This window comes from Coffea arabica, chromosome 2c, assembly GCF_036785885.1.
Source record: "Coffea arabica cultivar ET-39 chromosome 2c, Coffea Arabica ET-39 HiFi, whole genome shotgun sequence".
NCBI classification, from domain to species: domain Eukaryota; kingdom Viridiplantae; phylum Streptophyta; class Magnoliopsida; order Gentianales; family Rubiaceae; genus Coffea; species Coffea arabica.
This window is the reverse complement of record NC_092312.1, coordinates 67,986,874-68,044,201: the sequence shown is the minus strand read 5'-3', so window position 1 is coordinate 68,044,201 and position 57,328 is coordinate 67,986,874. Positions and strand designations below refer to the sequence as shown.

General features: G+C 38.8%; 3 protein-coding genes across 3 annotated transcripts; all 3 read right to left on the bottom strand.

Annotated features, from left to right (window-relative positions):
• Positions 1–6,875: 6,875 nt before the first annotated feature.
• Positions 6,876–8,780, bottom strand: LOC113727529 (GDSL esterase/lipase 2-like). Its single transcript, XM_027251754.2, has 5 exons — positions 8,442–8,780; positions 8,161–8,285; positions 7,823–8,050; positions 7,478–7,739; positions 6,876–7,166 (listed from the first exon to the last, which is right to left on the bottom strand). Exons 1-5 carry the CDS (start codon positions 8,749–8,751, stop codon positions 6,925–6,927), a joined length of 1,167 nt encoding a protein of 388 aa, XP_027107555.2. The 5' UTR covers positions 8,752–8,780; the 3' UTR covers positions 6,876–6,924.
• Positions 8,781–31,153: 22,373 nt separating this feature from the next.
• On the bottom strand, positions 31,154–38,206 carry LOC113723702 (beta-amyrin synthase-like). Its single transcript, XM_027246682.2, has 18 exons — positions 37,920–38,206; positions 35,440–35,625; positions 35,252–35,341; positions 34,949–35,149; positions 34,742–34,826; positions 34,094–34,260; positions 33,795–33,983; positions 33,566–33,679; positions 33,283–33,402; positions 33,067–33,189; positions 32,857–32,955; positions 32,584–32,640; positions 32,446–32,492; positions 32,209–32,352; positions 31,949–32,126; positions 31,772–31,852; positions 31,600–31,683; positions 31,154–31,414 (listed from the first exon to the last, which is right to left on the bottom strand). Exons 1-18 carry the CDS (start codon positions 38,118–38,120, stop codon positions 31,298–31,300), a joined length of 2,283 nt encoding a protein of 760 aa, XP_027102483.1. The 5' UTR covers positions 38,121–38,206; the 3' UTR covers positions 31,154–31,297.
• Positions 38,207–40,900: 2,694 nt separating this feature from the next.
• Positions 40,901–45,479, bottom strand: LOC113724553 (GDSL esterase/lipase 1-like). The gene is made up of 5 exons (XM_072077134.1): positions 45,350–45,479; positions 41,587–41,730; positions 41,482–41,532; positions 41,231–41,355; positions 40,901–41,125 (listed from the first exon to the last, which is right to left on the bottom strand). Exons 1-5 carry the CDS (start codon positions 45,477–45,479, stop codon positions 40,901–40,903), a joined length of 675 nt encoding a protein of 224 aa, XP_071933235.1.
• Positions 45,480–57,328: the final 11,849 nt, after the last annotated feature.

Genomic DNA, 57,328 nt, shown 5'->3' with positions numbered 1-57,328 from the left:
CAAATCCAACAAAAATAACGGTTTGTGGGATAAAATCCAAATTCAACAAAAATAACGGTTCATAGGATAAAATCCAAATCCAACAAAATAACCATCCCAAGCCCAACAAAAATAATGGTTGGTAGGATAAAACCCAAACCCAACAAAATAACGGTTGATGGGATAAAATTCAAGTCCAACAAAAATAACGGTTGGTGAGATAAAATCTAAACCCAACAAAATAACGGTTGATGGGATAAAATCCAAACCTAATGAAAAAGTAAAAATGCATTGCAAAAAGGTGTGAAGCGATTTTTGCTATCTATCTGAGCAAATATTAAACTTGCTTATGGGATCAGATATCACCTTTCTAAAAAAATTTGTTCCAGTGTAGATCAGACTTAGCTAAATAAGTATTGTTTTTTTCTTCCTACAAGAAGATATGCGTAATCCAATCCTACAAAAGGAAATAAAAACAATCACGACGAAATATAATATCACCACCGTGCGGTTCTCGAGCGTTGAGGACCCTATAAACGTGAGCTTTTTGATGTCGAGGAACTGTCCGATTTAGAAGACTTATGCAGCCTTCTCTTGATCTGCTAGTATCTGTACTCAACCAACCATACTTATACCATGAGATATACATTTATGCACCAATTATGATAAATTACGGGGATTGTCTTTTGGTTGAGTTTAATGAAAAACACGTAAAAGTTTTAAAATTATTTCATGCAACGACACAAAATACTGTAAAATAATTTTCAACGAGAAAAATGACTTTTATTAAGTTTACGAAAGATGATTTAGAGACTTGGATACAAATTCGAGTGGCCTGTCTATGATGAAAGAAACATCACATTTGACCCCTTCTGATATCACCTTCCTGAAATTCAGTGTTGCCTGGTGACTGTCAAACTACCAAAAATAAAATTTATATTAGACCTATTACCAAAACTGAATGAGTATAGTGGTAAGTAGAGTCGTCTCCTTAGGGAATCGGTAGACTTAGCACACACAGGTAATTGGGGGATTTTTGGAAGGGAGATAAAAGAAATAAATTACAGATGTAAGAGTGCTGAATTTCCAAACGCAAGAGATGCAATAACTAGAGAATGTAATAATCAATTAATTGACACAACCTAGTCAAGGAGATAATCTTGGCACCGGTTTACGCAATTGATCATAGATACCTGAATTAATTCACACGTTTACAAATAAATTGGTTAAAGCAATTCAACAACCGCCGAACCACCAATCTCTCCTTAATTATATGGTAGTCCAGAAACGCTCTTAAACTACCCCCTTGTAAAATAGATAACTCCAGAGACACTCAAAAGATTTAATCTATTCACAGCTTTAGGAATTAAAGAGACCCAATTTTAGTTAACAAATACACATGCGGGTTCATTTAAACTAGATTAATTAGTCCTAAGGCACTGATTAGACTGCTTGCGAGGTAATGAAATTGTCCTGTTCGCCACTAATTTAAGACAATCAAGTGATACGCACCCCTATCTTAATTGGCAATATACTATTTAGATAATTGAATAACTTGCCACATTAATCCAATAGATCCAAACAATAATAGGCTATTAAAACAAAGAATAATTAAATACTCACAAACGCCAAATTTAGAACAATTAAAACAATCTCACAATTATTCGTGCACCGGGCCTTCATTATTCCTCAATTAGATAAAAGAACTTAGGCTTGCTTCATAACGATGAAGCAATCAAAAACTTGCAAAGTAGTTTCGTTGTTTGAAGAAGTAAGGATCCGACGGCTAGTCTACCAACTTGCGTTGGAGGAAAAAAACAAAGATAAAAACAAAACAAGATCCAAGACCGAAGATAAGATTCCTAGTCTATTGCAGTCTTCCTTTTAAAGTCTTTCTGTCGCTCTCTTGCTTGCCAACTCGGAGTTTGTTTCTAAAAGGGATTGCTTCCTTATTTTCTTCCTTGAATTGTTGCCAAAAGTCTTCTCTGAATCTGTTTCCTAATCCCACGCAGGTTCAAAATGTGTCTCCCAAGAATAGCGGTAGCTCTAGGGATAGGACCCGTGGTCCGTCTTTTTCACGCAGCCCTGCGGTCTCTGGCGTGGGCACTCTTTGGAAGGACGGATCTTCTGGAAATTCACTTCTTTTTGCCACTTTTGATATCAATTACCTATAAATAACACCAATACCAAATATGAGCAGAAACCCATTACTCCGCACAATAATTGGCCAAAATTAGGACTAAACATCAATGTAATAAACACTCAATTATCGCCCTATCATTGCCAAAAGAATTTCAATATGAGGAGAAATCCAAATGAACATAGTCACTAGCATTTTAACAGTCGATCCCCTGCTTTCCATTCACAACTCAGTCGGTGTTTCAAAACCTAACTTAGCGCCGTTTTGGATTTTCACTAAGGTTGCCCCCGCCTATTTAGTTTTCTTTTCTTCTTTTTCTTCTTTTTCTTCTTTTTTCTTCTTTTTGATTTTGATTTTTATTTTTAAAAAAGGCGCCCTTTCAGGTTTTTACCTAATGAATAAATTTAACAAAAGCCTCTATCGATTCAGAAATATGTTTCAAGATTGATGGCATCAGTGTGACAATTCTTCTCTTGTAAAATTGGGTAAAGATGTATTTACATCATCTGCCATTTGATTAAACAATTTTCACTAGAAATATTGCAAGAGGCGGCATTCGGGACTTTATGACTTTTGTAACGGGGTCAGGTGGGATGTTAAGAAATGTTAAGACTCGAAAGCAGATCTTTAAAAGGGTTTCAAAAATCTTAGGATCGCATCCTATAATGGAGGGTAGTAATTATTAGTATGTATATATACATGATAAATTGGGTGGAATTTAGGTGTATTAATAAGTGTGCATTAAAAAAATTATGATAATGTCTAAATGCAGGGATAGAATGATTATGATTGTGTGTATTTCACATGGTAAGTTATGTGTAATTTAGATATGCTAACAATTCCTCTAGACACTTGTTAAAAAAATCCTTTGAATGTAGTTTTTTTTTTTATCTATTGAAAATTTTTTAAAGGACATGCATATGTTTGTATTTCTGTGCAAAACTTGGCCATCCAAATAGATATTCTTAAAATTAGTTCTTGTTGGTATGTTAAGCCTAACTTATATGTTAAAAAAATCTCCATATCAAATTTCAGCAGTTTTTTTTAGGCCAAATCAAGTTTTAGTAAGCTTTCTTATTTACTACTCCAATTTCAATCAAGGTGAAATTCGTTGTATTAATTAGTTGTTCAATATTTACCAAATCTTGTGAATTAAAATTAACATGCTTTTTTAATTGTATTTAATTTGAAAAAGTGAAATGTTAGCCTTTGTTCTTATTGTCTAATGACAACATCCCGTAGTCTCTCCTGCCATATATATTAGTGGAGCGTATTAAATTTATCTCTTAATTCTAACAAGCTTATATTTTACCACTCACAGCAATTCTTAGGAGCATGAACATGAAAGGTTTGTAACAAGATGACACAGTCAGATGGTTTTGAAGGCATACCAGAATTGCCAGAACCTATTATACATCACATGCTATCTATCCTCACCACCAAAGAAGTAAAAATAGTTTCATTGTCTGAGGCATGGTTGAGTGCATGGCAAACTCGCCCCAGTCTGTAGTTTATCGATCACTACCTTTTGAGTTCTGAGTGGGACTATAACAATGATTTCCCAACTTCTGAAGGACTACTAAAACTTGCAGATTACACGACTTTCACCCACTCCATCTTTCAAATGTACTGCGAGTACAAGAAAGATATAAGTATTTTGGTGCTTAAGCTTAACAACCTCTTAGCTTTGGCTTCTCCTGTTGATAGCTGGCTGCAAATTGCATTCGAAAACAGTATTACAAGGCTTGGCATTTGAATCTATTTTTATGCTTTACCTCAAGTGGTTTTGGAATCCAGATGGCTCGTAGACTTGTTTGTCCAAAATTGCGTGTTAAATCTGCATACAGTTGAGAAGATAAGGTGTAATAGTCTTCGACAATTATGTCTTTTTCAAGTGTATATAGATGATCTGACGTGCCAGAATAATTTCAAGCTGTCCCTTAATTGAAAACCTGAAATTAGTTACTGTTTTGGGGTAGAGAATATTAGGGTAACTAAACTTCAAAAACTTAAGGCATTTAGTGTTGCCTTGCTCGCCAGTAGAAAAGTTAAAGTCGAATCACCAAGTCTTGAATTCTTTTACTATAGGAATGTGATCTCTTTCGACTCAGGTAATATAATAACTTGGCGGCTTCAACTCAATCCATCTCAGAATCTGAAGAATTTGTTCTTGTGCAGTGTTTCCATCTCTCATGACTTTTTCTTGAACTTTGAACGAAATTTCCCACACCTTGAAGGGTTGAAAATCGACTTTTGCTGGGGGTTGCAAACACTCAAAATTTCAAGTCACTCAATTAGAAAAATGCATTTGATTGGGAATCTGAAAGAGGTGCAGCTAGATGTTCCTAGCATGGTTTTGTTGAAATATGACGGGTATACAATCCCTGAGTATTCTTTTATGATACCTCCATGCAATCTTTGGGTTTCAGATATTAATATATTTTACCAGACAAATTTGGGGACTTCATGGTTCTTCAGATTGCTGGAATTTTTGACGAAGCTAATCAAATCCAAAGTTTCACTCAACATCAGAATTGGACCAATGATCATGCCAACTTTTAGTGTTAATCATGAGAATCATAAGTTTAGTGTCATCTTTCCTCAGCCTCAAGTTAAAAAACTCTTTATCTGCTTTGATAGATTTGATGATTAAATTTCTAATGCTGCATTGTCGTTTCTGGTTTACATCTTCCTGATTTGTCGTCCTAAACCTATAATAATTTAGTTTCTCTATAAAGTACTGATGTTCAAAATGAATCAGAAGCATAAGAAAACGCTGCAAACTAAGTTGTGGCAGAAGCATCTAAAGGAAGCAGACGTACAGATATTTAAAGAGAAGCGAAAGGGTCAGCATCCAGAACCATTGGACTGGGAAAGTTCTTCGAATGCATTACCAACAGAAGAACGCATTTGGCATCTTTACTTCGATTTAGAGTGGGAAACAACAGATATGCCATGAGAAGCAAAAGTACTAGGATCTTGATCGATTCGGCTTCAATACAAAATGGAAGTATTGCGTAGATATACCTATTATTGCTATGACTATTTGTATTATTCAATGCTGTGGTTGACTTGAGCATGCTAGATGTTTTGTTCACTGAATCTGCCAGAATGCAGGGGAGAAAAGATTTTCTTGCTGTAAATTATATTGGCAGTTATCTTTTTCCTCTTTCTTCATTGGTGTGCTGGTCTAGTAAATTGGGTTCTGGATAAGGATTACAGATTGAGGCGCGAAATTCAGGAATACATTACTCCAAAACTAAAAAAGAAAGCAAGATATATGTCATTATTATTATCCTTTTCTTAGCAGAAATTATTACTATCCTTTTCTTACTTACTCAGGTGCTTAGACAACTGGAGTAAAGAGAAGTGACAATTTGCAACATGATACAAATTCACCTTTTATGTTGTGATTGTAATTGTATGAATAGATAAATTTCTCGGGCGCATCATCCAGCAATGCTTTGTGAATTATTATGTCCTTTACACAAATATAAAACATGCTACAGGTTTGTTAGTCTAGGGTAAAGTTTTCATCTTTATATAACAAAAATATGAGATGTGTAATCAATAATTTAGAGGTTGGTTTTTATCTTTTTATCACTTTTACTTCAATTGAATTACTTTTAAATCCTGGTAGTTCATTTTCCTCTTGTGGATTGCTCGTGGATTCCATTGCATGCACCAAGCTAAGACAGGAAGACTTTTGCTGAGGATTAGCAGACCAGCTACTTGGTCATTTTTCCAGCTTATAGATATCATAGCCTCCAGATATTTCGCCCGTATGGGAACAGGTTATGAAGCTAAATAGCTGTATGCAATTTGAAAAATTTAGAAGAGTAGGAGCAAAAATGAATGAATGAATAAACTCTACAGGTCTGGTTTTAGATATATTCACTATGGTTGGATTTCTATTTTGATTCATTTGGAGAGAAAAAGCAAAAGCACAGCAGGGACTGGAGGAGTAAGGTCCTTGTACAGCAAGACAAAAGGGGAGAAAACAGTTGAAAAAGATATTTTCTGTATTGTAGGATTTGATTGGAATGTTGGACTTCTCTTTTTGCTTCATATGCTTTAAAACTAGAAATCATTTTAATTTAGAAAACTTTGACATTTGCAATCCTGTATCTTCATTTCAATATATTGGCATATAGCTTTTCTAAATGTGCAAGGGCAAATGCAAACTATATCATAATACTCCTCTGCATAATGACTAACATGTATTTTGAATATTATAATGTAGAACTGAAAACTCCAATCAGTAAAATTCTGTCTTTGTTGTTTCTTGTCAACAAACCAAAACGATAAAGAGAATTGAGTCCATGAATTTCCCAGAAGACCAAAAAATCATTTTATGCAGTTCTACATTCATTAATATCTGCTTGTTGTGCTGCATCAGCACTTATAAGCTGGATATATAATCTCGAACTGTTGCTGGATCAGATCCCAACGATCTTTAAGGTCACTTTCTCATCGGCAGCTTATAATCAGGTATCAGTTTAGAAGAATCTGAATAGCTTATCATTCAACATTAGGTAGCCTGGCACCTTGTGAGATTTAAGTAAATTCCCCAAGGTTTGGCAATCAAAAAACAGAGATCCTCATCCATCAAACAGTCTATTTCAATTTATTCATGGAACGATATGATGAAGCAAACACATTAATGTATTGTTTTTGGCAACCAATATATATATATATATATATATATATATATATATGAACAGGTGTTTTGTTTATCTTGAAGTAAAAACAGAAATTAAGAAAAATAAATGTCACAAATGAACTTCAATCTTGAGTAGATCAGGTTACAAAGAAAGCTGAAAAAGTGACTTGAGATTATAAGGGCCAGTGACATTGGAGGGTCCAGCCCAGATGAGCTCCGCGAACTGCTGGTTGGCAGCTTGAGTAGGATGACCGGAGTCAAAGAAGGAATAGTCTTGTGGATTGCCACAAAGCTCGTAATCTTTTATCCCCCACCTCCCTCCGCAGCTGTTTGTTCCTCGGAAAGGACCACTGCCGCAGCATGCACCCTTCACTTCCTTAAAGCCTTGTTATGGGAGTAATTAAATGCAATAGCAAAAATGGAAGCTAATTGTTAGTTACTCCACCATGTTCGCATTCTTGCTAGAATTATGGACCATTTAACTAGTGAATTCAGGGTTTTCTACAGTTGTAAATTTCAATTAAATTTGTACAGTACAATCAACTATATACTTTGATACTAAAATAACAAACTTAGACAGGAACATGCAAAATCAATTATATACTTTGATAATGGCATAGTTGATGAATACATAGTTATGCTTTTAATAGTTGGAGAAAACTATTCCTAATAGGCAATAAAGTTGACGCACGTACCGTATTTTGATGGATTGTCAAATAAATCAACAAAAACAGCGAAAAAGTCAAAATATGAATATCTAAAGCCTTTGAGCTGCTTCTGCAGGTGCTCGAGTTTTTTGGAAAGTAAGACATTGTGTAACTTGGCCAAAGCTGTAATCTGTCCATTGCACTCTCCAGTCCCTCCAGCAGCCAAATCGGCAGCTCTAGAGGCTGGTACACAGCCTAGAGGCGGCAGATTTAGAACTCCAAATTTTCTCCCACCTTTCTTGTATATTTCCTGTTATGCATGCTAATAATCACTTCGCCTTGCTCTACAATGGCTAATTGACTATTGTCCAGTAGTGAAAATTAAAAATTTACCTCGAGAGCAGCTGTAATGTTGCCAACCACCATTGCTACATAATCCTCAGGGGTAGATGACTTAAATATGTTGGAATTTCTTGAATAGCTCGAGTAATCATTTGCCCCTATGCTAAACAAGTAAACAGAATTGGATACGATTCGTTCTGCTCCTCTTCTACCGATATTGGATCTCGGTAGTTTTTCAGCCTCATTAAAATGCCACAACTGCGTTTTAAGGTCGACAACCTGAGAAATGACTTGAAATCAATTACCTATATATGTTTGGAAATGGCAATATTATATCACTGGTGGTCATTTCTCTTAATTACACTCCATCAGTTAAATGAGTTACTTACCGATCCGGGATAGGTTTCAACTAGAGCACCAGCGCCAGCAGATGCAAAGTTTGCACCATAAGCCAACTGATATTGGTAGCCAATTTGGAGATAAGGTGGAATGAAAGGGAGCTTTGCGTATTCAGCTGCAAATGGTCATTACAACAAAGTAAGCTTTTTATTCAGAACACACACACACACACACACACACACACACATATATATATATGTATACAAGACATGATTAAGTGCATATCTCGTTGATTTTATTTAAGAAGTCAGGCTACCTCCTACATACTTACCAATAAAATCCGGAATTACCCGGCCGTCGCAAAACCTTCCCGATGGATATTTGAAGAATGATTCTCCGTATGGGGGAAAGTTGGCCTGGAAACGTGTACTTGTGTTGATGTAGTTGTTATTCCCAGGATCAATAAGTGAGTCACCAAAGACGAAGAGAGCAGCAATGGTTTTGGGGTAATGGTCATCATGACGGAAACAATCCGATGGGACAGTTAGACTTGCAAGGACAACTAATACTACTACTAAGCAGAGTTGGATACGCGAATTAGCCAGGTTAAGCTTAATTCTGTATTCTTTCGTCATCTTCATGGTAGACTGTCAGGTTTTTTTTCTTTTTTAAGCTCAAGTTGGATTGAAGTTTTATATTGGTTTTATATGAGGACTTTTTTTTGTAAAAAAGAATAAATTTTATTCAATAAATCTGCACTAATAAAAAAAAATACACCAAATCAAACATGATACAAATACATACACATCCGAAAACCAATAGATGCACATTCATCGATGTAGTGCTAAGAGGTTTCAGCCGACATTTTTGAAAAATGTTCCAGTTTTCTTGTTCACTTATTTACTAATCATATAGCAATTTACGTAAATGATCTAAATATTGACTTACTGTGTCACTTGTAGAAGAAACTTGAGGTTTTTTTTTTTTTTTGGAGGATCACTTGAGGTTCAAATCTGGCTTCAATATTAGTCGACAAGGTATATATAGTAGGTGTCGTCTTTTTCTCTTCCAAGCTTGGAAAATGAATTCAATTGATGTTAAAGTGGCTCCTTTCAATAAAACTGAAGAGTACTAATGGTCAATATAGAGCTGCGCTTGCCTTTCTTTTATCCATGTGGAAACAAAACACAATAGTATTTGGTTTTCAAGAAAAATGAAAGAAAAGACTACCATTACATTGTAAATGAAATCCATCAAGTGTTTCTACTTTCTACCAAATAAATGAACTCATAAGTTTCCCAAGGCTAGAGTAGGCGAAGCTTCTTCAAATGGTACAGTGGTTTCTAGCATTTCATTGGTACTCGACTGACACGATTGCACATGGTTTTTTGCCGCACATCAAGTCAATGGGAACCAAAGGGCAACAACTGGCAAGGCTGACTTCACCTTGAAAATGAAGCACAAAATAAGAGAAAAGAAATAAAAGATTACCAGTAACTTGATAAAGAGGTGTGCCGAGAATGGGATCACATGACAGGCGGGTTATGAATGTGAATGTTCAGTTATGCAGTAAAATGATAATATTTCAATAAAAATGAACTTGGTCTCCAAAATTTATAATTTTAAGCACATTTCAATTGATGGAGCAGAACATTGACTAACAGCCAGAATCGTTTTAGCAATAAAATCCTATTTCAATTTTTCCTATACTATAAGCTCCTAATTTTTGTTTTGCATATCAAATGTGTATTATCATCCAATTTTAACTTATTTAATGAAGATATACTTTTTAGGTTAAATGATAATGTTGTGCCTATATTATTCTATGTAGAGTACATAGTGGTTAACGACACTATGTCATCTAATTTGAATTGTTTATCTATAGAACCAAAGAAGTAAAACAATCAAAATATATTTCATAAAAAAAGACAATAGTAGGTCAACTATATATAACCAAGAGACATTTAAATACTTTTAACTCATACTAAATTGCTCTCTTAATGAGGGCACAATTTATTTACTTTCCTATCTATTAAATCAAAAGTTTCAATGGAAAGTTTTAAAATAGTTACTTTGCTATTTGTTTACCTTAATATTTTCCCCTACCTCTTCCCCCGTTACCTCAATAATTTTATTGAATGATTCAAACAATTATACAAAATATTAATTTCATCTTAAATTCAACTGATATCTATTAAAATTTAAAAAAAAAAAGAAAAATGAATCTGATTTACTTATAGTTCATATTCTTTATAGTTCGAATGGATATCTAATTAAGCGTTTAAATATCAATACAATTAACAAAAATAATAATAGAATTCATTATCAATTAATTCTCCATAATGCAAAACCATGCATACATAAATTATGCTACATTTGAGACTAGTAATGCAAGAATAAAAGTCTATGAGAAACAAGTGGGATGGATACGCAAAATAAAAACTAAAAGATAGAAGTTTCCTGAACTTTTGCATATTTTCAACATAAATTCAATCTAATTTGCATTTCTTTTTCCTTTGAAACCGTTAACATCACTATTAAAATCTAAGATGCCATGATGATCCAAATTCGAAACATGGCCATGATATATGCAAAGTCAAAACTATTAAGTAGTGGCAAATTGACTTTGATCTTTAATCATCATATTTTCGTCAATTATCCTAAATATGCTTAAGATTTGAAACTTTGGGGACCAGATTTGCTTTGATCCAAGCATTAATGATCAGTCTACACACATGCAGAGTATTATAAACAAGAACTGTATTTCTTCCAAAATTTTGGATCTATGTCATGTATTGATTTACATTGCAACTTTTAAACTTGTGCTCTTCATAATGGTTGGTTAGTGATGATTTAGTTTTAATATTATTGAGATATCATTTTCGAATAAAGTGGAGGTGATTTTGTCACTTAATTATAAATTTTTATCTTTTTTTGCCTAAAAAAATGTTCAAGTTCGGGAGTACCAACTGTAAAAGTTTTTTATGTTGTTCGAAAGAAAATTATTCATTCATTAGTAAATTCGGGGATATCATCTTGTATTTTATTATCCATGAAAATATGTGGAATACTTTTAATGTAAAGATTGCTTGTTGTCCTACTTTTAGAATAGACAATGAGGAGTTATATTTTTGTATTTACACCTATTGAAAATATTTTTTAATTGTATCATTACATAGTCTAATCAATACGAATATTTGATTTCAAGCATGCATACATTAGTACAAATAGCATTAGTATTACTAGTGATAAAGGATACACTCAATCTATATGCAATTTAAAACAATCACTTTTTATATGGAAGAAATTGGTATAAAATTTTAATAAACATCTTTTTTAATATTATTTTAATGAATTTGGTAATTATACTGTTTATGGTTGGTTATCGGTGAAAGTTAGTTATGCTATTGGGTGACAATACATAGACAACATGTTAATCAAACGATAAAAGTATAATTAAGTGATCATGATGATAATGTTGAAAATATAAAAGTGACAAATATGGTCTAATTAAATTTCACCTATTTGCACTCCAATTATTATGTCATCAATTCATTCTCATTAATTTGGTATAATACAATTACAAATGCATTTTTTAAACATTTCTTTACGTTCTACCCGCAAATATAATAAAACAATCATGCAACAACATATTACTTCACCTACAAATATTCCATCTCAACTAATTAATTAACTATTCGTTTACTCCTTTACAATTATTAATTCCTATGATTGGTTTAATTAATTGTACATATTATTCCAAAATTTCTTCCAAAATATTTAAATTATCTACTCTATTGTCAATTTATGTAATTAAATGAATCAAAATTTATCTAATTCTGAACATACATATATTATTTATTTTTTCTAATTTATTTTCACTTATGTATCTAACTTTACATTTTCTTCATTATGTCTATTGTTCATAAATTAGGAAACTAATATTAATAATATCTTGGATCTTTTCACATGGGTTAACGTGGGTGAACCGATGGTGGAGGTGAACCCATGTGACAATCCATGTGACATGTGAACATGGGTTCACCTTCGCTGACGAATCGTTTGGGTTATTTTAATGTGGAACCCACCATCACAACACTCCTTTACGTTCCGGTAGCCTTAGCCCACTCCTTTACGTTCCTCGAATTTTGTTTCTCCTAACGTGTCTTGCTCTCGTCACATGCGCACCGCATCAAGCCACTTTGCCAATGCATTGGTACAAACCACCGTACCAATCCTTAGAATTTTGGCCAGAGTATAAGGAGAATCAACCACGTACGGGGACTTGGTTATGGAAAGGAAAATGCTTCTGGGCAGCCGCCGGCTATCAGTAGCATTTGGTTTCATCAAAGCAAAGGCCTATTGCACCTTTTTGTTATTCTTGTTTTTGGATATTTGGACCATGGATATTAAAGACTTTGAGAAAAGTATGATAGTGGTCATTCATGTTTTAAGTTGGCAACGAACAGGATGTAATCAATGAAAATCTATTAATTAGTAAAACAAACAAGCAATTTTGCGTTTGCATGATAGACATGATGCTCAAATTCAAAGGGAAACAACGATTTAATAGCTAAAGTTGAGATTTTAAAATTCAGAAATCATGGTTTCAAATCTCTTTTCCCTTCTTCTCGCTTCTTAAATCACATTCCTCTTCTTCTAGAAGTTAAAAAAAAAATGTACTCACGGAAATATAAAGGTACCTAAGAAAATATACCACACCCTCACAAAAGCACCAAAATAATCAAGGGATGCTGAACTGTTTTCTTCTTTAATAACATTACCCTGAAGCTTGGACAGCAAATCAATAGAGAGAATTGACGTTCCCTTTTTATTTTCTATGTGGAAAAGAAGCATCACATTAGATGTCAGTTTCATTATTCAAAGGAATAGGGTACATTTCCATAGGTACAATTGATCGTGGACAAAGACTTGGCATAAAAAACAAAACGGTCAATGTCGCGTAGCATTTGACTTCGATAGGCAGCATGACCCGCCTTTGGAATTCCAGGGCTCTTGTCACTATTATTAACAGAAAATTTTTTTAGTGATTAAGGGCTTAAATTTGGATGGATAGTGATCAATCAAATTTTATAAATAGCCCAATTCCACTTTGAAGCGCAGGCTAAAGCTTAGAAATGTGTCTTTTTTTAGTCAGTTTCCTTTTCTGCTAGTTTTGTCCCCCCAAAAAAAAAAAAAAATCCATTCTTGACCTGACCAACTGCCTATCCTACATCCTTCACTTTTGAGTTTTCTGGAAGGCAACGGATTGTGTAATTTCACCAGAGCTATAATCTTTTAGAAACCACATATTTATTCGAAACCGTGAAGGGTTTATAAATAGCTTTTGAAATAATAGAAGGACTTTATGAAAATGGTGGGGTAAAGGGTATCTGCTAACAGCCATTCACTAGAACCAGTGTGTGGAATAATAGGCACTACTCTTATGATAACATTGCTCACAAGCTCAGCTGACTGACTTTATTGCAACCGTCTATGAGCTATGAAAGACCAGGAACCGTGTAGTGAGAGCTATTGTTAAGGAAATATGCTTTGTTGTTGCTTCATTACACAATGTCACCTTTATACAAAGGCAAATTGGGACCTCGCTATTGGGTTGGGAATTTCACATGCTTTCTTTGTATAGGATTTACCATACCTACCTACAACATGATATGTATTCAGGAGTATTGCATTTTTGACGCATTGAGTCTTGAACATGTTATACAAGCTTATTTCCTTATTAACAATTTGCCTAAAAATATTCTAAGAAGGAAAAAGTGAAGAAAACAGGGGGAGTATAGTTACAAATATTGTATAAAGACTGAAACAAGAAACAAAGATCCTCCTACATCATACCCTTTATTTTGATTTAGAGCAAATTACACTTTACCTCCTTGTGATATAGTTAATTTCCACGTAACCTCCTATAGTTTTAAAAATTATATATAACCTCCTCATAATTTGCATTAAAGTGTCAAAATAATGGAAATAATCATTCGTAACGGAACCTATGAAAATATAGAAATTACCTTGTTTAAAAATTAAAACGGCCGAAGTGACCAAATATATAAACATAATATGTATGATACTCTAGCCCTGTATGCCTTTATGTTTTACCATATAACCTCTTATAGTTTAATGTTTTAACATATAACCCCCTTATGATTTTCAAAATATATATATAATCCCCTTGTGGTTAATAAATAATTTTCAATTTTTCACAAGGGTATTTTTGATATTTTAGGTGACTTTGTTATGGGTTACAAATTTTGTCATTTTGACACTTTAATTCAAATCATGAGACGATTATATAGAGATTTTGAAATTATAGAGATTATTAAAAAAATAAATGAAATGGAGGTAAAATGTAATTTGCCCTTTGATCTATCTGTGAAAGAGAAATGATGCGATGAAACAAACACATTTATGTTCTGTTTTATTTTGAAGTTAAAACAGAAACTAAGAAACATTCATGTCGCAGACGGCCCTTAGCAATGAACTTCAATCTCGAGTAGCAGAAAAAGTGAGTTGAGATTATAAGGCCCAGTAATATTGGAGGGTCCGACCCAGATGAGCTTCGCAAACAGCTGGTTGGCCGCTTGAGTTGGATCACTTGGATGACTGGGGTCAAAGAAGAAACAATCTTGTGGATTGTCACATAGCTCGTGTTCTTTTATTCCCCTCCCCCCTCCGCAGCCACACCCACCAGCTCCTCGAAAAGAACCACTGCCCCCTCCGCAGCCACCCCCACCAGCTCCTCGAAAAGAACCACTGCCGCAGCATCCACTCTTTAACTTCTTTAAAGCCTTCCATGTAATTAAACCAAAGTGCAAAAATGGAAATTCATTGTTAGTAACTCCACCATTCAATGCAGGTTTGCTAGAAAAGTTTAGCACTGGTATAGTTAGTTTTGGGTTCGGAGTTTTTACTGTCGCGCCTCATTTTTTAAAATAAAATTTTAGTGTTGAAAAAATGATGAGTTTATTTAAAATTATTTTCTTATTTTATAGAATAAATAAAGAAAAAGGGCCTAATATAGGAATTAAAATGTGCGACGGTTTGAATCCAAAATTTGGTCTAAAAAGGGTTTTTAAATAGGAGTCACCACTTGGTATTGAGTTTAGGTGTATCAAGTCAGCCAAATATATATAAAAAATAGACAAAACCCTTTTTAAACGACTTTAGATCTTTAAAAACAAAAGAAAAGGGTTCGGGAGTCACGGTTAAAGAAAAAGAAGGCAAAGATTTCATAAGCTAAAATTTAAGGCACCCTTTCAATTTAACCAAGGTTAGTTGTGAGATTTAGTCGAAAATTTTCTTAATTTAATCCATAAAACTTATCATATTAGAATGCTTCTACATGGATGCGAATCTAGATCTAGGGGTATTGGGAGGGTCGGAATGTTTTTTCAAAATTTAATTGGTACAAATCACATTAATTGCGACGCCTAAGAGTGATTCCTTGAAAAGATCACGAATACGTAAAAAATAAGACTCAAAAAGAGAAAATTATAATATAGATACATATATGTGACCTAAAAGAGGGGAATACAACATAACGGGTACAAGATGCTAAAATCCGTGACTCTAATTTTCCTTCTTATAGAGGGGAAAAGAGCGTGTTAAAGTTAAGAAATCATATTCGTTCATTTCCCATATTTGAAGGATGGCTTCCCTAATCCAGTCAAGCAAATAGACTAACCTATTTCTAAATTCCTAAATGGAATGCAAATCTAAATGCCATGTTTCGCGCACATAGGGATAAGGGAAATAATATATAGAGGAAAAATCATGCAAGGTGCGAACAAGACCATAAAAATAAAAATGTGCATGAAATGCAATAAATGTCACTAAAAAATGTGATTCTAATGCGTAAATGACCCTAAGAGTTTAGCATTGGATTAGTTCATTTCTATAGGTTCTCATTAGCGTTGGACTAGTGAGAAATCGGAAAAAAAGTGCCACAATTAGTATTGGATTAGTGTGGTGACGTCATGCATTTATTATAGATAAATAAACCATATAAAGCATAATTAAAGCAAATAAACACATAAAACACATAGAGCACGTAACACATAAGCATAATATCTAGGTGCAAAAATTATAAAGAAAGCGAATAAACACATAAACATACAAGCATGCAAGTACACAAGCAAATAAATGCACATAAAGATCTAACAATTATATTTTAGGTTTTAACTACAATCTAAGGGTAGAATTTGAAAAACTAATAACCTAACTATTACATTCATCTAACTAATTATATTTCTAACAAAAATAAAATCTATCTATTACATAACCTAACTAAATACATCTTTTGGGCACCTATCTATTACAATTTGACATTTAAATGCCTTCCAAAAAATCATCAAAATTTAAATGAAATAAATAAAATGGATGAAAACTTAAAACAAATAATGAAAAATAAATAAAAAGAAAAACACTCAAAACATATAATCACACATAAAAACACCTAGGAGCACATAAGAGAATTTAAAATAATAAAATAAGGTACCTCCCTTGACGTAGTGATTAAATGAGGTTGGATTTGTCCTATTTATACTCTAAAATCAACAAAATGATCAAGACACCAGTTTAATTAACAAATAAAAGGAATAACATGTAAACATAGTGCAAATTCACTTTATCATTATAAAGAAATGAAAATAATCATGCAATCTACCAATTAAAAAGCATTTAAATGAAGTATGGTTAACAATTAAAGAAAATGGACAAATTATACTTAAAAAATCAAAACTGTCAGGGATCTAATTGTAAATATTAAGAAAGTTTTTGGAATCAAATTATAATTATTACAAAGATCAAGAGTCAAAATTAAAGAAAAATAAAGTTTAGGGACTAAAATGTAATTAAATTAGAGACCTAATTGAAAGAAATAAAAAATTTTTTGAGCCACAGTAAAATTACTTAAAATCCCAGGGCTAAACTGCAATTTTCATATCAGATTTTGCAATATGAAAGCCCACTTGGGCCATTACCTTACTTCCTGGGCAGGAAATTATTTTGGCCCAACGAAAAATCCAAGGAAAGGAACGGGTTAGCCTAACTTCTAGTCCAAGCAAACCCAACCAAAATGCATGGGTTTCATCCTCCCAAGCCCATGTCACTAACCCAAAAAGTAAAACCAAACCCTTTACCAAAGAAAGGCCATTTCCTTTCTTCTTGGGCCGGAAAATTATTTTGACCCAAAGAAAATCCAAGGAAAGGAACGCGCTAGCCCAACTTCTGGTCCAAGCAAACCCAACTAAAATGCATGGGTTTTATCCTCCCAAACCCATTTCATTAACCCAAAAAGTAAAACCAAACTCTTTACCAAAAACGCAATCAAAATAACATTAACCAAATCTTAACTTCTTTTTACTGAATCCAACAAAACATTAAATCTACCCAAAATTATTAAGCCTTAATCATGCCCTAAATCCAGAAATACTTTACTCAAAAGCATGCTTAAAATATACAAAAGAGGATTAAAGCTTGAAAAAGAGAATTTTTTTTTATTTTCCAAGCTTTGGGTCATAGTATAATTATGCATAAATTGAGAGGTTAAGTCACAATTTTCAAAACTTCCATGCAATATTTTTCGAAGCTTTCTTCCGCATCCTTTTCTTATTTCATCAGAATGCAAAATACCACCAACAATCATCAAAATTTGGCAAAACAAGATTGTGCAGCCCAGAAACTCAACCAATTCTCATCACTTGAATATCATATTTAATCACATGCAAACATGGTAGAAATCTCAAGCCAAGAGTTCACAAAAGACACAGCAGAAGGAAAGACAAGGCCAAGAACAAAATAGGGTAAAGTTGTTGTAGATTTGAGCTTATACGGAGGGAGAAGGTTGAACGGGTTACCTTTGATGTTTAAAGACACCAAATAAACGTGGGGGATCCAAGAAAAGTTAGCTTTAAGACTGGAATCTGACGGCCGAAATTTTGCTGCAGGACGTTCACGGGCTGATGAAGCAGCAGTTCGACCCCGAATTTCATGTACTTGGAGGGGTTTTTTCTGGGAGTTTTTTGAACAGAAGTTGCACTTCTACAAATGTAGATAGTGCAGATTTGGAAAAAATGTCGAAGTGACTGAGATTGAGGTCGGATTTTGCTCAAGAAGGAGGCAGGATGCGCAACCTTAGTTCAAAGTTTTCACAAAATTTTTCTGCTCTTTTTTTCTTCTTTTTCTCTTTTTTGGCCGCCTTCCCTTTCTCACCTCTTCCTAATGGCTGTGTTTTCAAGCCTTTCTCGTGTTTTTATGTCGAATAGAGTGGCCAAAAACCTGCTTTCAAGGGTATGGATGAAACCCTTATTTTGCTCGGATTTTTTGAGCCATTAGCTGGTTTTCTTCCAGAATATTCTTGATGAATCGTGTGAAGGTGATGTGGTTCCTTGTACTAACAATGTATTGGGGGGAAAACAAAGGAAAAATGCCAATCAAAATTGCTCCAAATGCTAGCTGCAACTCTCTGTACTTCATACTGGTTTCGGTACCAGCTAATGAAGAAGAAGACGCGCACGCGGAGAAATTTTTTTATTTTTTTTAACAAAAATCTGATGAATCTCTTTTTTCTCTTCTTTTCTTCTATCCTTCATTTCCTTTTGTTTCTAATTTCCTTCTTATTTTTCTAAGAATGAATTGAAATGATTTTCTTTAGAAAAAGTAAGAAAAAAACAAAACAAAACAAAACAAAACAAAGTAAAATAAAATGAATAAATGAAATAAGAATAAAAATAAATAATATAAAATTTTTTGATATCTACAACTTGCCTTTCTTTGTCTGAATTTCGCAAAAATTCAAGACAAAAACGTAGACATTAAATTACTTACCTGTCTGCTCCAACTGTAACAGAATCAAAACAAACAAAGTGAGTTTCAAATAAAATCAACAAGCGTTTAAATCGATCAGTAGGACCTAATCCCAGTCGAAACAACTAGCAAAATCTAATGGATTGAGAAATCCAAACCTAAAGAAATGAAAGATTGGTGGGACAAAATCCGAACCCAACAAAGCAAAGGGTTGGTGGGATAAAATCCAAATTCAATAAAATAAACAGTCGGCAAGATAAAATTTAAACCCAACAAAATAACAACTGGTGGGATAAAAGCCCAAATCCAACAAAATAAAAGTTGGTAGGAAAAAATCCAAATCCAACAAAATAATGGTTAGTGGGATGAAATCCAAATTCAACAAAATAAAGATTTGTGGGATGAAATCCAAACCTAACAAAATAAAGGTTGATGGAATAAAGTCGAAATCCAAAAAAATAACGATTGGTAGGGTAAAATCCATATTCAACAAAATAACGGTTTGTAGAATAAAATCCAAACCCAACAAAATAATGGATGGTGGGATAAAATCCAAACCTAACAAAATAACGGTTGGTGGGATAAAATTCAAGCCCAACAAAAATAACGGTTGGTGAGATAAAATCAAAACCCAACAAAATAACGGTCGGTGGGATAAAATTCAAATCCAATGAAAAAAATAAAAATGCATTGCAAAATGGTGTGAAGCGATTTTTACTATCTTTTTGAGCAAATATTAAACTTGCTTATGAGATCAGATATCACATTTCTAAAAAAATTTGCTTCAGTGTAGATCATATTTAGCTAAATAAGTACTGTTTTCTTCTTCCTTCAAGAGACATGCGTAATCCAATCCTACAAAAAGAAATAAAAACAATCACGACGAAATATAATAACATCACCGTGCGGTTCTCGAGCCTTGAGGACCCTAAAAACGTGAGCTTTTTGATGTCAAGGAACTGTCTGATTTAGAAGTCTTGTGCAACCTTCTTTTGATCTGCTAGTATCTGTACTCAGCTAACCATGCTTATACCATGAGATATACACTTATGCACCAATTACGATAAATTATGGGGATTGTCTTTTGGTTGAGTTTAATGGAAAACACGTAAAATTTTTAAAATTATTTCATGCAACGACACAAAATACAGAACTAGAAAAATGACTTTTATTAAGTTTACGAAAGATGATTTAGAGACTCGGATACAAATTCGAATCACTTGTCTATGATGAAAGAAACGTCACATTTGACCTCTTCTGATATCACCTTCCTGAAATTCAGTGTTGCTAAAAGAACTTCAATACGAGGAAAAATCCAAATGAATATAGTCACCAACTTTTTAACAGTCAATCCCCTACTTTTCATTCACAACTCAGTCGGTGTTTCAAAACCTAATTTAGCGCCCTTTCGGATTTTCGCTAAGATTGCCCCTGCCCATTTATTTTTCTTTTCTTCTCTTCCTTTTTTTTTTCTTTTTTTCTTTTTGATTTTTTTTAAAAAAGGCACCCTTTTAGGTTTTCACCTAATGAATAAATTTAACAATAGCGTCTATCGATTCAAAAATATGTTTCAAGATTGATGGTATCAGTATGATAATTCTTCCTTTGCAAAATTGGGTAAAGATGTATTTACATCATCTGCCATTTGATTAAACAAATTTCACTAGAAATATTGCAAATGGCAGCATTCGAGACTTTATGACTTTTGTAATGGGGTCAGGTGGGGTGTTAAAAAATGTTAAGATTCGAAAGCAGATCTTTAAAGGGCTTTCAAAAATCTTAGGACCGCATCCTATAAAAATTTGCTCCAGTATAGGATTATTGAAACTAAAAAATTGCCTCAGTTTGGCTTTTGACTTTTTTTTTAACAAACGAAAAATAAAATCTGCCTCAGTGTGAGGTTTACGATCCTTAGGGGGCTGCCAAAAGAAAGAGTAAATTATTCTGGAGGCTTAAAGGAAAAAATTAGGGGTAAAATGTTCAAAGGAAAAAGAAAAAAACCCGCTTTTTAGTCCACTCTAAATAGTATTTCAAAAAGAAAACTCACATAATCAGATAAAAAATTTCTTGCACATATCTGAATTGATTGGTTGAGGAAAAAACCTATCCGTCCATCTCCGTGAGAATGAATGCTTCTCCGGGGAATACCTTCTTAACAATGAAAGGTTCCTGCCAATTTGGGATAAATTTTCCTTTGACTTCATCTTGAATAGGAAGAATTCGTTTCAGGACCTTATCTCCTTCTTCGAATAGGCGAGGTTTGACTTTCTTGTTGCAAGCACGGGCCATTTGCCTTTGATAACATTATCCATGGTAGACAACATTTAGTCGCTTTTCATTAATCAGAAATAGCTGCTCATGTCGCCGCTTAATCTATTCAGTTTTCTCCAACTAAGTTTTCATTAAAATACACAAGGATGGGATCTCAACCTTCGTATTAGTGCTAGTGTTAATGACTTCTATCTCTTCTAAGTTCGGTTTAGGTTTCTCTTCATATTGTTCAAGAATTTTTGAAACAAACTCAGGTTCCTCCTCGCTATCGCTCTCGTTTTGAATTTTGAATTCCATAATTTCAAATTCGTGAGAGATATCGCGTTTGCAATCATTGAATTCCAGAATGATGATATCCGAAGGTCAAGCGATTTTATTTTTGACCATTTGAAAATAAAGTGGGGCGCGATAGCTGGTGACTCCATTGGGGAATTTTAGAGAGTCCAAGTACTTGGTTTAGTCAAATCCTTTTATTTTTCTAACCTTTTTATATATCACATTGGGATGTTTAGATTGCATTTTTCTTTTTTCTCTTTTTTGTTTTAGGATTTTCTGAATTTCACACATGCAATCGCCTCCCGCTCTCCGTATATGTGATGAATAATTTGTTTACTTTCATTTATATTATTGCACTTTTGCATTTGGGATAGGGAAGTGTCACCCTAGAGCCTTTATGCATGCTTAATAATAATTTCTCCTCTCAAAGAAGCACTTCATACGTGTATACGCTATTTCTTTTAACCCTGCATTTTACTTTCTTTGGTAATTATCACACCACTCCTCCCTATTAAGATTAGAATCGATCCACTTGGACATGTGGCCGTAGCACGAAGTGAGCATAGCAATGTCTGAGGATCATTCGAACCACCGACTGAAAGTTTTGGGATTGATGATCCTTTGCCCTTTGATCTGAAGGTTTGGGAGTCTAAAATCTTATCGAGTTTAGATGCATTAGTGAGTCCAACCTCATGTATCCATGTTGGAAATCACTTAGGATAGAGTCAACCTTACCCTATTAGGAATACTAGATACGAGGGGAGGGATTCTACCACTTTTTCTCTTATTTATCTTGTATTCATGTATCACTTTATTACTCCAACATGTTATGTGTTATTTATCAATCGAACTAACTTTTCTTTGTTTTCTCTTCTCTTACATTCACAAATCTTAGAAATAAGAGTTCTGGTATGGTACTCGTTTAGGACAGGCCGTATTTTGTAAAAAAACACGTTTAAATTTTAGTAATTACATTAATAATACGTATATATTGTACATCACTTTAGCTTTACCCCGACATTTAAATGGAGCAGTTTTAGATCATATTCTAGTTATCAATTGTATATTTATTTACTTTAATAAACTGGCATCATGCATTAATCTTAGAGAAAATGCCGCAGAGGGGATCCCATGTTAGGGATAAATTATCTTTTGTCTCGGATATATAATCCAAGCAAACTTGCATGTTTATATTATTTGTACCATTCAAAAGGGTAGTGCACAAGATAAGATAGAATCCGATCCCTTTCATGATGAGAACATTGAAAATGATAGAACAACTTTTGCATATTGGAATATGACCTTCTAATATTCACTTTTTGGTCATTTTGTTAAAGTTGGTAAAATCCCTTGTATAATGGACATTAAGTTGAAAAAATTCACAAACGATTCCTCCTTGTTGCGATAATAAATATATCGAAATCAAATCTTGATTTTAGAAGACTCATAAACTAATGTATTGCAACGAAATTTATGAAATTTGAAACTACAAATGGGCGGGCAATTCAGTGGATTTTCGAGTAAACTGTCAATTTCATCGAATCCATTTGATCAATTTATTCACTTTTAGGACAATTCAGTCAATTTTTGAATAAACCATCAATTCCATCTAATCCATTTGATTAATTTATTCTCTTTTAGAATTTCGATTTATGGTTCACTGAAAAAACTAATCGAGACATTACAATCTTTTCAAGAGTAGGTTTTTTCATACTAAATTGACTTTTAACATCTCTTTATGTGTTAATCAAAGTAATCAGTACATTCGAACTTTGTCATCATCTTATTAGATCAGATGTCTCCTGCCATTCCAATTCATCAAATTTTCAAATTGCCTTTCACTCGAATGTTAGTAAATTGATCGGATCCATCAGGTATTGTATGGTGCCTATTCTAGAGGATTGCATTTTTCATACTAAACTAACCCTTGGTGTAAAAGGGCACTCCTATAAGACATGCATCCAAAATTTATTCAGATATTTACTAACTCATGTTTTTTTCCTTTTTCTTTTGAATAAACTACAATAATTTGATAGAAAATGGACTCCTGAATCAATTTTTTTCCTCATTTTCAGATACTTTCAAACATAGCTATCTGTATAAGTTCCATTATTACGCGGTCCCACAACCAAGTCTTAAAAAATCGTGAAAAACATGAGTTTCCATCGGGAGCCATGAAAGAGATCTGCAATAGTTCCATCATCAGACGCTACAAATCTAAGAGTCCAATTAAGTGAGATGCTAAACAAATTTAATGAGTTAAACACAGAAATGATAGCGCAAAGGCGCATGAACGATCAATTGGTCTCAAACAACACTGACGGTATCCAAATGACCATATACCCGTTGACGATAATTAACATGAGTTAGAAAATCCACCACCTCACATGTCAGACAATCAAATCACTTTTGTTCCACGTTTTACAAGTCCACCTGGGGGCACCTTTACTTACCCTATTCCTAGTTTGTTGCATACATATCCAAATAATATTTTTATCAATCTAACTAGCAACCAAATCCCATCCAGCCCTCAAGGACCCTATCATCTCACCACAGAGCCGTTCATATTGGACACTGCCTTTCAAGAGAAGATAGAAATAGACGAACCCTCTGCTCCGATTGACAAGAATCTGGCGAAAAGGTTGGACCGGTTTGGTGAATTCATGAAGAAAAGCAAGGGATTAAACAAGTATGGAGGTTTAGACTATGATGAGCTGTGTCTTTTTTCAAATATGCAGTTGCCTCTGAGTTTTAAAGTCCCAAAATTTAGTAAGTATGATGGAACTGAAAACCCCAAAATGCAACTTCGAATGTTCACAAACAAGTTAGAGAAGCCAGTGGATGATGAGAACCTACCGGTACGATTATTCCCTGAAAGATTCGAGAATGAAGTTCTGGACTGGTATTCCAATTTGAAGTCGGAAGAGATCAAAATTTGGTCGGATTTTCTACAGCTTTTGTGAGGCAATATAAATACAACTGCGAACTTGCGCCCACAAGAACCACACTTGAAGAAACCAAGAGGAAACCATCAGAAGATCATAATACATATGTTAAACGTTGGAGAAAATTGGCCGCTAAGGTGGAACCCCCCATGACTGAGGAAGAAATTGTCCGCACATTCATTAAAGCTCATGACTTACCGTACTTTGAGGAGATTTTTCGTATGATTGGGTGTTCATTCGCAACTATTGTTAACAAATTGGAAGAATTTGATGAGTTTGTCAAGGCAGGAAAAATAGTTAACGTATCAACGTTGAAAATGCAATTGAAGGCCTTGCAGAATCAAACTAATCTTGAAAAGAAACCTCAATTCAAGAAAAGAGAAGGAGAAACTACTTTTGTATGGAATCAAGACCCATATTTTAGACTAAGATTTCAAAACTACCCTACATACTCACCTTATTATCCATACTACTCAAACCTCTGACCTGTTTATTACACCACTATCAACCCTCCTTGTCTCCGAATAAACTACACAAGGACACTCGCGTCACCTTTTTAGATTTCTCAAAACTTGCAAATTCGACCCCGATCTCCTTATAACCCCAGATCCATTCCACCAAGTAATCAAATCTACAACCATACTCAAACCAGTGAAACCTCAAATCAAAATTAATATCAAACTTTGACCAATTTGGGTCGACCCCTCGATCAGTTCTATAAGCAACTTAAAGCCACTAACAAGATCGGCGTAGTGTCTCCTAAAACCTACCCTAGAGGTGTTCCTACTGGTTATAATCTCCAAGCCTTCTGCGCCTATCATTCTGGGAGCCTAGTCACTCTACTGCCAATTGTTAGGCATTAAAACATAAAATTCAAGATATGATTGATGTTGGAAATATAGTTTTAAGAAGAAAAGGTGAACAAGGGCTGAATGTTAGTAAAAATTCTCTCCCTGAGCATAAGGGTATTGTTGCAGCCATTACTACTGATGAGGAGCTTGAGATGGGTTTGTCTCAATTGTTTGTCGGAGCCACTTGCGAGGGTAAACCGTTGGAAGATTTGGAGTTCCCAACAATTCCTTAAGGAGCTATGCAAAATTAGATTGCTGATTACCTTCCCTCTCAAAGGGAATTTCGGTAAATTTAGGAGATTGTCCTTGACTGGAATCCATGACAAAGGCTACTTTATATTTCGTTATTTGTCTCCTTTCGGTACTATGTTAATATGTGTTCTGTTTAAATGAAAGTTCTATTCCCATTGAGCAGTTCCGATGGGAGTGCGTTTTTAACTAACATTTCATTTTGAAGAGGACTTGTTCTTGTTCAAGTGTCTATATATTCTTTTAAATTCAATGAAATGAAAGATTTTTGTTCATCTTTTTTACTTGTTCATTGTGCATGTTTACTTTATTTTCAGATGGCCAAAAATAAAATCGCTTGACCTTTCGGATAACGCCATTCTGGATTTCAATGATTGCAAACTCGATATCTCATGAATTTGAAATTATGGGATCCAAAATATAAGACGAGAGTGATAGCGAGGAGAGTCTATTTCAAAGATTCTTGAATATGAAGAGAAACTCAAAATCAAACATCGAAGAGACAGAAATCATTAACATTAGCATTAAGACGGAGGTTGAGATCCCCTTATTGTACATTTTAATGGAAATTTAGTTGGAGGAAATTGAATGGATTAAGCAGGGACATGAGTAGCTATCTATGATTGATGAAAAATGGTAAAATGCTGTTTTCCATGGACAATGTTATCAAAGGCGAATGGCCTGTGCTTAAAATAAGAAAGTCAACCTAGCCTATTCGAAGAAGGAGACAAGGTCCTAAAGCAAATTCTTCCTATTCAAGATAAAATCAAAGGAAAATTTGCCTCAAATTGGCAGGGACCTTTCATTATTAAGAAGGTATTGCCCGAAGGGGCAGTCATTCTTACAGAGATGAACGGATAGGTTTTTTCTCAACCAATCAATTCAGATATATGCAAGAAAATTTTTATCTGATTATGGGAGTTTTCTTTTTGAAATGCTGTCTAGGGTGGACTAAAATGCGAGCCTTCTTCTTTTCCCTTTGAACATTTTACCCCTAGTTTTCTCCTTTGACCCTCCAGAATAATCTACTTCTTAATTTGATAGCCCCCTAAAGATCGCAAACCCCATACTGGGGCAAATTTTATTATTCGTTTGTTTAAAAAATAAAATAAAATAAATAGTCAAAAGCCAAACTGGGGCAACCTTTAGTTTTAATAGTCCTATATTGGGGTAAATTTTGATAGGATGCGATTCTAAAATTTTTAAAAATCCTTTGAATGATCTGCTTTCGAGCCTTAACATATTTAACACCCCACTTGATCCCATTATAAAAGCCAAAAGCTCCTGACTTCCATCTTTGATAGTATTTTTAATAGAAAATTTTTTAATCAAATGGCAATAATGAAGTAAATACACCTTCGCCATTTTTGCAAAAGGAAGGATTGTTACACTGATGCCATCAATCTTGAAATATATTTCTGAATTGATAGAGAGTGTCATTAAATTTGTTCATTAGATGAAAACCCAAAAGAGCGTCTTTTCAAAAAAAAAAAAAAAGAAAGAGAAAGAAGAAAAGAAAACAAAAAACAAAAGTAAAAGAAAAGAAAGTAAATGGGCGGGGGCAACTTAATGAAAATCCGAAAGGGTGCTAAGAAAGGGTTTTTGAAGCACAAACTGAGCCGTGAATAGAAAGCAGATGGTCGATTGTTAAGAAATTGGTGACTATGATCGTTTGGATTTCTCATCACATTGAGGTTCTTTGGCAACACTGAATTTCAAGAAGGGGATATCAGAAGGGGTCAAATGTGATGTTTCTCTCATCATAGAAGGGTCATTCAAATTTGTATCTGAGTCTTCAAGTCATTTTCGTAAACTTAATAAGCCATTTTCTCGTTGATAATCATGTTTACTCTATTTTGTGTCATTGCATGAAATAATTTTAAAACTTTTATGTGCTTTCCATTAAACTTAGCCAAGAGACAATCCTCAAAATTTATCGTAATTAATGCATGAATATATATCTCGTGGTATAAGCATGGTTGATTGAGTACAGATACTAGCAGATCAAGAGAAGGTTGCACAAGATTTTTAAACCGAACAGTTTCTCGATATCAAAAGGCACATGTTTATAGGGTTCTCAAGGTTCGAGAGACCGCACAGTGGTGGCATTATATTTCGTAGCAATTGTTTTTATTTCTTTTTGCAGGATTGGATTACGCACATCTTATCGAAAGAAGATACCAAAAGGGAGGTCCAAACGACCATTTCACCTTGACTGATACTACCACCTAGACAATCAAGATCTAATGCCAACCCCTCGATAAGATATTCTAGCCACATTACCAAAGAAGGTCCACAGGTGCCTAGCAAAATCTCCTTCAGAGAACATATGATCAAATGACTCTGCTTGAGGCTGTTGGCAACAAAAGCATTTTGATGGTCCATGAACACCAAATCTATATAGTGAGTTTGCCAATGGCAACCTATCCTGCAGAAGCCTCACCATTAAAAAGGATATTTTTATAGGGACAAGACTATCCCAAACCTTAGAGAACATAAACGAAGACGGCTCTTGAGCCCGAAACACTTGATACGAAGATGCAACCGAAAACCTCCCAGACTCCGTTAAGCACCAAATAGCGAAATCAATCCCCTCAGAGGAAGGTGTTGACTTGCTCGAAATCTCAGAGGCTATATAGTCCAGAATCCACTGGGCTAGCAATTGACGATTCCACCGTCCATTTGTAACAATGTCTTTGACCAAGTGATCTGAAACACTGTCTAACTGTTGACATAGAGGGCCAAACCCTAGCCAATTATCAAACCAAAAATTACACTATCCTGAACGCAACAGCCAACAAATATGAATTTTCGTAAGATCCCTAACTCGTACCAATTGTCGCCAGGTAGGCGAGCTAGTTTGAGTTACTCCTACCATGCACGGATGGTTCGATCAACAATACTTGGCCTTCATGAATTCGGACCATAAACATTCACTCGTCCGAAATCTCCACCCTAATTTTATTGAAAATGCTGTAAAACCCTCTGCCATTGACTGGACCCCTACTCCCCCCCTGTGCTGTCATAGAACATAAGTCTTGCCATTAGATCCAATGGTGTTTAAGGCCATCTTCGCTCTCTCCCCAGAGAAAATTCGCCATAACACGCTCAACCATTGAAAAAACTCCTTTTGGGGGACATGCCGCAACTAGCAGATGGATAGGTATAGCTGCCAAAATATGTTTGATCAAAATAATCCTACCCCCAATAGAGAGGAAATGATTTCTCCATGATGCCACTTTTTTAATCACTGCATGTACCATTTCCATGAAATAAACCCTCTTACTTCTCCCATGAAATAGCGGACACCCTAAATATCGAACATGAAAAGCTTTATGAGCAAAACCCGTAATGTGCTGCACATTCGCCCTATGCTGCAACAAAAGCTTCTCATGCACCAAAAACCACTCTTCTGCGCATTGATCCGTTGGCCAGAAGACACCTCATACTCCCCCAGTGTCTGCATAATCAACTCCAAAGACGGAGGATGCACATTGGAGAAAATCAAAATGTCATCAGCATAACTAAGATGCGTAGTCCTAGGGCAACCCTGTGGGATGAAGAAGCATTTGAACGAGGGGTTATCTAACAGCCTATTTAATGAGCGAGACAACATTTCTGCGCCAATAATAAAAAGGCCTGGGGACAAAGGGTCCCCTTGACGAAGTCCATACAATTTAGTCCATATAAATACAAAATTGTTTACTTTAATCACATAATGCAAAACTCAACTAAAAATCTAGTAGATTGACTGACTCAAAAATGATTAAAAACATACCTAGACAATCTCAAACACACATTAAAACACATGCAAAATAATCATTAATCAGGATTAACCCTCAAATATCCTCTCTCTTCTACTTAAACTTGTCAAATTGTTCACAAAACCAAAATATCAACAAATCTTGAAACTAAAAATTTAGCACATCAAGATGATTTCATTACATTAGAGAAAAAAACATAGACTAAATCTATGGTATAACAATTCTATCACATTTAACTTAGGAAAAAATTATTGCTTCAAAAGATCGATCCAAATGGTCAAAGTAAAATAAGAACAAAATGATACAAGAATCCTTTAGAAGATAAAATGGCATATTTTTAGTAATAAAATTTAGGAGTGGCATTCTCCCTTGAGAATGGGGTTTGCCAATTAAAAAATGGGTAAAAAACAAAAAAAAAACCCTTGTGGTAAATCTAATATAAAGAAAAGCCCGCCCTTGGTTTCAAAATTTACAAAACGACACCTCATGCTTTGAACTAAATTGTAAAGGTGACAAAATTTGTTAAAATTAACAAAAATGACGTACTGGAACCTAAAAACAAATCTTTTATACCTAAATTTTAACAAATATATCTATTCTACCCCTTAACCCCCAATTCTCTCTCTCTCTCTAAAGAATAAAACAAATGATTTTGTTGAGCTACCTTTTGCTTAATTATATCAGAGTATTTTTGTCATTTTGTTTGTCCCCCGTTGATTTTACCAGATTTCATTACCTTTACAATTTAGTTCAAAGTATAAGATGTTGTGTTGTATGTTTTTAAACTATTGGGGGGGGGGCTTTTCTGTATATTAGATTTACCACAAGAGTTTTTTTTTTGTTTTATACCCTTAAAAATTATATACATATAATTTTAATTCTGTTCAAAGCACATAGAATAATGATGGATAAATTACGTTTTTAAGAGTTGAGTGGCCCTGTTACCCAAAAAGAATGTTTAATAACCAAATTGTAATGTATACCCTGAAACTAATCGACATTTAGGGATTTCTTATATACTTTTATATTTATGTATTAATGAATGACAATTTTATAATTTTGATTGCATATATTTTACATTTGAATGATAAAGTTCTCAACCTAATCAATTAAATTATAAAGGTTATGACGTATGAGATTCAATCAATGATTAACAAGGTTTATTTTTAAATATCTCTAGCCATAATATTAATGAAATAGGACATTGTTAATATTGATAGACTAACATATACTATGTTTCTTCTTTATATAAGAAGTAGTAGACTTCATCTACTATAATATGTGACATTTAAATTAGTATATGTGTGTTCGATAAAAGAATCAAGTTCATTAGATTAATCCACATACAAAAATCCTTTGAAGTGTCAAAAGATTGTTCTCTAAGTAATAGGAGTATAAGTGATCATTAGATTTAAGATTATCATAGTATTTTAAATTTGAATTACTATACTTTGACTTTTTTCAACTGCTTTTCGTAAATGAGTAGCTTAGTTGTTTAAGGAGATTTTCTATAAATTTCAAGATAATTTTCTTAAACTAACTTCATAATCACATGGAATTAAACAAAGATGATCTACAATAAGAAATAAAAAATTTTTAAATTTTCTTTGTGCTTACATGTATGATTTCTTACACAAAAGATGTATTGTGCAATGTTTTGAGGCATTTAGCTCCGTTAGTTCCTTTTTGGTTGCGAATTTTTAACAACCATCAGCTTAAGATCACTTGCTAATCGGATTTATTTTCATTCTTAGAGAACTTTGAGCGAGGAGCTCGAAGGTCAAGTGTTCAATATTTGTTAAACTGAAGGTTTTGTCGGTTGTATAGGCCAATTGACACTGGAATGGTAACACAGGATAATTCCGTTGATAAGGTTGGTATAAATGCAGATTGTCATACCTCAAGAGTCAATAGAACAAACAATACAGCAACGTATTTTTTGGGAACATATCATTGCCCTGATTACAGAATGGAATTAACAATACACGATATGATGAATAAATCTCAATTGGTTGGCAATGGAACCCTTTTCCGGTATTCTGCTAAAGCCCACAACGGAAATATATTCCTGTATGTTGCATAGTGTAACATGCAGTTGTTCTTGAAAGCTCCAGTGATTTCCTGCAAGATTAAAGTTAAATGAACAATATTTAAGTACTCCTGCACAATTTCCTCATAAATTTATCCATGACATTCTCCATTCTCAATGTGTTATTTTTCCTTCTTGTGCTCAATATTGGCGGCGTATCTAAATAAGCTTGGAAAATTCATGGAATGCTAAACATTGTAGTGCTTTTCAGCCTTACCTGTTGCGGGAAATCTCCATTTTCCATCTGAGAATTCATCAATAGTTTCGCTGCATGGTGGAGAGGCCTAGGGTCTCTATCCGCCTGCAAAATAAAAAAAAATAACAAGTAATCATGGAAAGATGACCCTAGTTTTAGTTGGAACTTCAACCAACTTAGATAAGAAGCCTACTTGTCCGGCATAAATTAGCCCCATCATTGCCCAGGCTGTGTGAACCAGATTTGATCGTTCTCCTTTGAGAGGAATGTATTTCTTTTTTTTTTTTGACAGAGAGAAATATAGTTAAAAGACTTGCCAAGTATGAATTTTCTGTTATTAGTGTCATGCTAACAGTGTCACACGCATTACCATTTCAGAGCATGAACGATAGCTTTCTCCCCATCCACCATCATTCCTCTGAGATTTCAGTAAAAAATCAACTGCCTTACTAATAGCCTGGCAATTGTCATAGGTCTTTCCTGCTGCTACAAGTCCACCAAGTGCAAACCAGGTGCCATATGTGAAGCACACACCCCAATCTCCATACCTGTAAATGTGCTTCGTGTATTAGATAAATGGAATGGTATGAAGCTTTATTTCCAGTTCAGTAGCCTGGAAGAGTCATTTACCATGAACCATCAGGCATCTGTACATTTTCAAGATATTTAGAAGCATTGGCAATGAAATTTTCTATCTCTTTTTCACGATGTCCAGGGAATAATTGTTGGAACATAACAAGAGCATTGATGGCCGATGAAGTGCACACAGCGTATCTGCATCCATACTTATCGATCGTGAATGCATGAGTTCGAAAAAAAACATGCATAATGTGCAGGGAAAAAATTGGAGAAACAGATGAATCTTACTCATGCTCAACAGCACAGTTGGCTAAGATTTCAGTTGGATTGAGCAGCTGTGTAGCCAAACACAGAAAGGAAATCAATTCACTCCTAAAATTCTTATTTAAACCACTATTGTGTTTTTTGTTTTTATTGAGAAGCTACCTCTAGCCAGTTATCTGCACGTACAGGCTCCCACGCCGGTAAACCACCATTTTTACTCTGCAATTGTGCGTTACAAGATTGAATCATCGACAGCAACAAATGGATCGGTAAACCAGCCAAAAAAAAAATTCCCTAGATATCTCCTTTCAGATGTCAGTTTTTAACAAAATAACTTTTACTTGCAAAAAACTTGTCTAATTGGTAGAAGTCAATGAAATAGATCCACTTTTACCCAGGCATTTACTGGAAAGTAGCAAATAGCATTGTGGTCACCTGCAAGGAGAGTAATATATTGACAGCATCATAGAGTCTTTCAGGCTCCAGTTTTTCACCAACAATTTCAGGAGGCATTGTAGAAAACAGGAGGCAACACTGATAATTCAAATAAAAGTCAAGACTGCTTGATGAGAATCTGCAGTAGCTGTAGCTGTATTTCATTTAAATGTTTCCAACTGCAAAGAGGTTTTTGATTTAGCTAAATACCTTTAATGCTTCAGCTGTACAATCAGAAACTTGCCAGCCATGATCTTGGTCTGAAAAAGTCCATGCACCCTTAGAGATATGGCGATACATGCTTCTAAAGTCACCGGAAGGATTATCCGTCACCTATACCAAGTTAAGGGCCACATGAGAAATAAAATTTTTAAACACAGAATACAAGTGAACTCTGAGTAAGGCAGCGTTATTTAAAACAGAAACCTGAGACTTCTTGAGAAAATCATGTCCTTTTCGAAGAGTTTCTCCTATTTCTTCTGTTAGACCACCAGCAAGTAATGCTTGAAGGGCGAAGGAAGTATCCCACACTTGACTGCCAAAACTCTGCATTTAGATCCTCAGAAAATGAAATGGTTAATGCTCGAAGAAACAAAGCCATTATAACATCGATGCAGTGCAAAACCCGTCACAGGGCACGCATAAGCACCAGCAGAATACATATACAATAACCAATGGATAATTCAAGTTAAAACACATTGTTGCCAACCTGCATCTTCATTCCGTCTTCTGCCACCCACATGTAGTCAGGAATCCTAGCAAGGTGTTTTTTGAAGTAATCCCCATTGGGGTCCTCAACCCAACATGCAAGCATGCATAAAACCTAGGAAATTTAATCATGTATAAGCATATCGAAGCAATCATTAACCTGGAACTGAAAGGTGAGACAGTGTTATAATAATCTGGGAGCTATTTCTTTATAGTATTTGCTTCCTCACCTTCTCAACACATCCAATCGTGATGTACCGACTATTCTCATCTTCGTAATGTATATGTTTCATGGTAGTTTGCAAAGCCCTCTCTCTCAGCTTATTAAAAGGCCAGCGAGTTAGAAGAGGCTCTGCAAAAATGTGGAGACTGTCCCATATCAAATCTTGGATCAGGGGATGAGGGTAATAGAGGTCCTCCTGCACAGACAGATTTAAGAGATCACTTGTATGCTAAAATGGAAGCATTGACAGTATTTCATAAAAAGGGAATAGAAGAAAAGAATTGACTATTGCTCTTATAGTTATACCGTGGCACAAATATGTCTTACTTTCCTCCAATTAATTTGATCATATGGTTCAGCATACAACTCTTCTCTCAACTGTAAAATTAGGGGTGTGATTGGCCCTACGAATCTTTTTCCATATAAATATGACATTGGCATGTAAATCAGTCGGCAATAACACCACACTTTTGCTGCAAACAAGACAGAAAAGAAGTAGAATATGAATGATCACTGAACCAAACTATAGTACAAGTGGTTTCAGGAACAGAAGTTACAGATAATAATTGAAATTTTAGCATGCCAAATGTAAGATATCAACTCATCAGGTTTATCGATTTGTTCAGTATAACTAGTGTTAAAGTTAATCTGACAATTGACACGATTCTACATTTAGATTCCTAGAGCTGCTTGTAACATGGGTCGAGGGCTGACTATTTGAACATCTGAATCTTCTACAAGATAAAAAGTAGTAATGTTCAAATTTGAGTTTAATGTTCGCTTTGTATTTCTTGATCTCATGTTTTATTAACTAGTAATGTAGTAGTACAAGATAAAAAGCTGTTACACAAGAATTCATAACTCCTCATTTCCCATGTCCACAGCACCTCTTAATCAATGCACCTCTTAATCAAACCACAATGCATGAAAAGAAGTCATCAAGAATTAGCTTACCTGGATGCACAGGAAGAAAAGATGGAAGAATCCAAAATTCAGGAGGCATCGGGTTGGTCCCATACCAGTCAAATAATCCAAGAATCTACGACCAATAAAACAGTGCACACGAGCTTTTTAGTGTCAAAACAAGCATTTTTTTTCATGAAAAAGTACTAGAAATACTTAATGGTTATTCAGTAAGATTCTTGATCATCTAGCTCATACAGAAAGCCAAGTCTTTCCCCAGGAAGGTATTGCGGTCACACTGCCATGGTCATGGATCCATTTCCTGGCTCTAGAGCAGGCATTGTTTAGACCGCTACCATCAGGTCCTTCACCAAGAATCCTCATGCATATGTAACTCAGAGCTGTGCAGAACATTGTGCTGTGACCCTCAATATGCAATCCCCAGCCACCATCTTCATTCTTGCATTTTTGGTAATTAATAGAACCGAAAATTAGTCCAGTGTTCCCCAACACCTCCCCCCTTCCCTTCCCCCCCCAAAAAAAAAAAGAAAAGCTATGTACCTGATGATAATAGATATACCGGAGAATTTCTTTCTGGTGCTCTGCTGGGAAAACTGAATTAAGATGGCCTGTTATATATAAACACATCACCTGCATTTTGTATTCAAGTAAAATGTTAGAAAAATATGAAAACTTATTTAGTTTGGATTTGGAGCATTCTAGGAATGACTTTGATCAAGAGGGCTCACCAAAGGTGGAACAAAGAACAAAGGGCCAGCATTCTCTGCAGGCCAATGGCCATCACTAGCCTGCAAGGCAGCGAAGAAGAGAACAGCCCTGCGTACAGTAGTAGTTGCCATCGCGTGGGTAATTTCTTTGCCATCCTCTACGGTCACTTGTGGGACGCTTTGCTTAAAATTCTTCTCGCGCAAAAACTGCCATAAAAGGAGAACAATCGCCAGCAATTAACAAAGCTTCAACTCTATTTTATAATGATAGCTTCTCTAATTCTAATTAATCAAGGTCTTACAGCAGCACAGAAGGTCAAATCGAAAAGAGAGAACCGAATTATTATACTATATAATATTAATTATGGAAAATGGCCTATTTCATCTCTTATATTTTGCCGAAAAATTTTTTTTGGCCCTCACTTCGAAAGTGAAATAAATTAATCCATCACGTTCCAAAAATGAAGTAAATTATTCCCATATCTACAACCACATAGAGATATTAAGCGTAAAGATGAAACATCACTATAGTTACTTCCAAATTTAGTTAAACCTATTATGAAAAAATATGACAAATTATAACATCAAAAGGCAAACCCTTCTCTTTAAAAAAAAAAACTATTAAAAATTTTCAAGAAAATGACATTAAAGCCTAATGTGTGAAAAGAAAATTGTTGGGTTTATCGCAAATCTATTGTAAAATGATAGGGTATTAGATGATATTAGTGAGGAAAATTCTCACCCATTCTGCTGGTTTTTTAAAATGAGAGATCGAATAACATCCAACACATGTCAAAACCAAGTCAAATAAAAATTCGATGTTGAAGTTGGCGGTAGTTCAAGTCAAGCTCAAAATACTTCTTTTCTTTGTTAAGAGATATTAGGAATTTAAGGTACAATCATATTTTAGTCTCTAGCATATCAAAACCATAAGAGTTGAGATAATCATACACATTACACTAAAAGGATTTTAGTAGAATCATAGACACTGTAATTATGGAAATTATAAACATAATAAACTCTCTCAATCCTTAATTTGTTTGGCTTGAAATTTAAAAATTTTGTCAAAGCATCTACAAATCAGGGGGAGGAAATACCTCAAATATTGCAATAATGATAAATATGAGAAAACTAAGTAGCCAAAGTCTTTCAATCCTTATTTTGTATAGCTCTGAATTTTAAAAATTTTGTTAAAGTTTTCACAAATGGAAAATACTGAGATAAGGATACAAAATAATGATAGACATGAGAAAACTAGTGGCAAAAAGTTACCTATAACTTTCAAATAGTTGAAGTCCATTAATGTATGTCATGAAACAATACCATTGATCACTGCGGTAACAACTCCAATTATTAAAATGATAAAACAAACTGAAAATATGACATATCATGTGTCCCGTATGCGCTTGACGTTGAATTTAAGGTGATATATTGGTGAAAGAAATAGTGGCGAAACATATAATTTCTCTATACTTAAATTCTTGGTACGAGAGAATGGAAGGGAGCATATAATTCTCACCGTGGACTTACTGTGGCAAATCTTGAAATCAAGAAATGATATGCAGTTCAATAACAAGAGGAGAGATCCAATGACAGCAGTAAATAAGGCGCTCCTGGAGTGGAATGAATATCAGATGGCTCAAGAGGATGGAACAGTAAAAGAAAGTCAAGGAAAAGAAGAGGCAGAGGAGGACATGTGCTGGAAAAAACCACAAGCAAGCTGGATCAAAGTTAACACAGATGCAGCTTTGAATAGGAAGATCAACAAAGCAGGATGGGGCATTGTGGCTAGGAATTGGCAAGGAAAGCTAATAGGTACCTGGGCATGCCCAACCAGAAGCGGTGCTGATGCAAAACTGGAGGAAGCAATGGCACTGAGGGAAGCAATGGTAATTGCCAGCCAAATGGGATGGAGGAAAGTAGTATTTGAATCTGACCGTAAACAAGTAGTGGACAGGATCAATGCAAATGAGGAGGAGGTCAGAATTGCTACTATTCTGATGGATATTTGGAGATTGAAGAAAGTTTTTGATGAATGTTGTTTCTTCTTCACCAGAAGGAAAAACAACTTTGCGAGTCACCATTTAGCAAAAGTTTACTATAAATTTGATAGATGTAGCTGAATGGAAGCGAGACTTCCCAGTTTGGCTGCTGGAGTTATCTCAAGCAGATTTAGTAGAGCAGCTGCTCTGATTATGTACTATTTTATATGATCAATAACATGCTACCGTTTTGAAAAAAAAAATTCTTGGTACAGGGACTTCAGTAGAGTACAAAATGCCAGAGTCGCCTTGATTTAATGTAAGGTTGAAGTCCAAGGAATGACAGGTTTTGGACTCAAATCATCCTTTCTTCTTCTCGTTTTTTAAATTCCACTTCTTCTCTGTTAGGAAAAAAACTTAAAAGTAAAGTAAAAAAAAAACTTATGGAGTACTAAATGTATTAGAAAATTTTTTTAAAAATAGAGGAAATAGAACGGTCTTGAGCAATGAGATGGAAACCTGCATGCGCCAGAGAAGGTCACTGCAGGGCTTGACTTGGCAGCGGTTGTTCCAGAACTGGGTACGTGCATTCTCAACTTCTTCTCTTTCTTCAGGACTTCTACCGTTTGGGTTGAATTCCCATATCTGCCGGCCGATGAAATTATTAGTGCTATACAAATAAGGGCTGTTATAACCTTCAGCGATCTTTAGTCTCCACATTTTCTCCTCCTAACAGAAAACTTAGGACAATAAACTGTTAAGAGTGCTGCATACTTGCACAAATCGCAAGCTATTTATATCAGCTCACAGACTCGCCAGTTTCCGCCAAATGGTCCTGTGTTGATAACGATAATTAATTTGGCTGCTATATATTGACATCACTGATAGCTGAAGGTTGGTTAGTATTTAGGGAAACTACACAATAAGGAAATTAAAACTACACAATAATGGCCCTGTATTAATTTGAAATTTTTGACTAATTTTATATTGTTCATTTCCTCATCCAAATCCTCCACAATCTTTTACTTCAACTCTTAAAATCTAGAGACCTTTCAAGCCATCTTTTTATGAAAGGGACGCCAGCAAAACTTGCTATTAAAGTAAACTAATAGCTTACAAACGTTTATTTGGTCACATTTTAATTTTCAAAAAAAAAAATTTCAAAAGCCCAAATTATTACTTGAAATGACAATGACCTTTTTTGCTGGCTAAATTAAAACCAACTAAAAAGTAACGAACAGCGAGTAAATTAGACACACAATATTGCTACAAGTATCTTTTTTCTATGACTTTTTTTCCTAAATTGTCAGCCGTTAGATAACAATTTAGGTTTAATCTATCCATTCCTGACCGTTAGATCTTTCTTAATAGCAATAGTTTTATGAAATACAAGTAGTACGATTGTTTTGGGCGAAGGAAATTTGTGGTGAATTTATTAACTTGAAAGATTTGACTAGGTTTATATTGTTCATTTCCTCATCCAAATCCTCCACAATCTTTTCCTTCAACTCTTAAAATCTAGAGACCTTTCAAGCCATCTTTTTATGAAAGGGACGCCAGCGCAACTTGCTATTAAAGTAAACTAATAGCTTACAAACGTTTATTTGGTCACATTTCATTTTTCAAAACAAAAAAAATTTCAAAAGCACAAATTATTACTTGAAATGACAACGGCCTTTTTTGCTGGCTAAATTAAAACCATTAGATTGTAGATATTAAAGTTTCTCCAATTTTCAACTGTATCTAGCTTTCTTCCTGGCATACCCGATCTTTGCCATTGTTGAAGAGAATACGCAGAGCAACTCTCGTTCTTCCCATCTCCTCCTCTTTCCTTTCCCTTCCTTTCCTTCCTGATTCTCATCTTTGTTTTTGTTCTAATTTTAGATTACAGAATAATTATCTCCCCTTTATTTTTCTAAAAGAATGGTTAGTTCTCCCTTTTTCTTGATTTTGTCTTCTCTAAATCAACATTCATGAAAGTTTTATTTAGATGTTTGCCTTCTTTTTCCACATTTTTACTACTGCCGTTGAGTTGAAATGTTGGAATCGGCTCTGTTTGGATTTTTCATTTTTTGAACAATAAGTTTTTCATATATAATACTACAGTAATACAAAAAAAAAACAACTTCAAAAATACCATATTCATACAATATATCAAAAACAACTCTAAATGTACAAAAAAAAATAAAAAAAAATAAAATCTACCCCATCTTCTTCTCCTATCTATCACCACCACCCACCCACCACCACCCTCACCCGCTCCCTCCACCTCCCACCTCTCTCTTCCACCTCCTCCCCTCCTTCCTTCTCCTTTCCCTTCCCCTCCCCTTTCCCGCTACAACACCACCCCTCCTTCCTCCCCGATCTAGCCTCGACTAGACCTTGGCCGAATCGAGGCCTAGAAGCCTCGATCTGTTCTAGGCCAAATCGGGGAAGGGAGGGGCAAGATTGTGGTGAGAAAGGGAAGGCAAGTAAAAGGAGGAGGATGTGAGGACCCAAAAATTCGTTTCCTATGTTTCTGTTCGTTTACCTTACTTGCCTTCAATTTATGATTGATTTAATGGTTGACACATGATTTTTATTTCCTTGCCATATTTAACTTGGTACATGTCGAGTTTTATAGTACATTATACTAGCGTGACCAACTAGTGAGGTGTGTACAATAAATTTGGTGGATTAGAAGAAGTTTTATGCAAAAGGGATTATGTGACAAAAGTTGTTACGAGTTAATTGGATGAGAGATAGATATTAAGGTGAATTAGAGACAAAGAGATAGACTTACCTTGTAATCTTGCCATTTGTCAACTAGCCAACCAACCTTGATCAACGCTGACCAAGACTACATTTCATTCTTATCCAACCAAGCCTCCATTTGATCCAAAACTTCTTCTTTTCTTGCTATGTTGGATGAAATTTTGAGGGAAAGTGGGTGGGGGAGAGAAAAGCCAAATTTCTAGCCTTGATTTCTTGTCCAAATTAGTGAGAAACCAAAGAAGGAAACCATACTTCACTCCATCAATCTTTGAAGCAAGTTGGAAGGGAGTTCTTGGAGGAAGAAACCCTTGAGCACTTCTTGATTTGCTATCCACTTAGATCTTGGGGAAAAGGGGTAAACTTGATAGAAAACCTATCTTTCTTCTCTTATCTTTGAATTTACTTGATGGGTGATACTCTATAAGGTAAAAGATATGACTTTTGTGGAGGATTGTCAAGTTATATGTGAAATTTCCAGCTTTGGTATATGTGGTGCATAGTTTAGTTTAAAGCTTTATATATGTGGAATTGTGATGGATTTCTTTGCCAAGAATCTATGCCATATGCCTCATGATATGTTAACCATGATCTAGTGTGTATTTACTATGGAAATAAGGTTGAAAGTTAGAAGTTTTGATGGAAAAAACTTGGGATAACCTTGCTGGAAATTTTGCTAGGGATAGCCGAGTGGACGAGAAAAAATTTCAGTTTTATTGCTAGAATTTGTATGGTGATTTTGACATATTTTAGCTCAAGACACTTGACATGACTTTGATCTTCACATAATCCTCTGGTTTAGATGACTTAAATGTGCGAGAATTTGTAAAATAGTTCACATAATCGTTAACCCCAATGTGAAACAAGTATACAGAATTGGACACGATTTGTTTTGCTCCTCTTTTACCAAGATTCAACCTCAACTGTTTTTTAACCTCTTTGAAATACCACAACTGCTTTTGAAGATCGATAACCTGAGAAATGACTCGAGATCAATTACCTATATATGTTGGGAAATGGCAATATTACATCATTGGTGTTCATTTCTCTTAATTACACTCCATAAATGAATTACATACCAATCCGGGAAAGGTCTCTACTAGAGCACCAGCGCCACCAGATGCAAAGTTTGTACCATAGGCCAACTGATATTGGTAGCCAATTCGGAGACAAGGTGGAAGGAAAGGGAGCTTTGCGTATTCAGCTGCAAATGGTCGTTACAACAAAGTGAGCTTGTTATTCAACTACACATATATATGAAAAGGACATAATTAAGTGCATATTTTGATGATATTTATTTAAAAAGTCGAGCTACCTCCTGCCTACTTACCAATAAAATCAGGGATAAAATCAGGGATAACAGGGCCATCGCATAAGCTCCCTGACGGATATTTGAAGAAAGATTCTCAATATGGGGGAAAGTTGGCCTGGAAACCTGTAGTTGTGTTGATGTAGTTGTTGTTTCCAGGATCAACAAGTGAGTCGCCAAAGACGAAGAGGGCAGCAGTGGTTTCCGGATGATGGTCATCATGATGGAAATAATCCGATGGGATTGTTAGACTTGCAAGGACAACTAGTACTACTATTAAGCAGAGCTTAATAAGTTAAATTTGATAATTTTGTCCTCATATCTTTTCATCCAAAAAAGAAAAAGGACCTATGATTTAATTAGCTTAAAATTGTTAGGTATGAAAATGACTTTATTTTAAAAAAAATTAATATAAAAGATGAAATATATTATATGAGGAGCATGAAGAAGATGTGAAAGTTATTACAAAGGAAGAAAAAAGAAATAGAAAATCGTTAGATAGAGAATATTAGGTTGTTTAATTAGATAAGAATTTTGAATATAATTAACAAATAATAGTAGATTTGATAGATAAGATAAGGTAGTTGAAATAATTCTATTGATTCTTATCAAAATTAAGTATTCAGCTAGTATTCTTGTGCCGAAAAAATACACACAAGTTCAACACTGCTTAACAAGTTCAGGAGATAGATTTTTATTTATCAAACATCCAAAACATCTGAATGTTTGAAAAAGTTTAGTTTCAATACTTTTGTGTGTTATCAAACAGACCCTAAGAGGGAAGAAAAATGCTAAAAAGAAAAAAGAAAGGAAATTATGGGAAAGCCCCTACACAGTTAGAAACTATTCGACCTCTTGTTAACTCTGAAGGACTAAATGGACGTTCACCACTCCATCAGACAAGAATGCCCCTGAACAATTAGCAATTGTTCTCAACGCCAATGCAAATTTGAAGGGCCCAATTGACAACTAACAATTTTTATGAACTCGTCCCCTCTTCTTGTGCCACGTTGTGTAGTGGTTTAAGAAAGTTGTTTTAAGGGTTAATTCCACTCGGACCTCTCAAACTATGCCCGAAATTCCACTTAAGTCCCTAAACTTCAAAATGGGACACTTAAATCTCTAAACTACAAAATCCGTCTCACTAAAGCAAAAATTTTGACGGAATCCAAAGAGTCGTCAGTTTTCCTGGAGCATGCAAACACACTCGCTCTGTTAACCGAAGGGCATAGACGAAAATTCCAAAAAAAAAAGGCAAATGAAGTGGGCCAAGAGACGGAAAGTTTCCCTCCAATTAACCAATACCAATGGATACTTAGATGCCCCAATCCAAATCATAAAAGGGCATGGATATGCGCTAATCAAATTGAGAACAAACTACGACTCTTCAAATGGGGAAGTGAAGAACTAAGAAAGAAGAAAAAGAAGCAGGCTACAGCAAAATAGGAGGGATGGTTAGGGAAACTTGTAATTGTGGAAAACAAACACTACTGATCGCATCTTAGACAGATACAAACCCAGGAAGAAGATTTGTTCGATGTCCTCGGTATAAGGTAATGAACAAATGGTTTTTGTGATTTTGCTTACTGTTGGAATTTAGGTGTTTGCATTGCAGTCACCTAAACATGTCTTCATTGTTTTGATGATGTTGTGGTATGCAAATAGGAACCGAGAAGCTATAAATATTAGGATTGGGTTGATCCTAAGATGTGTCAAAGGTTCAAGGAAATAATACCAGGACTGTTTAGGTCCAAAACAAGATTGCAATTGAGGTCGAGATGTGGAAGGAGAAGGCAAAGCTGCAGCAAGGAAATGCTAGGAGGCTAAAGATGTACTTGATGCTTCAATGGGGTGTCATTCTCCTGTGGCTTTGTTTCTTCAAATCTGGGGCAAAAGGTGAAAATAGAGTTGGAGAAGATGCCACACCATGATGTGGAAAATTGTTGTTTTTGCCTAATTATGGGACCGAAGGTCATTAGGGGGTAGGGTATCCAAGTTTTGTAGTTGTAGGTATTCAAAAGTAGTGGACTATGTACATAACCTAGTTCTGGTGTTGGTACTACAATACTGCAACGGATGAGTGTTTTTGCCGGTTATGTAATTTGCAGTATTAGCTATTATTTTCGGATGCAATGCATTATTAGTGGAGCCTAAGTGTATCCTTGCTTGTAGTTTAGGGACTTAAGTGTCCCTAACAAATGAAATATAAGGATTTGAAAGATCCTTTTTTTGAAGTTTAGGTACTGAAGTGTTTCATCATTTATATAGAATAGTTCCTCTAAATTGTCCCCTATTATGAAGTTCATTCTAACTTGGTACCAACCACAACATTTCATAGCGAAAAAGGCAAGCTTGGCCTTACACAGATAAAGAAGAGTTCAATTACTACTAAAAATTGTAATGTTTACAAATATAGAGTAGGTTGTCATTACTATTATCAAATACTGCTCATTGTTAAGCTCCTATAGCAAAAAAATTTTGGAGCGGGTTGTTCTAGTTGCTTTCAAAAACTCATTACCTAAACCCTAATCCAAGTACCTAGTTAGTCCATGCAATCTTCAAATTCCCTAACACCAAAAGCTCAGCTTGAAATTCCCTAAGCTCAAGCTCCTTTCCCCTAAAGATGAGCTCGAAATTCCCTAACACCAAAAGTTCTTGGCATTTAAATTCCTAAACTAGCATGTTGGTTCGGATCTTGATATAGATGCACAATCTCAATGCCAGTTGAATCCTTGTGGTAGCACGCAGCCCTCTGTAATGTAGACAGGTTAAGGAACATATTACCCCTCCAAGTGAATGGTGCTAGTTGAAGTCCTTGGGAAAGGTGGGAAATTGTAACCAAGTCCTTTGTGTGTCTCTCATCTAGGTATGATTTTGGAGCTTTCATTGCTACTCCGACACTGTGGAATAAACTCTACCTGTAGCAAGTATTCTTGTTATGGAATACTTTGCCGCAAGCATGTTCATCACTCACTGTTTTAATTTGAAAAGTGCTCTCACATTGCATTTTCGAGCCAAGAAGCTCTCAACCACAGCCTCCACATTTCACTCGCACCCTATTTGTGTCATTCTTGGTGAAGTAAATATCCCTCCAATCCATAATGGTTTGTATTCTCACTACTAATCTAAAGATAACCACTGATGTGAACTGCTGGCCAACCATAAATTTAGCACTTTTCATATCAATTTTTTCATTAAAAACTGGAAACTTAGGTCTCTTATTTCTACGGCAACCAGATTCTTCATCTGAGTCACTTTGACTCTTCAACTCTACAGAAGCATTTGATTCATATTCTGATTGCATGCTATCAATATTTATCATATTAGGATCCTCACAACCATTGACTTCGACTGCTTCTTCTTTTTTCCTGCCTATTTTCTTCATTTTTTTTTTCACATTTGCATTAGAAGGCCCAACTTCATTTTCTATGGGGTTGCAGCTAGGGTTGCAAATGAGTCGAATCGAGTCGAGTTTTGGCTAATCGAGTTGAGTCTCGACTTAGTTTTATCAAGTTCGAACTTGACCTCGACCTCGACGAGCTACCAATCTAAAGCTCGAGTTTGAGCTCAACCCAAATTCGAGTCGAGCTCGAGTTTCAAAAAGTAAAAAATAACTATTTTATTTTTTAAAAATGAATAAAATAATATTTTTTCTTAACAAATAATAAAATATTAGGAATACATATGTAATTTTATTATTCAATATATATATATATATATACTCAAGCTGCCTCGTGAACTGACAAACTTAGTATTTTTTACTCGAATTCGAGTTCGAATTCGACTTGGCTAGCTCAAGTTCGACTGGAGCTCAATGTTGATCGAGCTCGAGTCGAGCTTTAACTCGAACCACTCAAGAATGGCTTGATTCGTTTGCAGCACTAGTTACAGCTGAATTGTTGCCCAACATTTATGCATTCATCAATTATATCAGCTTCATCTGTAGCCATTTCATAGTCTGAGTCCTCTAGTTTGTCATCAATAGGCATGTCTTCACATTTACCATCGCTATTTTCCATTGCCTCCTTGGGTTGATCATCACTTGGGTAGTAAATTTTTGCTTGCTCCAACATATTGAACTTCATCATCTTTGCTGCTATTATTTTCCTTTTCATCATTCGCATCAACTTCATTGCTATCATGTTTCTCCACTTGTTCCCCCTCAACTTCATTGCTGTTGTCAACTCTCAAGTCTCCTAAGTCAGCTTTGACTTCCTTATGTATACCATCTTTTGCTACCTCATCGTCAAGTCCCCACTTTTCTACTATCACAATGTCACTGTTGCTCTCATGTGTGGTTTCATCTTCCCAATGTTGATTTGAAGGAGCTTCATCATATGCCTATTGGATGTGGAGCCTCATCACGTTTGCTCCAGGTACAACCCTTAGATACAGCTCTCTAACTCTATTAGTTGGTAATGTATTCACCATTACCTTGCAGTCTCTATCACACAAGCAAAAATATAGCCCTGTGTTCATTGGCATCCCTAGTAATCTACAATGCCATAAAAACCCGAGTCTTTTGGGTATCCAAGTTTCCACTCACATTTATTCAGCACTAGTAGGGACCACTCTTCTAGGTTGCAACCGTCTATGTAGTCCACTTGTGCTCCTAAGTATTGTATGTTGGGAGGGATTTGTGAAGTCACCTTGATGGTGTATTTTCAAAGTGAATGGTTGACCTCAAATTGCTCCATTACCACCCTCTATTATTAAAAGTAAGAATTTTTTAATTAAAAAATAAATTTATAAAAACTCCACTTGTACGATCAAGACCCCAATGTCTTCAATGGAGTAGCATTAGGGCTCCAACATCACAAATTTCCAGGTTATTTTTGAAATAAAATTTTCCAAGTAAGTATATTTCATATTTAAATATTTTCATAAACCCTAATTTTTCATTAATCCCTAACTACATCAGCCTATTTATCATTCTTCGATTTCAATACAAATCCCGACCCATCAACATATGTCAATTGCAAACCACCCGATAGCATTAATATATATCAAAAGCCACGAAAATAATTTTGAAGGTTCTTACTGGTTTCCATCTTCACATTCCCTTTCTTTGCCTTCGCTAGAGATGCCTTTCAATGCCCTGTCTTCCTTCCCATATCACAGGTTGCAATATATATTGATATATATTGCTTTTCCTATTCCTATCCTGCCTGTTCCGTTCATCTCCTTTCAAACTGATGTAGAAAATAGTGAACAATTTCTTCATTCTACATTAAATATTTACAGGCGAATTTACGTTCATGTCCTCGCCCTTTTCATTCACACAACTGACACAACCTCGGTTAATAGAGTGTGTTTGCACACTCTAGGAAAACTGACAACTTTTCAGATTCCGTCAAAATTTTTACTGAAGTGAGACGGATTTTGTAGTTTAGGGACCTAAGTGTCCCATTTTGAAGTTTAGGGACTTAAGTGGCATTCCAGGCATTATTTGAGGGGTTTGAGTGGAATTAACACTTGTTTTTATATATAGATGTTAGATAGCCGCTGCCCTTTGTGAAATAGAAGAAGAAAATTCCTTTGCCTCATTTATTGTTTTTCTTGTGTATTTTCTGTTGCTTAATGTTTGTATTTGATTTGGGTCCATCATACATATTAGGTCGTCTTGTCTTTTTGTCATCCTTGACAATGATTTCAATTGATGTTAAAATGTCTCCTTCGAATAAAACTGAAGCATGCTCATGGTCAATACAAAGCTGCGTTCGCCTTTCTTTTATCCACGTGGATTCACAACACTATTTGATCTTTCAAGGATAACGAAAGAAAATACAACCATTAGATTGTAAGTGATAGAATTTTAGGTGGAAACCAAATAAATGAATCCATTAGTATTCCAAGGCTAGAGTATAAAGAAAATCAACTACGTATGGGACTTGGTTATGGAAAAGAAAACACTGCTGAACAGCCTATCAGTAGTATTTGGTTTCATCAATAGCCCTTGCACCTTTTTGTTGTTCTTGTCTTCGGATATTTGGACCATGGATCATGTTAAAGATTTTGAGAAAAGCCCGATAGTGCTCATTTAAGTTTTAAGTTGGCAGCAAACAGGGTGTCATCAATGAAAATCTATTAATTACTAACTCAAACAAAGCAATTTTTCATTGCATGATAGACATAATGCTCAGATTCTAAGGGAAACGACAACTTAATTGCAAAAATTGAGATTTCAAGATTTAGAAATCATGAGTTCAAATCTCCTTTCCCCTCTTCGCTTATTAAATGACATCCCTCTCAAGATAATCAAGAGATGCTGCAGAGGCCCCGTTCTGGGCCCGGACATGTGGCAGCCCAGTAATAGCCGAGTTGGGCCTTGGCCCTCAGACCCCTGGCAGCAGCCCTGGGCCGCACCGACTAGGGCTCCCAGGGGAGGCGAGAGTCCATCCCGAAGAGGTCGGGAGTAATCCCCCTGGGTGCGGGATACCGACTATTCTGGGCAAATCCCGAAACGTACGGAGGTCGGATTCCCTCACAGGTATAAATGACAGAACACGTCAACTGTACAAGGTACGCTCACTATTGGCAATTGACTCCCGACTGTCACTACTTCCAGTGAACCTTACTCACCGGAAAACTAACTTGGCCGTCGGAGTGCCCTCGGGGACAACCCTCGGGCCCCCTTTGTGAGATCACTCTTGTTTGTTTTGCAGGCCTCGGATCAGCTCTTCCATCAACACCCCGAGCTCGTCAGTTCAGCTCGGTCCGGGGAAGCTCCGCGTTTCTTCAGTTGGCGCCGTCTGTGGGAACCGTAAGGTAAGTAAGATTGTGTTGATGGCCAGGACGCGATCCAAGCGCACGGTGGAGAGCACCGGCCCTGGGGGCGGTGAGGGGTCCCAGGGTGCCGGTGGCTCAGCCCTTTCAGGGAAGCGAAGGCAGCAGATCTTCCAGTTTGTGACGGAGAATCTCCCCATGCTGGAGGATATAATCCGACAGGCGAAGGAGGGAGATGGGGCTGGAGGTGCGCAGACCTCCAAGGCCAAGGGGAAGGAGAAGGAGTCACTCCCTGACCCTTCGGAGGATGAGTCACGAGACCAGCCCCCCAGGAGGAAACGACCACGGACTCCACCTCGCCCGCGAGCCTCGGTTGTCGGGGACAGCGAGAGGTATTCCCGCGACCGGTCCGCGAGGAGCCGTCCGAGAGACCCCTCCCCACGGAAGCCCACGCTGAACGGGTTCGAGCGTTCCCCTGCTCGGTCTGTCAAGAGCCGACCCCGAGACCCCCTTCATTTGGAACCAGCCAGGGATGAGCTCGAACAGATCCTGAGGCCCCGGCCTTACGAGGACAACTACGCGACCTCGCCCTTTACCCGAGAGATAGAGGATTACCCGCTACCCCGGAGGTTTAAGATTCCGAGCATCTAGATGTACGATGCCTCTACAGACCCGGAAGACCACCTCTCGGTCTTCCTAACGCATATGCGCCTGCAAACCGCCGCGGACGAAATCCACTGCAAAACTTTCCCTATGTTCCTGAAGGGGAAGGCACGACTCTGGTTCCAGGGGTTGAGGCCAGGTTCTATACGAAGCTTCCCCGAGTTGGCTCGGCAGTTTGCAGCCCAGTTCGTCTCCTCGAAGGTCTACGCGAGGAACGCAACTCACCTGATGTCCATCAGACAGAGGCCCGATGAGTCGCTGAGGAATTTCATGACCCGCTTCAATGCGGAGAGCTTGCAAGTCAGGGACAAAGATGAAAAAGTGGTAATGGCCGCCTTCACAAATGGGCTCAGGGCAGAGGAGCTCTTCTACGACCTGGCCAAGAAACCTCCCGTAAACCTGGAGGAGCTCCTGCGCAGGGCGCACGAGGCTGCTAATGCGGAGGAGGCAGGTCGCCTAAAGAAGGAATCAGATCGGGAGCTCGGAGATCGGAAGGGTCGGACAAACCCCCACGAGGGCAAGGACGTTCCGGCCAAGAAGAACGTCTTCGATCGGCTCTCGAAGGAGAAGGCCCCGGCTCCGCCACCACTCCCAGAGAAGACCTACACTCCTCTAACGCGGCCCAGAGCCCAGATCCTGGCCGTTATGGAGGCGGAAGGGCTGGGAGACCGGCCGCCCAAGATGGGGACGCCCCGGAACAAAAGGAACCAGGACCGATACTACGCCATTCACCGCGACGTCGGACATGACACGGAGGGGTGCTGGGCCCTGCGTAAGAAGATCGAGGACCTGATCCAGCGCGGCTTTCTAGGTCGGTTCGTACGCCGACCAGGTCAGGAGTTTGGACGCAACCACTACGGAGATAGGCGCGAGGGACAGCGTCGCGACCGCCCAGAGCGGCGTGACGCCCCCCGGAACCACTCCCCCGACCCGGATGGCCAGAACCTAGCGGGGGTGATAAACACCATCGCTGGGGGCCCCATGGGAGGAGACAGTCACACAGCTCGGAAAAACAGGCGACCTCCACCCGAGGGGGATGACTCCTTGAAACGTTTGCGCATGGACGAGAAGATCACCTTCGGACCAAGAGATGCGGTTCCCATGGCGTCCGGAAACCATGAGGCCATCGTAATAGACATTGTCACCAACAACTACCGGGTGAAGAAGGTGTATGTCGATCAAGGTAGCGCGGTGGATATTATGTTCTATCGGGTGTTCAAAGAGCTCGGATTGAGGGACGACCAACTGACCCCGGTTCGAACACCCCTGGTAGGCTTCACGGGGCCACCCATTAATCCAGAGGGAATGATCACCCTGATGGTCACGGTAGGGCAGGCCCCTAAATGCCGGACCATCCCTGTCAATTTCGTGGTGGTCAAGCAGCAATCCCCGTATAACGTGTTCCTGGGTCGGCCAGCTTTGAACGCCCTCCGAGATATCCCGTCTATCCTCCATCTCAGTGTGAAGTTCCCCACTCCGGGAGGGATAGCCGAGGTGCACGGTGATCCAGAGGTGGCCAGAGCTTGCTACTTGGCCACGCTCCGTGGTCCGGAGAAGATGGTCGCCCAGACGACCAGTTTGGAGCCCTATATCCCAAGAGACGAGACACAGCAGTTGGGCACACAGGACGAGATTGAGGAGTTCCCCTTGAGGGAGGACCGGCCCGACCAGGTCATCCGCATCGGGGCATTGCTGCCAGCCGAGGAGAAGGAAGGCTTGAAGGCCTTGTTGAGAGAGTACTCCCAGGTTTTCGCGTGGACGGTGGAGGACATGTCCGGGATCCCTACAGACCTGGCGGTCCACCACCTCGACGTGGACCCTCGCTTCAAGCCAGTAAAGCAGAAGAAAAGGAGCTTTGCCCCCGAAAGGAATGAGGTGATCAAGGCGGAGGTAGGTAAGTTGCTGGAGTCCAAGATCATAATGGAGGTCTACTACCCGACCTGGCTGGCCAATCCCGTCCTGGTCAAGAAGGAGGACCAGATCTGGAGGATGTGCGTAGACTTCACGGACCTTAACAAAGCCTGCCCGAAAGACTGTTTTTCCCTGCCAAGGATCGACAGGTTAGTAGACTCTACTGTGGGTTTTGACGTTTTATGCTTTTTGGATGCTTTTAAGGGATACCATCAGATCGAGATGGCTGAGGAGGACCGCGAGAAGACCTCCTTCATCACCGAGGAAGGAACCTACTGCTATAGGACCATGCCGTTTGGACTGAAGAACGCGGGAGCTACTTACCAGCGCCTGGTCAACAAGTTGTTCCAAAATCAGATCGGCAGAAACATGGAGGTATATGTGGACGACATGATCGTCAAAAGCCGAACTGACCAGCGGCTCATACCCGACCTGAGGGAGATCCTGGACCTCCTACAGGAAAGTCGGATGCGCCTAAATCCGAAGAAGTGCACCTTCGGGGTCAGATCAGGAAGGTTCTTGGGTTTCCTGGTGTCTCGGGAGGGAATTCGGGCCAACCCGGATAAGCTCCAGGCCATCATGGACATGACTCCTCCGAGGAACGTAAAGGAGGTCCAACGGCTAACGGGGAGGATGGCAGCCCTGAGCAGGTTTCTCTCGCGCTCCGCGGTCAGGGGGCTGCCCTTCTTCCGAGTCCTAAAAGCGCCTAAGAATTTCCACTGGACAGAGGAGTGCCAGAAAGCCTTCATCGACCTGAAGGCCTATCTGGTTGAACTGTCCACTTTGACCGCCCCGGAACTAGGGGAGACTCTGTTCCTTTACCTATCCGCCTGCAACGAGGCCATCAGCGCAGTCTTGGTGCGGGAGGACGGGGGGGTTCAGAGACCGGTGTACTACGTTAGCCGAAATCTACAAGGACCAGAGACGAGGTACACGTCGGCGGAGAAACTGGTCCTATCCCTGGTACACGCTGCTCGCAAACTCCGCCCCTATTTCCAGGCTCACAGCATTATAGTCCTGACTGACCAGCCCCTGCGTCAGATACTCACCAGGCCCGAGGTCTCGGGCAGGATGACCAAATGGGCCGTCGAGCTAGCCGAGCATGACATCGGTTATCAGCCTCGCAAAGCCATCAAGGCCCAGGCCTTGGCAGACTTCCTTGCTGAGGGGGCTAGCTTGAGCCTAACCGAGCTAAGCCCCCTGCACAAGGAAATACTGCCGAAGGAGCCCTGGGTGTTGTTCGTAGATGGGGCCTCCAGCAAGGAAGGAAGCGGAGCTGGCCTGCTGCTCACCTCGCCCGCGGGGGAAGAACTGACCTATGCGCTTAGGTTCGACTTCCCTGCGTCCAACAACGAGGCAGAGTACGAGACCTTGTTGACGGGGTTGCGGATAGCCCACCAGATGGGCATCACCGCGATCCGGGTTCGAAGCGACTCTCAGCTCGTCGTCCTCCAGATCCGTGGGGAGTATGAGGCCAAGGACGAGGTAATGAAGAAATACCTGACTAAGGTACGAGAGGCGGTAGCCCTGTTCGAGACCTTTGAGATTGAGCGGGTGCCAAGGTCCCAAAACAAGCGCGCGGACGCCTTGTCCAAACTGGCGTCCTCCTCGTTCGCCCACCTGAGCAAGGAGGTCTTGGTAGAGGTGGTGAAGCAGAAAAGTATCGACCAGGTCCGGATCCTGGCGATAGACAGCTCGGCCACGTGGATGGCTCCCCTTATTGACTTCCTCAGCTCGGGTGCCTTCCCCGAGAACAAAACCGAGGCTCGCCGAATCCAGATCCGAGCTGCCAAGTACGCCTACGCCGGGGGAACGCTCTATAGGAGGTCGTACTTGTCCCCCTGGCTAAAGTGCGTGACGCCCGAGGAAGGTGACTACGTTCTGCGCGAAATCCATGAAGGTATATGTGCGGCACACGTCGGGTCCCGGGTGTTGGCCAAAAAGTACCTCCTTCTGGGCTACTATTGGCCCTCCGTCTTCCGAGACGCAGCAGATCTGGTCCAGAAATGCCGAGCTTGTCAGGTGCACGCTTCGCTGCGCCATCAGCCAGCTCGGGAGATGGTCCCCATCCACAGTCCTTGGCCCTTCGCTCAATGGGGGATAGACCTCCTGGGTCCCTTCCCCCGAGCCCCGGGAAGATATGAATATCTCGTGGTGGCAATAGACTATTTCACAAAGTGGGTGGAAGCGGAGCCCTTGGTCTCTATCTCTGGAAAGGCGATTCAGAAATTCTTCTGGAGGAACATAGTTTGTCGCTTTGGGATTCCGCACGTCCTGATATCCGACAACGGCCGCCAGTTCGCTGAGAATCCTTTCCGGAGCTGGTGCGCTGAGCTCGGAATCAACCAACACTTCGCGTCGGTTGGCCACCCCCAGGCCAATGGTCAGGTGGAGAACGCTAACCGAACGGTTCTGCAAGAGTTGAAGACTAGATTGGAGTCCGCCCAATCGAGCTGGCTGGATGAGCTCCCCAGTGTCCTTTGGGCTTACCGCACTACGCCCAGGACGGCTACTCACGAGACCCCGTTCTCCCTAACTTACGGAGTAGAGGCTGTGGTGCCCGCAGAGGTTGGTCTTCCCTCACCCAGAATACAGAACTTCGTGGCAACATCCAACGAGGAAGAGCTTAGGTGCAACTTGGACATGCTCGAAGTCAGGCGTGAGGAAGCGGCTATTCGAATGGCTAAGTATAAAAGCCAGCTTGCTCGCTATCACAACGCCAAAGTGAAGACTATACAGTACCAGCCAGGAGACCTGGTCTTGCGAAAGAACTCGATCAGCAGAGCTTATAGTTCCAACAAGTTCGACCCAAACTGGGAGGGTCCGTACAAGGTCCTTGAGGTGAGCCGAGTTGGCTACTGCAGGCTCGCTAAGATGGATGGATCTGAAGTACCTCGGACTTGGCACTTCTCCAATTTGCGATTGTTTGTAGCGTAGGTTAGACCAGGGTGTTCAGTTGCCTGTTCTCTGAAATCCGAATTTTTGTTTTCTCATTCAATCAAAGCTCATTTTCATTTTCACTTGTACTTATTTCATTTTACAATTCTCAAATCTGCACCTTACACTAGCACATTTAGCGCTCCCTCGCTCAATGTCCTAGTGGGGGGCTAGGGGTAGTAAGGGGTGAAATGTGAAGTGCTCGACCCAGGAGGTCGGCACGAGTGCACTCAATGTTTAGAGTACTCAGGATAGTAAGGGGTGAAGTGTGAAGTGCTCGACCCAAGAGGTCGGCACGAACGCATTTAATGTTTAGAGTACTCAGCCCCAAAGGGCTGGCACATGATGTTTGATCCCAGGAGGTCAAGTGTTCGGCCCAGGAGGCCGGCACGATGAAGGAAAACTTGGAAGCTTGGAAGGATGCCAGAAACTCCCCGCTCGACCCAGGATGTCGGATGCACGCTCGACCCAGGAGGTCGGCGGAAGAGGGGTTCGATGCACGCTCGACCCAGGAGGTCGGCGGAAAGGAGCTCGACGCCCGACGTGCTCGGCCCCAAGGGGTCGGCATGGGTTAAATCCTCCAAGGCTTAAGTCAGTGCTCGACCCAGGAGGTCGGCACGACTGAGGACTCGGATGGAAACTGATGTTCGACCCCTAGAGGTCGGCACGACGGAATGGGGAGCAGGCAAGAAATGCAAAATAAGTCTCCTCAAGTTTTATATACGCGTTCAAAGCCTATCTATTACAAGGCTCCTAGAGTCTTTGAGCCGCCTATCTATTACAAAGCGCCCTGCCTATCTACCACAAAATTTCCGAATTGGCCATCTCCTTCAATGTCTGTTCTACCTGCTGGTGGCCCGACCGGGGTGGGGGCTGAAAGTACACCTTAAGCATGTTGAGAGGCGTATGGTGAAGGCTATTCAGGAGCCCGGAAGCAGGGGAGCCCTTCCGTCCTGGATGGACCTCCAAGAGCATTTTCAACTGGAGCATGGCTGCATCCTTATAAGAAAACGGAAAGGGTTTCTGGAGTGGCCGCCGCCCTAGGCCACCGGCTCTTTCCCGGCAGCTCTGCCAGGAGACCCGTCCTCCTCCAGGGGAACCTCCGCCAGCTCTGCTCCAACGTCGGTTCGGCTGACCAGGCTCTTCAGGGCATGCCCCTTTCGGTACCCATCAAAGAGCCAGTCCAGCCTATCTTCGGCCGCAGGATCGTAGTCCTTGAAGTCCGCCACGTTGAAGCCGGGGAGGTTGAGACTCTGCACCTGGATCAGGGCCCGCGTAGAGCCAACCTGAAGGATGGGATGGTTGAGGAGGGCGATGTCCACTTCGAACTGATCGGAGGAGATGAACTCCCGAACAGCCTTCTTCCGCTCTCGGCTGATGGCGCCAGAGAGCTCGACGGCATGCTCCTCCTTCAGCCTGGCCACGCCAGCCCTCTCCTGGTCGAGCTCCGACCTGGTGGAGGCGAGCTGGACCTGAGCCGTATCAAGCTCCTTCTCGGCCTTTCCCAGTTTGGCCTTAAGGGAGTCCGCATCCTTCAGAGCCTGGGAGAGCCTCTTCTCCGTCTCTTGATTCTTCTTCCGCAGGTTCTCCAAATCAGGAGACAGCTCGGAGAAGCGGGTCACCAGGGCAGCACCGGCGGCGTTGGCCTGCGGAAGAGGAAAAACAGGTCAGCACGACGCGATGTCCAGCTAAAACACAGGTGTGAAACTAACTCATGGGCTCGAGAGCTTACTTGGGCCTGGGCGGTGAAATACATGTCCTGGAGCTCTGCTGGGGCGGCGAGCTCCATCCACCTCTTGTCCCGCGGGAGGACCAAGCCCACCATAAGCTCCCGAGCTACCTCAGGGAACTGGGCCCGGTCATTGATGGACAGCCCCCAAGGCGGGCAAAAGTGGCGGGGGTCGTGCATGGTAGGGGCCTGGCCCGGCTTCTTGGGGAGGATGTGGCGGAAGTGCCACAAGCTCGAGGGAGGCGACTCTTGGGCGTGCTCCTCAGCGGAGCCAACGCCCACGTGGATGGGGCCCCCGGAGGTCGCCAGGGGGAGCGGCTGCGGCGCGGCTAGGGCGAGCCTCTTCTGCCCGGCCTGAGAGGGCTCGTCCCCTCTGCCCCTCTTCTGTCCGGCCGCCTTCTTCTTGTTGGCGGCCTGCCTGGAGGGGGACGGTTGTGACGTCTCTTTCTGGGGGGCTGAGCCGCCCCCTGGGGTGGAAGCCCCACCTGGGGCCCCCCGAGCAGTCTCGGGTTGGGGGTCGGAAGTGACCTCCTCGAGGGGTCCGCCCAGCAGTTGGGAGAGTTTCCTCACTGCAACGAACACCACCAGGTCAGCCAAACGCAAGACAGTAAAAGGAAAAAAGAAAAAATCTATACACTATGAATGTGACAGGGGCAAGGCCAGCGTTACAGGTGTCGAGTTTGGGTTGGGGGGCCGCCACTTCCCCAGAGGATCCGGACAACGTCCCCATCAGCCCGACTGCGGAGATCTGCTCAGTGGAGATCCTGGTGACATCGAGGTTCACCTTGGAGCCCAACAGCTGGCCGAGCATCTCGTAGTCCAGGTCCTCCGGATAGGAGTCGCCCTTGACTCCCCCAACCTTCCACACATTGGGGGGAAAATGTGTGGATCTGACAAAGAAGAAGTCCTCCTTCCAATCCTTCACGGAGGAGGGGAGGCCGAAGAACAACTCCTGGGCCCCTTTCCCTCCCTTGGTCTGGGGGCCACGACGGGAGAAGTAGTACCACCCTGGGAGGGCGGCCTTAAGGATGAAGGCGGCTCGGAAGAGGGAGAGAGAGTAAGGGATGTCGCAGAGAAGGCAGTAGATCAGGAATCCGGTGATGATCCTGATGGAGGTGGGGTGAAGTTGGGTGATTCTGAGCCCCCAGTAGGTCAGAATCTCGGTCAAAGCTGAATGAATGGGGAGACGGAGCCGTGCGATGAGCTGCTCCCTGTAGATGGCTACGAAGCCGGGGGGAGGTCGGCAGGCTCGGTCGTCGGGCCCGGCCGCCCTCGGCTCGAAGGCCGGAGGGATGGAGTACGACTTGGCCAGCTCGGCCACATCCGGGGGTAATAGGGTGGCCTCCTGTAGGTCTGGATAACCATAGGAGAATTCGGGATCATCCCCCTGCTCCGAAGCAGGGGTCCCCTCAGAGGGATCCCTGTCCTCTCCAGCTCCGCCCTGGGCCCCGCCGGGGGAGTCGTGGGGGGACTGGGGGGAAGGGGTGGTTGCGGCCTTCCGCTCGAGGTAGGCGTCGAGCTCGGCCGCTTCCTCTAGAGCGCGGGCAGAAAAAGGATGGGATGAAGGAGACTGGGGGGAAGGAGAGCTCATGGTGTCAGTAGGCTCAGGCAGGTCTGGGGTGTGGAAGCTGGGGCTAGAGAAGGAAGAAGAGGAAGGGGGAGGAGGAGAAGATGGTGATGAAGATGCGGGTGAGGGCGAGGAAAGAACGATGATTCGGGAGGCTCTGCGGCGGACTGAAATTATAGAGACAGAGGAGGAGGAATGATCCGACATAAAAAGCGGGAGGTGGCAGAAGGCAAAAGAGACGCTGCAAAGAGGAAAGGTGAATCGCAAAAAGGGAATTACTGATGATAGCAGAAGATGGACGGAAGGCTCGCCGGAATCTGGGCACAGGACACCGG

Coding starts and splice junctions, on each gene's coding strand:
- LOC113723702 (XM_027246682.2), bottom strand. CDS start 38,120: ATGTGGAGACTAAAGATCGCTGAAGGTTATAACAGCCCTTATTTGTAT. Junction 33,680..33,794: donor CGATTGGATGTGTTGAGAAG/GTGAGGAAGCAA, acceptor TAAATTTCCTAG/GTTTTATGCATGCTTGCATG. Junction 31,684..31,771: donor GGCTAATTTATGCCGGACAA/GTAGGCTTCTTA, acceptor TTTATTTTGCAG/GCGGATAGAGACCCTAGGCC.
- LOC113727529 (XM_027251754.2), bottom strand. CDS start 8,751: ATGAAGATGACGAAAGAATACAGAATTAAGCTTAACCTGGCTAATTCG. Junction 8,286..8,441: donor GGTAATTCCGGATTTTATTG/GTAAGTATGTAG, acceptor GACCATTTGCAG/CTGAATACGCAAAGCTCCCT. Junction 7,740..7,822: donor ACATTACAGCTGCTCTCGAG/GTAAATTTTTAA, acceptor CATGCATAACAG/GAAATATACAAGAAAGGTGG.
- LOC113724553 (XM_072077134.1), bottom strand. CDS start 45,479: ATGGAAAATAGCGATGGTAAATGTGAAGACATGCCTATTGATGACAAA. Junction 41,356..41,481: donor TTTTATCCCTGATTTTATTG/GTAAGTAGGCAG, acceptor GACCATTTGCAG/CTGAATACGCAAAGCTCCCT. Junction 41,126..41,230: donor TAGAGACCTTTCCCGGATTG/GTATGTAATTCA, acceptor GTCATTTCTCAG/GTTATCGATCTTCAAAAGCA.